A 64,958-nucleotide genomic window follows, 5' to 3' on the forward strand; every position below is an offset into this window, starting at 1 on the left:
GTGTAGGGGAATGCCAGGACCAGGAAGCTGGAGTGGGTAGGTTGGTTAGCAGGGGGAGGGGAAACCAGGAAAGGGGATAACATTTGAAATGTAAATAGAGAAAATATCTAATAAAAAATGTTGTGTTGTTGTTGTTGCCTAGGAAGACTTCATTTTACAAGTAGTTTTTGACTCTATATTGAAAATGGAGGATTAGTTTGGACTTAGGTGGACACATGAATAGCACCATCTGTCTGTCACTACCCAAATGTTTTATTTGTAGAAAGAATATTAACCTATGAATTTATTGAGATGAATTAGTACTGTGTGTGTGTAGGCATGGGAATATTAAAATAATATCAGGAAAATTAGGCCTAAGAGTATATTGGACAAATCAGACCAAGGAAAGAGTATAATTTCATCTCTGGACACCATATAGAGACAGACACCAGCAATGTGATGATGGTATTCACATGAACCTGTCATTTAACTTCTTAATATGTGCACTGTGAACAGAAACTCCTAAAAAGTGATGCTATATCTGCAAAGACTGATTGACCAATTAGAAGGTCAGTACTTTCCAGAGAGTTTGCAATGTAATAGATTCAAGACTAATTCCCTTTTCTTGGACCAGATTTAACCTCTAGATGCATCTAGTCATTTTTTCTTACTTCTTTGTGGAACTTAACATCCTGGGATGAATAGGTAAAAAGGTTTGGAATCTATACATTTACCAGACTCACTAGACTCACTGGCTTCCACTGCTGAGGTCCAGCCTCAGTGTGAGGTGAGTCCTGAAAAAGGGCACAGATGGGAGTGGTGCTAACTCAATAATGAGTCAGAGTCAGTAGTGGATGCATTTTTAGTTCAAGTGCTTTCTCTTTCCTGGAGGATTCTCATTATTCTTCCTTCTTCTCCTTTCTTCCTTCTTCTCAGTCTTTTTCCTTTCTTCTCATTCTTTTCCCTTCTTCTGATCAGAAAGTCTGAACTCAGACTTTCTTTAATTAGATATTTTCTTTATTTACATTTCAAGTGCTATCCCCTTTCCTAGTTTCCTCTCCAAAAATCCCCTCCCTCCCTCCCCTTGCTCCCCATTCCACCCACTCCTGCTTCCTGGCCCTGGCATTCCCCTATACTGGGGTATAGTATCTTTGCAAGACAAAGGGCCTCTCCTCCCATTTATGGCCAACTAGGTCATCCTCTGCTGTATATGCAGCTAGAGAGATGAGTCCCACCATGTGTTTTCTTTGATTAGTGATTTAGTCCCAGGGAGCTCTGGGGGTACTGGATAGTTCATATTGTTGTTCCTCCTATAGGGCTGCAGACCCCTTCAGCTCCATGGGTACTTTCTCTAGCTCCTTCATTGGGGACCCTGTATTCTGTCCAATGGATGACTGTGATCATCCACTTCTGTATTTGCCAGGTACTGGCAGAGCCTCACAGAAGACAGCTATATCAGGATCCTGTCAGCAAGCACTTGTTGGCATCTGCAATAGTGTCTGGGTTTGGTGGTTGTTTATGGGTTGGATCCCCAGGTGGGACAGTCTCTGCTCATGAATTTGTCTCTGTAACTCATTCCATGGGTATTTTGTTCTCCCTTCTAAGAAGGATCTAAGTATCTACACGTTGGTCTTCCTTCTTCTTGAGTTTCACGTGTTTTTCAAATTGTATCTTGGGTATTCTGGGTTTCTGGGCTAATATCCATTTATCAGTGAGTGCATATCATGTGTGTTCTTTTGTGATTGGGTTACCTCACTCAGGAAGATATCCTCCAGATCCACCCATTTGCCTAAGAATTTCATAAATTCATTGTTTTAAACAGCTGAGTAATACACCATGGTGTTGTACCACATTTTCTGTATCCATTCCTCTGTTGAGGGACCTCTGGGTTCTTTCCAGCTTCTGGCTATTATACATAAGGCTGCTATGAACATAGTGGAGCATGTGTACTTATTCCCAGTTGGAACTTCTTCTGGGTATATGCCCAGGAGAGGTATTGCTGGATCTTCCAGTAGTACTATTTCCAATTTTCTGAGGAACACAGAGGACTGAGGATTAGCTCCACCTCCTAGCTGAGGATGAAGGCCCAGTAGTGACTGCATCCAAGAAGCTCTGTTGCTTCTGTGGCCTGCACTCTCCTGTGGGGAGCAACCTCAGAGAGACACAGCACTCTCCTGTGCAAACCTGCCTCAGAAAGACACTGAAGGGAAAATGGAGATCTCACCTGAGTCCCAGGGTCAGAACACTCCCTGGAGGCAAACTCTGAACCCAGACTTTTATTTACTAAAGTTACATCATCCAGGATTTGAAATTGTTAATAACTTTTTTTTATAAATTCTTAAATTTATATAAATTCTGTGGGTCCGAGATCATTAGACCCAACCCCTACTTCCTTAAAACAGAAACTAAACTCAAAGAAAAATGGTCCATTTTCTTCTCAGTTTATACATCCTATTCCTCGTGGGTAATTGGGAACAGCTGTTGTGGTTTTCTAGCACAGCAGACTGCAGTCTTTGGTATCTATTTTCATGTAAGAACAGAAAGGTGACAGACTACTAAGGTTAAAATAATTTCTTACAAAGTTTTAAAATTTATGTAAGTCAAGGAGGCATTGTTATCTTCAATCCTCCAAGTAGCTAGGAGAATGATGTACTAACTTTATTTTTTTAATTTAATTTTATTTGTAATTCATTTTTTACACTCCATATTCCATTTCCTGCCCCTTCCCTTCTACAGTCCGATTGTTGTTCCACATCCCACACCTCCTCCCCACCCCATCCCGTCTCCATATGGATATCCTCACCCCCAACCCCACCTGACCTCTAAACTCCCTGGGACCTCCAGTCTCTTGAGGGTAAGGTGCATCATCTCCAAATGAACACAGACTTGAAAAATCTTCTACTGTATGTGTGTTGGGGGCCTCATATCAGCTGGTGTATGCTCTCTGTCTGGTGGTCCAGGGTTTGAAAGATTTCAGGGGTACAGATTAATTAAGACTGCTGGTCCTCCCACAGGATCTACCTTCTTCTCAGCTTCTTTCAGCCTTCCCTAATTCAACAACAGGGGTCAGCTGCTTCTGTCCATTGATTGAGTGCAAATATCTGCATCTGACTCTTTCAGCTGTTTGTTGGGTCTTTCAGAGGGCAGTCATGATAGATCCTTTTTTGTGAGCACTCCATAGCCTCAGTAATAGTGTCAGGCCTTGCCACCTCCCCATGAGCTGGATCCCACTTTGGGCCCATCATCCCACAGTCACACTTCTGACCCATAATTGTTTCTATCTGAAAGAATTACAGGGATGGAAATGGGGAGGAGCCTGGCGTACTAACTTTTTATATGCTTGTTCATTATCTTTTAATTCTCTATTCTTTGTTTCCTGTCTAGAAATTCCATGGCCTCATATACTCTTCTAATAATATTTGTTTCTAGGTCATATATATGCCTTCATCCTGTAAGATAAACCCATCTATCATTTGTTTGTTTTTTTTATATATAGATTCCTTCTTTTTCTATTTTTGCCTTTTATTCTTGAGATCATTTTAACTCTTTATGTCAAATTCATCTTGGGTAGTTAATGCAGCAGTCATTGGACTGGAGTGTACATGTATCTCCTCATAATTCTAAATTCAAGGCCAAGTCTCACAATGAACAATTTCTACAAATGACCTGTCATGTGGCCTCTGCGGTTATGTTGTCTAGCTCCTTTCCCGTGCCTTTAAATGCTAAAGGAAAGGTCTGCTCCACATCTTCCACAGCCTCATGACCATCTCTATTCTGTACTCCTGAGAACTACATCTGTTTCATTTATTATGGAACGATTAGTTCTGAATAGTGGGGGAAGTATGTTTCCCCAGAAAGAGAGATTAAAAGTAAAACTCATAGTTGGGACAGTGGATTAGTTCTAGGCCAACAGCAGTTATCAGCATATGTGGGGATCAATGGCCTGACAATACTCTAGGGACAGGAACTGTGTCACACCACCCCTTACACAGACAGCCATGCTGGACCCAGCATTCCACCAACCAAAAAGCTTAGAATGTGATCAGAGAGCATCTGAGGCCTCTAGGGAAGCCTTCTTTGTCTTGGTGTAAGGATTTTATGTTCTGTAAATATTCTCTAAATATATATATATATATATATAGTTTTGTAAAACTATAAAACTTCATGAAACTGCTTTCATTTTGGAACATGCAATTTGTGGTTCTCTGGCCATGATCATTCAAAGTAGATCCAGAATAAGCTGATTCTTATTCCCTTTAAGATGAGAGCCATGGCTTTTATAGCCAGATCAACAACATCAGGGATCAAAGGCAGAGAACTTCCAATAATCCCAAGGGCTTCAGATTGACTCATGTACCGGAATACAAAATATATTTACCATTTTCTCCCTAAACTTGCTACTAGTAATTACTTGCTTATCTGTAATTATACATTATCCAGCCCTAGATCAGAGATCAAGATCCAGCTGCAATATATAAATCACAGAAACTGCTTCAGTGAGCTTGATTTGTCTGCCTGAGACCAGTGAATCATCCCTTTCTACCTGTCTTCCAAGAGGAGAACTCAGATGCAGAGCAAGATGAGGTAGCTACATTCTGAATGGAAGAGTCTTCATGTCCTACTTCTGAGACTGCCCCCAAATGCCCAGTTCTAACTCTGATGCTCTCTTTGTACCATTACCAAATGAACCATTTCAACAGGCCAGAAGCAATTGTATGTCTACAGGAAGAAGATAGACAAAAGTTGAAGGCACACCTCTTTTAATGTGACTTATGAGTTAAATAGCTTTTTAAATACATCATATCCCTTTATATATACTTTAAAAATGAAAATAATAATTACTCTTTCAGCAATTTTATGAGCTCATAAATGATATACTCAGAACCAACTTGGGCGGCAGGGTGTATGTGTGTGTGTGGTCAGTCCAGGAATTTGATTCAACTTCCTTACTCCAGTTCCTCCCATCTTTTCTTCATCACCTTCATCCTATCTCCTCCTTTGTTGGTAGGCACAAGTGGTTTGAAAGTGCATGTCATTTCTTCCTTTCTTTCTTTTTCATTGCTTCTTCAGCATCAATGTCTAGGGACGGCACAGATGCAGTGGCTGACTGGAGAAAGTGTGAGGCCATTTCTGAACTTCAAGCTCAACTTCTCATTTATTGGAGGCTTGAAGGTAAATTTTTGCATAAGAGCAGTGAAGAAAATGAACAGCTCAGATCTGGCCAGTTGTTCTCCAGGGCAAGCTCTCTTTCCTGTTGAAAAAAACAAACAAACCAGAAGATGAGTTACTTTCTCAGCTGACTGTGGTGTGCTTTGGGGATGGAGTCCCCAACTTCCTACTGCAAATCCTGAACTGACTCTGAACTGGGAAGAAAAGGAGCTGCGCATCAAAGATAGGGTTGAAGTAGAAAATCCAGAATGCTGCTTTGTCAACCCAGAGGGTTATGGCCACTTTAACATGTATGTCATATTAAGATTAGCTAAGACACTGATTGACCTGAAAACCACTATAATGTTTTTTTTAAATATAAATAATGTAGTTTTGAATGCTTGCTATGCAGCCAAATTCTAACTAATGCATAGGACATGAACTCATAAAATTATAAGGTGGAGAGGTCTCTAACTTGGAAGATAATCTATCTTGTATATCTAATAGAGAAAGAATTAAAATAGGAGTGAAAACTCAATCCTGACCAGTTGTGGCACATGGTCTTGAGTTAAAAAAAAAACCAAACCAAACAAACAAAAAAACAAACAAACCTCTCCTGTAAAGTGGAGTTTGTTTATAAGATTAATTAGTTACTAATCCTCTTTTCCTACTAGATTACTAACAACTACATTATCTTGGTGATTGTTCAACATAATTTGTCTGCTAATGGACCCTCTAATTAAGAGGGAGCAATACAACTATCAGTGACAAAGCACCAGAGGTGTCTCTGTGTTGCTGTTTTTATTTTAGTGCTGGTGTAGATAGGAGAATATTATAGGATGAGATATGAATCCTCTACAGGAAAAAAAATTTTTGCAATATGAAGAGATTGCATGTATGCAGGCATGTATGCAGTGAACTTCCTGTGAAAGTTCACTGGGGATATACTAACTTTATTTTCACTGAAGTCCTAGGAAACAACATGTAGCTGATTTAGGTGGAATGTAAAATAGAGTCATATTCTACACTTTCAGGAATAAGAATAATTAGAATAAATAAAATATATAGCGGAGATTTTGAACTGTAATTCAAATCTTTTAACTGTTTTGTTAATGGGAAGACTGGACAGATATCCTATATTTTGCCAGTTTTCCTATTAATGTGAATTGTGAAAGATCAACAAAGGTGCATTAGAAGCACAGGGCATGGGAAAGAGAGCAGAAGCAGTACCAGGCAGGCACTCCCAGGGCAGCCCAGAGTTTGCCACTGTGGCTTCTGTGCAGTCACCTTCTCGAGGCAGTGTTAGGAAACACAAGCTTCAATGTGAGGAAGCCTTGTGGATATTGAGCTTCATAACCAGTACATTTGGCAAGGTCTTTGTCTTTATTTTGGGGCTGCTCACTGATTCCAGCCTGAAAGGCTGCAGTGAGACACATGATCCAAGAGGGAGCTCTATCTCATTGCCTATTCCACTCTGTCCTGCTCACTTGTGTGTGTTTTACACGCAATACATGCTCAGTACTTATTTATGGAACTAAGGAACTGTAAAACTATTTGAAAAAAAGACGTGCGATATATAGAGGGCAATAAATAGGGCATTTGATACAAGCTCAAAAACTGTAAGGCTACAAGTATTTGTTCATACCTGGCTGGAGAAAAAAACACAAGAAAGAGGGTCATCACTACATCCCTCATTATGAATATCAAGTTGCAGAAGACAAATACGTCTAATTAGATTTTTAAAGATTCGATTAAAATCATAAAAGACAAATGCCTTACTTGTTCAAGGAGTTATTGTATAGGACAGAACCCAATTCAGTTTTGCAAAGGACAGTAAACAACTATTGTTTGATATTCCCATCAGAGTGAGTCAGTAGCCACTTTCACATGCAGCATTCCCACTCCTCCCAATAAAATCTAAGATGTTGACCTTTCAGTACAAATCACATAAAATTAATTTGGGTGTTTAAAGGCTTTGAAAAGAAGGAATGTATTCAGATTTTATTATGGTAAAGAGGCAGAGAGTTTGGTCTCTCTGTCTAGTGATGTGGGGAAAACAAGGGAAGCCAAAATTTTCACCAGAGGCAAAGGAGATCACGAGAAAGATGAGGCATTAAGCAGTGCTAGGTCTAGAGAACACTGAGCTTCAAACAACACCTTGGAGCTGCACAAGATGGGGACATTAGGAGATGTTCAAATTAGAGCAGAGGTCTCTAGGCAGAAGAAAAGGGAAGTGATGAGGTGGGATTCTGACAAGTTTCCTTCTCATTACCACTCACCCAATGAGAATGGCAGAAAAGATTCTCTCTTCTTAAACTGCCCATTCTCCAAAAAGTGCTCCGGATTGAAGGTATTTGGAGTGGCCCACTCTTTGGGGTCCCTGTGAAGAGCTGTCAAATTGGTCAGAACCATGGTGCCCTAAAGGAGAAAGCAAAGAGACAAGGCTTGAATTGTGGAACACATGCTGTGAGGGCTGGTGGTTCCCACTATTCCATTCCTGTTCACACCCTAAGCTCTCCACTAAGCTGTTCTTAGTTCAGAACAATGATAGAATGTGTGTTCTTAGGATATTCCAGGGGCATTAGATTTTCTTTAATATAAGATGCTAGTCTGTGGTAATAGGTCAGCAAATACTTAGGGAAAAGACATATGACCATTCATGGGAAGATAATGGGAAACGTAGTAACTATCAACCAAGCCATTTCCTACATTGAGGACTATGAAAGGTCTACAAAAGAAAATAGTGTGTCTACTGTCTCTGCTTCTCTAGTCTTAGGCTTCAGTATGGAGCTTCTGAACCCTGCCCATCTGCAGGTTTAGGAAAACATCAAGCATGCAGAGTAAGCTAGCCTAGCCCACCAGGCTCCCTAGCATGGTGTATGGACTCCCCAGAGTGTGCCTTTACCTCACACTGATTCATCCACCCCATTCTATATCTGAACCATTCTCTCAGTTCTCTTGATTCTGTCATGTCAATTACCAGTTCTCACTTTCACTTTAGGGCAGGCCCCTGTGCTCTCTGACACACATCTGCAGCACAGCTGACAATGAATATGCCATGAACAGAACTTAACCATTCCACACTCCCACCTCCCATCATTTTCATGACCCATTTTGTAGAATGTTTCCATCAGTCTTAGTAGGAGGAGGCATTATTTGATTCTCCAAGGACAGTTTTCCCCACTGCCTAAGATGCCATAGGCTGATATTTAGTTTCATCAAATAACCCAGTTTTCTAATCCTTCTAATCCCTTTAAACATTTTTACCTTGTCATGAACACTTTCTCCCCTACACTGTCTGACTAAAGTCTAATACTCTTTTTATTCTCAGAACTTGTATCTTTTCCTTTAGTTCCCTCTCAGGCTCTGCTCCTCTCTCCAGCCTATCTACATCTAGGCAGAACCAGGGTGCTTTCCTCTGGACATTCTCATGATATATAAGCCTTCACTTACATGCTCACTCTGTTCAGGATGATTTAAAGACAGAAAAAAAATCTAAGGTGTGTGAACAATAAAAAGTATAACTGCTATATAGAGTGGAAAGTTCTATATTTATATCCCTCCTTCCTATGAAGGCTATACATTATTCTGTATCATGGGATGCACTGCATTGTAGAGATGTAGGTAGGAATCAATGCTTGAGAGAGTAACAATTTTCTCAGAGTCACACAGTGGGTAGTGATGCATATACTTCTGCAACTAGCTACAGGTAAATTAAAAAAAAACATGGTTCTTTGCTTCACTTGTATATTAACTAGTTAGGTTTTCTGTGTTTAGAGCTGATGTTAGAGTTGAAATTGACAGTCCATGGCAAAGGTTTATTTTAGATTGTCTCTTTCTCTGAGGATAAAGGCATGGTTGTATCTGTGTTTCCAGGGTAGACTCTTCTCATCCCAACTCTGAAGACTTTCCTGAGAACAGCACATTTGTAGTAATGGATAGTTGTCTAGAAGATTACAACAGAACACCAGTGAGAGTAGCTGATTTTGATCAGTATACGGTGTAGAGAAAGAATGGAAAGGATAATAATTGTGGCTTGAATGGAAAAAGTGTGATATTGTCAGGAGAGCACTTTGCTGAAATCCCGAGTAGATCCTAAGCTTGGGTCTGGGAACAAAGGGATGTAAGAGGGATCCATGAAGAAAAATATAAGGAAGAGCTTTCAATTTTAATGTAATAAATTCAGTGGAGTAAGAACAATCAGAACAGGTTTAGATGTGAATCCCAAATCCTATGACATTTTATATTAAAGTAGAGAGACCTTATGTAAACTTCTTTCATCTAGCCATAACATTTAAATGTATACTGGGGATTAATGCTTATAAAGAGTGGATTGAGACATTTTGAAATAAGAAGCATCCTCAGAACATGTTTGCTTGGCAACTATCTACTTTCTCTTCTCCCTTTCTTATAATTAATATTTCACTTTGGACTGGTTTTCTTTGTGAGATAGAAAGTTGTCAACTATGAGGTAGTAAGTAAAAGCTGGAAAACCACCTTTGAGCATTGTACTGGCTAGTTTTGTGTCAACTTGACACAGCTGGGGTTATCACAGAGAAAGGAGCTTCAGTTGAGGAAATGCCTCCATGAGATCCAACTCTAAGGCATTTTCTCAATTAGTGATCAAGGGGGAAAGACCCCTTGTGGGTGGGACCATCTCTGGGCTGGTAGTCTTGGGTTTTATAAGAGAGCAGGCTGAGCAAGCCGGGGGAGGCAAGCCAGTAAAGAACATCTCTCCATGGCCTCTGCATCGGCTCCTGCTTTCTGACCTGCTTGAGTTCCAGTCCTGACTTCCTTGGTGATGAACAGCAGTATGGAAGTGTAAGCCGAATAAACCCATTCCTCCCCAACTTGCTTCTTGGTCATGATGTTTGTGCAGGAATAGAAACCCTGACTAAGGCAAATTGGTACCAGGAGTGGGGGTATTCCTGTGACAACCTGACCATGTTTTGGGGAGGTCTGTGGAAGGACTTTGGAACTTTGGGCTTGAAGATCCATTCGTTGTTAAGAGCTCTGTCAGATGTTTTGTAGGAGCTTGGAAGATAATGTTGAGAACAGTGCAGAAGATGGAGGACTGGCTTGTGAAATTTCAGAGGGAAAATTAAAGACTCTTTTCAGGGCCATTGCTGTTTTGATTGTGAAGATTCTGTAGTTCTGGTTAGCTGCGGCTGAAGAATCAGCTGTGATTAACAAGATACCAGAACTACTAAAGCAAAAACTTTGCATTACTGGGACTATTGATGCTGGTTAGCTGGAGCTAAGAAATTAGCGGTGATTAAGAAGAGACCAGCATCATTGAGGTGACATCTTCTGGGAAGTGTTTTCTGAGAGCACAGTGGCTGCGTTCCAGATATAGCCAAAGTTGTACCTTGTGCTGTGGCTGGACTTGGTAATGTGTAAGGGTCACCCAGGTGGTACTGGTTTTGAAGGCATGAAGGAGTTGAGCAGAGCAGCTGAGGCTTGGCACTGTGAGAGGCCGTGGAAGGCCATTGGTGAAAGTGCAGCTCAGTTGCAATTGATGGCCCAGGACTGAAGGGGTCATGCAGTGTTTTGGAGATGCCAGTACCATGAGATGACCACCAAGAGCAGCAGCAGTGGAGTACAGGCATCTGGAGCCTAGAGGATGACACGTGTGCTACAAAGGGCATGGCTGGAGAAGTGACCCAAGCCCTTGGAGGAGACCAGAAGATCGTAAGTTGGATCCCAGACATTGGACGGTTGGAGATTGACTTTTGCTTTTGATTGTAACTGTGCCCTGATATTTTCCCTCTTGAAGGAAGAAACTGTTTTAGTGGAGCCCACAGTTAAGAGACTTTTAATTGTAAAAAGACTTTGGATTTTAAAAGAGATGGATATTTTAAAGAGATTGAAATTTTAAGAATATGTAAAGACTGTGGGACTTTTAAAGTTATTTAGATCTTGGGGATGAATAAGAATGTAAGGGTTGAGGCTTACTAGTGATGTGTTTGTGTGTCAAGTTGACAAGGGGTCAATTGTACTGGCTAGTTTTGTGTCAACTTGACACAGCTGGGGTTATCACAGAGAAAGGAGCTTCAGTTGAGGGAATGCCTCCATGAGATCCAACTCTAAGGCATTTTCTCAATTAGTGATCAAGGGGGAAAGGCCCCTTGTGGGTGGGACCATCTCTGGGCTGGTAGTCTTGGGTTCTATAAGAGAGCAGGCTGAGCAAGCCGGGGGAGGCAAGCCAGTAAAGAACATCCCTCCATGGCCTCTGCATTGGCTCCTGCTTTCTGACCTGCTTGAGTTCCAGTCCTGACTTCCTTGGTGATGAACAGCAGTATGGAAGTGTAAGCCGAATAAACCCTTTCCTCCCCAACTTGCTTCTTGGTCATGATGTTTGTGCAGGAATAGAAACCCCGACTAAGGCAAGCATGAATATGGCGAAGAAATGCTGGCTCCTGTGAGCCCACATTAGTACAAGAAGAGACTAGGATTTTCAACTTTATGCAAATTTAACCATGGAATGTTCCTTTCTGTACTCTCCAAGATACATATAATTATCACTTAGATACATTGGAAGAGTGCTCACATTCTGTTATGAATACCATCTCTCTTCCATTTCACATGATTTCTTGGGGGCAGAACTACATGTTTGTGTTCTTCACTTAATGCCAAGGATGGACTGGAGATAAGAAGCTAAGATTGCAGGGTTACCTTAGGCAGGTGGAATCCAGCCAGTGTGCTATCAGCTGTTACTTCCCTGGGAACATTCATGGGGAGGATGTTGCCCATCCTCAGCACCTCATGGATGACAGCATTGGTGTAGGGCATGGAGTCTCGGTCATCTGTGCTTGGCTGTCTTCCATGTCCAATTACCCTGTCAATCTCAGAGTGTACTTTCTCTGCAAGAAAATAGGGGATTTGTTAGCTTCAAGGTTTTGTGCTTTCTAATGAAGACAGAGAAGTTGTCTCCAAGGTGTTATTTTCTACTTTTTTTCAATTTTTTATTAGATATTTTCTTCATTTACATTTCAAATGCTATCCCGAAAGTCCCCTATACCCTCCCCCCATCCCTGCCCTGCTCCCCTACCCACCCACTCCTGCTTCTTGGCCCTGGAATTCCGCTGTACAGGGGCATATAAAGTTTGCAAGACCAAGGGGCCTCTCTTCCCAATGATGGCCGACTAGACCATCTTCTGCTACATATACTGCTAGAGACATGAGCTCTGGGGGTACTGGTTAGTTTATATTGTTGTTCCACCTATAGAGTTGCAGAGCCCTTTAGCTACTTGGGTACTTTCTCTAGCTCCTCCATTGGGGGCCCTGTGATCCATCCAATAGCTGACTGTGAGCATCCACTTCTGTATTTGCCAGGCACTGGCATAGCCTCACACGAGACAGCTATATCAGGGTCCTTTCAGCAAAATCTTGCTGGCATGTGCAATAGTGTCTGCGTTTGGTGGCTGATTATGGGATGGATCCCTGGGTGGGGTAGTCTCTGGGTGGTCCATCCTTTTGTGTTAGCTCCAAACTTTGTCTCTGCAACTCCTTCCATGGGCATTTTGTTCCCTATTCTAAGGAGGAATGAAGTATCCACACATTGGTCTTCCTTCTTTTTGCCCAGAAACTTAGAATACACAACATACAATTTGCAAAGCACAAGAAAATCAAGAAGAAGGAAGACCAACCTTTAGATACTTCATTCCTCCTTAGAATAGGGAACAAAATACCCATGGAAGGAGTTACAGAGACAAACTTTGGAGTTATTTTCTTACATTTCACCCAGTGTTCTGTTTACAAAGAAACACCATATTTCTTACCTTCTCAAAGGTTTTGAAAAACTGTCAATTCTAATTTTCCTTGTGCTTACAACATAGCCACAGCTTTAAACCTACACAGAACTGAATAGCTGTGATCAGCATGGGTAAGCTCATAGCAGTAGCCAATCAGGCTTCTGCAAATAAGTTCACTTCACCTACTTCTTTATATACAAAAAAAGGGGCAAGTTTTCAGAATTTGATAATCTCAGATATCTACAATCAAGATGTCAAGTGAGTTTTTTTTTTTTTTAGTGATATTGATTAATCTGTCTCTAGATGACAGTTTTGCTGTGTTCTACTCTCTAAGGGAGAAGGCAATAACTTTTGTTTCTGTTATCTTTTAAATATATTTTAAAATATTCTATTTTCTATTTGTGTGCACTTGTACATGTTCCAAAGGGAAAAGGTGAAGTTCAGAGGAAAACTTGAAGGATTCAGTTCCTTCTTGTACTATCTGGGTTCTGGGGATTGAATTGAGGATGGTGGGCCTGCAGCCCGGTACCTTCATGAAATCAACAATCTCATTGGCCTGTCTAATATCTCTTTAAAACTCACTAATGCAGTTCACAAGACAAATTACTTCCTAACACCACTCCATTGGTAATTGAACTTCACAGAATTATTTCAATTACTGAATAACTGCAGACTGTGATTTCCTAAGGAGATTTATCAGAGTAGCAGATACATTGCAAACTCTTAGTGAGCATTGTTGCAATTATTGTTGCTGAAACTACTTATATACTTTCTGACTCAGTTTCCTCCTCTGACTTCTAAGAGTAAATAGGATTTATTTTAATAATGTTTTGATAATTACATGAAGTAATATAAGCATAACAAGGAGTCAAAACTGCCAGACCTGTTCTTTATAGTTTCACCATTTTCTATCTTGACAGAGATTCTACTGTTGTCCATCTAAAAAATGTCATTTCTAAATTTTTTGGAGTCAATGTGAGCATGTGACTAAGTTCTTCCCTGTAATGTGGAAACAGACATTATGTTTTATTTTGTGTCAATTTCTGAAAAAGATGGCTCCCTGCTTCCTTCCTCTGTTCTTTGCCTGTGGATACAAAGGCAGTCCTTGTGGTATCCAGTTTAGAGAGTTTTGGAGTTCACTTCCTGTTTAGCTCAGTAACAAGTTGAAAGGAATTTGGAATAAGCCCTTTATTGGATATAGTTTATAGAGTTTCCTTCTTTGAGACAAATAAACATCCATCAGTACACTACCATCCATAAATACTTAATTAGGGATATGCATCTAACAAAATATTACCATAATAGCCATGGTTTGTTTTTGAGGTAGAGCCTTCCTTTGTAGACAAATAACCTCAAGCTTGTGCTACTTCTGCCTCAGACTCTCAAGTATTATAGATAAATGTGTCTTCCACCAAGCACAGATCATCATAACAATTTTAAGGCTACAAATCATAATTATTAAGTATGATCATATTGCTATATATGTAAATGCTAAGGAATTGTTTGGAACTGAAGTCTAATGTCCACTACATATGTTTAGTATTTCCCTACCCTCATTCCACATTTTGTCTTTAGGAAGTTAACTATTTTAGATAACTTTTTTGAGTGGTTTAGGACAGTTTGTACAGTCTTCCAGTTGGTTACTTAGCATTGTATCCTGAAAGCTCATCTATGCTAGAGTACTTATCAAAATTTCTTTTTCTCATGATTGATTTGTGTTTCTAGGTCATGAATGTCACTCTTTATCCATTCACAGTCCATCAAGGCTCTGGTTGGTCCTATCTCTTAATTACAGTGCATGTTGCAAAATAAACATGGGTACAATAAATGTCATGTAAATCTATTGACATTTTGGAGCCTTTGCTACAGAAGTCAAATCTGATCCAGGGTGGTTTGCATGATTTGTAAAGTTTAAATATTCAGGCAGACATGCATTTTAAATTGTAATGCATGATGCATATTGCAGACGTTTGAATAAAAATGTTTCCCATAGTTTCGGGTATTTGAACACTTCCTTCCAATTCTTATTTGTGGAGGTTATAGAACCTTTAGCAAGTGTAGTTTTGCTGGAAGAATTTCATCACTGGTGTCAGTTTTGAATAGCTTTCTGTTTCCTGTATGTAGTTGAGATGTTATTTTTAGTTTCTTGCTCTGGCTATTAGCTGCCAAGCCTTCCCCACCTTTATGGAATCTCTTCTTGGAACCATAAACCAAAAGTATCTTTTCCTTTTGTTAACTGCTTTTGGTCATGGAGTTTTATCCAGTCATATAAGAGTAACTAATACAGAAAATGATACAAAGAAACGGGGTTGCTGCTATGGGAAACCTGGGCATGCTAGGCTTTATTTTATTTATTTTTGAGAGATGTGAAGGACTTTGCAACATTAATTTAGAAATCAACCTTGTAAGCAGAGCTTAATGGGCCATTCTAGTAGGAGTATAAAATACAGTAATATAGTTCTAGATCATGATGCTTCAGAGGGTAGGGAGGGCTTGAGCAACAACTGAGCTGTAAATCCATTCAGCTTATGCTTTGACAAAGAATCCACTGGCCTTGTGCCATTGCCTTAAGAGCTTTCTGGAGGCTAATTTTAAAAGTAATGGCCTATTTTTTTTTTGTCAATGAAAATTTTAATAAAGTATAACATTGAGTCTCTGGCATGGCTACTAACTTTTAGCTCTACAATTTGAAAGAGCAAGGTAGGCAAAATGAAGTTAAAAACATACAGCTTTGAGGGAAAAAAAAGCACTAAAAAGCTTAATGTTGTCCCTGAAGCCTAGGCTGAATTGGAGGCTTATGTAATCTTTAAAGAGATCAATTAAAGAAACGCCTACTGTTCTTCACTGAACCATGAGAAGGGTTCATGGAGGGTAAGACAACACTCAGCTAAGCTTCCAATTTGTAAAAGGAGAAGATACAAGGAGGGAAACCTCCTTCATGAAAACAAAATCTACTTCAAATGTGATGCAGAGGGCAATAGGCTATCACAGTAGGGCAGCTGAACATGTCAGTGCTTTAGAGGTTTGGGAGATGCAAGAGTGCCGGGTGTGATGATTCTTCCTTGGATGTTCAGATAGCTACTGAGGAAAGATAACATCTAACAGTGGAGTCCCCATTTGAAGTCTATAAAAGGCCACTGCATAGGGTTCTGAAAGTGAAGCCCGAGTTCAGTAGCATCCCTAAGATATTGGAGATGTGCACCCCTAAGACCCTACAAAGGAGACTTCACATAGGGAGTGGAACTATCCCTAGAGAGAGTTTATGTTGCAGGCAGCAAAGGCACGTGGGTGGAGACATCTTAGTGCTATGAAACTAAATTCCATGTATTTGGCATTTGACCTCTTGAATTTCATTTCTCTTTGTTTAAGCGTTTCCTCACTAAACCTCCATTCTTTTGTTCAGGAATGAAAATGTATACTCCCTGCCAGTGAATGCTGGAAGTCTATAAATCTGCATTTGGTTTTTACATTGGGTCACAGTTAAGAGATTGCCTTCAGTGTCTGAAACAACTTTGGACTTTTGAACAGCTAAAGTCTACAGGGAATTTTAAGTTAGACTAAATACATTTTCTATCATAACATGCCACTAGTCTATAAAGAAAAATGGCCCAAATGAAGAAGATTAATTGAGAAATGTAAAGTATTGGCTCTAGTATTTAAACACTTAGTCCTAGGAGGTGGTTTAGGAATCCATGGATCCTTTAAGAAGTAGATCCTTGATGGATGAAGTATGCCACTGGGGATGGCTTTGAGGGTTCTATACTTGTCCTACTTCCAGTTTTCTCTTTGTTTTATGTTTGCAGTTGAAATGTGAGATCTCAGCTTCTTGGTCATGTTACTCACTGCCATACATCCTAAATAATTATAGACTCTGTCCTTTTAAAATAAACTCTCAAATATACAAACTGGTTTGGTTATACTATTATATCACAGCAACAGAATTCTAGGTAACAAACACATAAACATATATAGATGTAATAATATAAACATTTTGTATCAATAAAGAAAAAAAGGCTGGGCATGAAAGAAAGCTCAGTAACAAAGTGATAGCTATGCAAACATGAAGATCTGAGTTTGCTATCTAGAATCCATTTTTAAAAAATACAGGTATGGTGGCATCTACTTCTAATCCCAGTGTACTGAGGTAAAGCAGAGACAGGTAGATTTCCATGGCCAAGTGGCAAAAGAGTCTTGTCTACTTGGTGAGTTTGAGGCAGTGAAAGACCCTGTCTCAAAAAGTGGATGGAGTTGAAAAAATAACTATTTGATGTTTACTACATGGGAGACATTGTGATCACTACTCTTATTTTCATCTTAGGAAAAAATATTTGGCTTGAGTGTGACATAGTATCTTTATCCTTCTCTCATAAACTATTAACAAAATTAAAAAAATGTTTCATGCATGAAAATATTCTTATCTCCCATGTGAAAAACTATTCTTTTAATCTAAAAAGATAAAAATGACGGGATTGGCCATTTTCTGAAGGACTGAAGACTCCCATGGAGTCATAAACAATGTGCAAGGCCCATAATGGGGCACATTGTGCAATCTCTCAAGGGAGAACATGGAAGCAATTTACTAGGCAGTAAATTTTTAGCGAATTTTAAAACATGTTATGGGGTAGTATCTGAGAAAATTCTTCTGAAAGCTCAAGAATTTGGGATAGTACATTTTTGGTAGATAGAAAGCCCAATATTGTATGTAGAGGCAAGATTAGGGCAATGCCAATGGGAAAAATGTAATGTTCAGAGGCACCATGCAGAATGTGTGTGGTTGAGTCTGGATAGCAGAGGTAGCATTAATAGGACGACAGTTATCAGACTGAAGCATCTTGGTGATATGCATGACAAAATGAGAAGGCACTGCTGGAAAGAAAGGACTTAGTGGATTTTTCATTGCACACTGTCAGTCTTTGCTGGAAACTATAACGGCTGACTTCACTATGTGACCCTAAAACAGAAGATTCTTTAAAGCATAGACTATAAAGTCTGCACCCATGACTCATCACAATCTTGACAGGACATGTGAAGGCCATGCCCGTTTTCCAAAACAGCTCGTCTTACAGCACATGGCACAGAGTACTCAATTTACATTTCTCTGTTTTAGTTCTTTTAACATGAAAAGAACACTTGTTTTTGGGTACACCATGAAGGATTTTCTTATCATTGAAAGTAGGAAGATGTCCCCCTTCCCCCTTTAGCCAGATCTTTTGAGGGGCAAAGGTCTGTCTTAAATCTGGGCAACACCTTCTGATCACAGCTTATATGGATACATGAAAGAAGGAAGCTGTTCCATTTCTTTCCACTCCACTATTCTACCTTCTGGCCCATCTAAACAACAAATTTCAGAAACACTATTCTCCCTGGTCTAGGCACACCCAGCACATGCTCACCTTGCACTTCTGGGTTTGTAGTTATGTAGAGCAGAGCCCAGCGCAGTGTGTTAGTTGTTGTCTCTGATCCAGCAAAGAAGAGGTCCAGGGTGCTGTTGATGAGGTTTTCTTCATTGAAACTTGTAGTAGTCTTGTCTCCGTACTAGAGAAGACAGTTTCATCTTTTTTTTTTTTTTTTTTTTTTAAGTTAGAAGATTTGTGACTATCTCATTAACAGAATTTAAAAACTGGCAAACACATTTAGAAGGAATCTTTCTAAACAATACTCCCTTTCCTCTCATTGGACAGTGATGTTCTCATCCAAGTGAGAGCTTTATTAAAAGCAGCACTTGATGGTTAAAAATCAAAACAATTGTTTTCTTATGACTATAGTTTTAGAAAAGCTTTTAGTAAAAATGGGGATTATTGGATACAAAAGAGGATTTTTCTTGCATGTATCAGTTACATCACTCAGTCACAGCACATGGCCCAGACTACTCAATTTACATTTCTCTGTTTTAGTTCTTTTAACAGGAAAAGTTTAGTTTTTCATAGTATTTTTTGTGATAGTTTTTGGGTACACCATGAAGGATTTTCTTAATTAAATCATTGAAAGTAGGAAGATGTCTCCCTTGCCCCTTTAGCCAGGTCTTTTGAGGGGCAAATGTCCATCTTAAATCTGGGCAACACCTTCTGATCACAGCTTATATGGATACATGAAAGAAGGAAGTTTTCACTTATCACCTGCTAGCCCTATTCTCTCTCATTGGCAAGCCAATTCCTTAAAGTCTGCTTCTTCAGGATTCTGGCCCACATTGAAGATCAGTTGAGATATCCAGCCTCATGGACTGAACAACTACTAGATTATTGGATTTTCTGTTGGTAGATAGCCATTGTTGGACAAGCTAGAACACAGATTGTAATCCATATATATGTGGGATTTATTACAATGACTTTCACTTCTGTTCCTCTAGAAATCTCTGAATAATACAACACACATTTTAATCATGATAAATTATGTGAAATAGAAATGTCCAACAAATATAGCAAATACTCAACAAATGTTTTGTTCACTACAGAAATTCTGTAAAATCTCCATGTTCAGTGACTGTCCTACTCCCCCATTAATCTTTCATTGTCAAAAGCTCTTGGGACCTATCAGTACTTCTTTAGAGTATAATATTGTACTTCACAACTTTCTCTGAGGCATCAATTTGTTAATATTGCTCTTGATGTTGATGGTCTTACACTTGAACTCCATATAGTAAACAACTTGACTCCCACTCTAGGGATAAAATGTTTCTTCTATTGAATTATTTCAGGAAGGTGAAATAGAAGAGAGGTTTGTTAGACATTTCCCACTGTACACTTGGTCAAACAGTGAACCTGGAATCCACTGAGTTTAAGATTCTGTGACAGATATAGTGATGTGTTCTAGCCAGAAGCCTACTTAAATAATAGCAGCACAATTAATGTTGTGATCTGAACCTGAAGCATCCCCCAAAGACTCATGATTTTAATATCTGGTCCTAGTTTGGTGGAACTAATTTGGAGGATCGGAGGAAGTAGGAAGTATGGTTCATTAGATGGCTCCTCACCAGAGGAGGTAATCAAAATTATAAAAAGGCCCTGGATTCTGCTTTCTGCTTCCTGGTACATATTAGTGTGTAAACTTCACCACAACCTTTGTTACCATTAGCTCAGATGCTCTGCGATTAATTTTCTATAAAAATGTATCAAAACACCTGGAAATTGTGACCCAAAATAAATCTTCAATCTTAAATTGTTTCTGTTGAGTATTGTCACAATGCCACTGAGGTAACACATACGTGCAGCTAACTGCTTTCTGGTATTTATGTTATTAGAGGGTTTTGATTCACAGGCAGAGGAAGGCAGATTCCACACCCAGGCTTTTAAACTCCAGCATTCAGTTAAACTTTGCTTGTGCCCTCCATGAGGGACTGAGATGGGGTGAATGACTGGTCTTAAACTAAGTCCTTGGAAACACAAGCTTTGAAGTTTTATGGCTACTTTACCTTGTGTATCATTTTTGTCACTGAAAGGTGAGGGACAAGGAGGAACATAAAATGTCAGTATCTGTCATTTTCCAGGACTTTATGCCAAAATGCAGTGAATAATTTATTTCTAATAATATTTCTGGCATAATGCTATTTTGCATTTCTAAAATACTATTCCTAACTTATATTCTTAAAACACACTAGTCAGTGATCTTCAAAGTTACCCAGATTTTCATTTTATAACCCATGCATTTTAATTGATAAACTAAAATTGACTTTGCCAATGTGATTAATTTCAGAGGGGAATATTAGCCTGGATTATTGTTATTAGAGGAGGGTTTGAACATAAGAACCAGGGAGAGGAGATGTAAAGCTGGAAGCAGATGATGGGAGAAGAAAGATGCTCCAAGCTTGGTACTGAAGATGAAGGAAGGAGCTAATAACAAAGAATATCACGGCCCTCTGAGAGCTTGGAGCATCTTGGTGATGGAATTTCCATAATCCTCAGAAGAGGCTCACCTGGCTAACAGGCACAGAGCTTCATCTTGTAGTGAATCAGTGCTTAAATATATGCCATCATGATGCAAGATCAGTTGGAAGCTTCTCAACCATATTTTTATTCCCAGGAAGACCCAGACCACTTGTCCTCCTCACCTTTGACATTTCTGTAAGGAAAGCATCAATGAAGTCTCTCGGTTCATCAGGATTCCAATCTTTCCGGTGACTCTCCATCATTTGGTAAATAAACAATTTCAGTTTTTCCCAGTTTCTCAAAACTGTTTGATGTGATCCAGGAACATATTGAATTATGGATGGAAAGACATTGTAGAGCTTATAAAGAAAATAAGAAAATATTGATGGCACTATGACGTAACTTTTCCATATTAAATAATCTTGTTTTTTCACCTGTTTTCTTTGGGGTAACTTTGGTGCCAACTTGGTTTCTGGTTTCCCTCTTACCTCTGCATATACAAGTGTTTCAACAGTGCCATGCAAAATATATGAAGGAACAGGGCAGGTTTTATGATCCCAGCTCCTTGATCCCTGGTATATACCATCATCTCTATTATCTGAATGCTGGCATACTATTCAATACTTTTTTTGAGTTCAATATTAGTGCAAAATGATTCTCAAATCATTTTGTAAATATTTTTCAGTAAGAACATTACCAATGTCATTACATAGCTTCACTTCTTGACTTACATTTCTCAAACGGCATTCACCACACTCAAGGTCAAATGTAGTGCTTTCTACTGAAATCCCTACGGACATGGAACCGTCCAAATATTTGTCATTATCCACGTTCCTCTACACAATCCAACCATCATGGCTTCTATGACAACACTGAAGACATCTCTGTTTCAGGTCAAAGCAGGTGGTATTCATTGCAAATATATAGTATCTCTGGAACTAGCAGGGGTCTATTCTCCATGAAAGTATTGCTCAAAAGTCAAGAATTTAGAGCTTTGCTAATTGATTATGATAGAAAACATAAGCATCTTTTTCCCCATTTTTAATTCTTTGGAAAGATTTTTTCCACAGAAAAATTACCACTTATATGAATTGTGTAGGTAGTTGTGTGTGCTCATGTCTCCAATATGATTTAATTTCTATGTGGTGAGATGTCAATCTTTACTGAAATCAAGTAGATGACTAATAAATTTCAATTATATTTTGGGGTAAAAAATAATATAGCACATTGTAACATCAACAATACTTAAAGTAAGGTATACATGTATTGTTGTTACTTCTCTATTCAGATTTGATAACAGTTAAAACAATATTAATAATTTTAGTATTATTAATAATATTAAAGTATATCAGTATTTAAAGAAATGTTAATATTTGACTTTTTACTAATGGAGTCTCATTCTCTCTGCTCACAGAATGCTATTCCATGTACGAAGAACTCTTAGGGGTCTACTGAACTACTGCTTATAAATATTGCTTGCATACTCTTCTACCAGCTTGCAGACATCATGTTGCATTTTTATATGTGGAGGGTGATAGAGAAAATAGTGAACATATGCTTTTGCATAGTCTGACAGAATGCCTGATGTAATTGGTCATGCCAAGAATGTTTATTATCAGCTTTTGCAACCTCATTGTTTCCTTCTAAAAATTTTCTCCATGATACACACACCTAGAAGTTGGCTGGGCTCTCACTTATCTCTATGGACTTCCTAGGCTTTGCTTACTGGAAAGAAAGTAGTTTCACTGCTGGACTTGGAAATACCATGACTGAGAATTAAAACAAGACACACAAGATAGTGAAGACAATAAGTGTAAGTGATCCCATTCTTTTTTTTTAAATTTAAGTTAATTAAATATTTTTTAATTCACTTTACAGCTTGCTCACTGCCCCCATCCTGATCACCTCTCCCACATTTTTCTCCCTTCCCCCTCCTTCAATATCTCCCCTACTCTGGCACTTTAAATCTCTGCTAGGCTAGGTGCCTCCTTTCCCACTGAGGCCAGAGAAAGCACCCCAGATAGTAGAACATATCCAATGTACAGGCAACAGATTTTGGGATACCCCCTGATCTAGTTGTTTGGGATCCACATGAGGGGAGTTCTAGGTCCAGCCTGTGTATGTTCTTTGGTTGGTGGTTTAGACTCTAAGAGCCCCAAATGTCCAGGTTAGTTGACTCTGTTGGTCTTCCTGTGGAGTTCCTATCCCCTTAGGGACATACAATCCTTCGTCATTCTTTATCCCCCTTTTCATACCTATAAGTCATGCTATCCAGTTCCTTAGTTTTCAGTGAGGACATCCCTGAACATGAGGAAAAAGTGCTTGTGGGGATAGCACAAGTGAGTATAAATCTACTTTTGGGTGCATCACAAAGAAGTTAATAACACATAGAAACAGAAAGTCTTAACAAGAAAATGAACTTTTCAAGGGCTAGTAACTGTTTCAGATTCATTCTATCTGGAACCATGTGTACCCAAGGTATGGTAAAGCTAAAACAACCTGCAACTGTTATCTTCACATGCTCCTCAAAAGATGTCTAAGAGAGCATACATTTTAATACAGAAACACAAGAAATATGAGAATCATCTTTAGCTGATCGGTACACACTGTTAATTCCACAAATGTGTTAATGCACAGATGTATATTAACTTTAGAAGCTTTTGTGTTTTCAGAACAAAGGACCATACATCAACAAAGACAAGTAGCCCAGGTAATCCAGTCTCAAAGACAACTTTAGTTGCTCTCTCCTTAAAAGTTTGCATTCAGTACTACTTCAAGGTGGCTAGCTCAGGTGGGTCAACCTCACTGACTGCTTCAGTCAGGACTTCAGTTAAGCCCTGCACTTTTCCATCTCACAGACACAAGACAGCAAAAAATACAACTAGCTCTTGCAGGACTTGGCCAACATTTCAATTTTCTTAGGGCTCCCAAAAGTGGCTGTTGACACCAGACAGCAGGAAGCAATTTGAAGAACATGATATTTCCATCTCCAAGGGGTGGGTGGTTTGTGGTTGTTCAGTGGGTGATGGATGCTTCTCTTCATTTGGGGGATTGGTTGTAAGTAGTGAATGATCTTGGTCAGGGAGAAAACAAAGTGAGTGAGGTTAGTTTAAGGGATCACACTCTCTCTTTCTCTTTCTTTCCTCTGTTTCTTTCTCTATCTAATGTGAGGGGGGGAAAAGTGGTAATAAGGGATGGAATGAAAAAAGGGAGGATATAAGAATGATAGGATAAGAGAGTAGATTATTGAATATGCTTTTAAACTAAACCAGTCTCAAATATTTTACATAGGTATGAATTTTTGTATACTGATATAAATTTATGGTTGTTTTTGTTACAACATACTGTACAAATGTTTCTTCTCTTGCTTAAGGTACCTATATGCAACACATTTAAAAATTAGGTGCATATAGGTAAGAATTACGGTTTAAAAATTGTAACTATATGCAACTCATTTAAAAATGTAATGTAAAGTTGTAATCCTTAAAAACTACTATTACAAACTGTTTAGGATAATTAAGAAATGCAGGTTAAAAAAAAGAATTGCAGGTTAGTAGCTAGACACCTACAAAAATCAAACATGTAGTCTTGTTAAGGAACTAGTTTACTAATTTAAAAAGTAAGCTTTATTTAGCCCCTATAGATATTCTCAAAGTTAAGCAGATAGTATCTAGCTGGAGATGAGTAATGCTTTCCTAATGTGACAGACTTTAGATATGTCATCTTCAAACACTTCAAAGACCCACCAAATATGACATTTAAGACAATTTAATAATAATAGACTTTTTATGACAGTGAGATATGTCAGTTCTTGGCAGCACCCCCATGCTACTTCAAAGAAGATAGTAGGCATTGAAGAATTTCCATATGAAGTTTGCTTCAAATGTGGCACGGCTAGTCACTGGACAAAAAACTGCCCTTGCTTCAACTTCTGGCAGAATGCTGTCCAAACTGTGGATAAGGAGGACACTGGGAAATCAAGTGACAAATTTTGCCAAGACAAAGTAGGTCAGTCCTTAAAATTTCCTGCTTCACCAATAAGTCTGTCAGATATTCTGAGTCTGTAGGCTGAAGATGGATGCAGAGGAAAGTTGGGTGGCTGTCCAGGCAGCCATCAGTCTCTGTGCTTTCTGCAGTTTTGAAAGCTGCTTGCTCAATACTTCCTGTTTACTCAGGTAATATTTATTCTTCTCAGATCTTGGATGGAGTTGAAGACTAGATAGTTATAGTCTCACATATAAGCTTAAGATGTTCAGATTTTGAGAAAATGATTCAATGTCTAAGAAGATATTTTTAGGTTGATAATGCAAGTTATGATGGAAAGTGATTTAGGTGCAGAACTTTGGACTCACCAAGATAAGATAGTGGACTATGTTCTCCGTAATTCTTACCCGATAGTTCTCATAATTGTTTTTATTGTATATCATTTATTGCTATTAAAGACAGAGCCTTTTACTGGACTAAAAGGAGAAGATATTTGGGTAATCTTTTTGTGCACTGCATAATGCTTGTCTTTGTATCATTCCAATGTTGATTTCTGTACCAGCAGAGAGCTGAGTACTGTCTAGACTTTGGTATTGTTATTTTTATGGATCATTGCCTGTCTTAGTATTTTGTAAGCATGCACCTCCATCACCTTATGATTGGTTTAATAAAGATCTGATGGCTAATAGCTGAGGCAGGAGAGGAAAAGTGGGACTTCCAGGCAGGATAGGAAAAGTGAGACATATTGAGAGGTGCAAGATTTGCCAGTCAAACTTAGAGAAGTTGGACATACCAGGATGAGTGAAGGGTAACAGGTCATGTGGAAAACATGGACTAGAATAAGTGAGTTAATTAGGGTATACCAGCTAGTTAGGGGTCAGCCCACTAAGGCCTAAGCTTTAACAAATAATAGTAAGTCTCTATGTCATTATTTGGGAGCTGGAGGCTCAAGACAGTCTGATGATAGATGAGTACTAGAGAAACAGTCTTGCCCAGGGAAGAGCTCAGAAATTGGTTATCCAACATCAAATGATCATCCTTAAAAACACACCTGAAAGTAACATTATATACACTGAGAATGTTTTATTATATACGTAGAAACATAACTTTATACATATACATAAGAAATAGTAATTAACTACAAATTGAGGATGTGAATTTGAACGAGACCAAGGAACGGTACTTAAAATGTTTAAAGGAAGAAAAGTGAAAGGAGTAAATCATGGAATTATAAAATAAATTATATTAAATAATTTATTTTAAATTACACCAAACCCCAAGGAGTCGATGTGTTCAATGAACACTGCCACAAGAATATTCATGGATATATTATACTAAATACCCAAACCTAGGACAACTCAAATACATAACTACAGAGAAAATGACATCCCATTCTGCCATTGCACTGTGTAGAAGGAGGAATATTGAGATAAATTCATGAGCTAGAACATACACTCAGCAGGTATCACTGAGGGAGAAAGAGAGAAGCATAGAAGGAGACAAGCCTAGTAAATGAAAACATTGTTATTTGTTTTTAAACAGGGAAATTCCCACATACATGTATATATACCCATGTAAATAGTAACATAGATCATTAAACATTAGAAATGTTTTGTATGTAGTAAGTTCATTTATTTATTATATGTAAGTACACTGTAGCTGTCTTCAGACGCACCAGAAGAGGGCATCAGATCTCATTATGGGTGGTTGTGAGCCACCATGTGGTTGCTGGGATTTGAACTTCAGACCTTCGGAAAAGCAGTCGGGTGCTCTTACCCACGTATTAAAAGGAGATTTATATCAAGTTCAACTTTTTAAAAGGAATTACTTATTTATTTTATGCATAAGTACACTGTCACTGTCTTCAGACACACCATAAGAAGACATCAGACCCCATTACAGATGGTTGTGAGCCACCATGTAGTTGCTGGGCATTGAACTTAGGACCTCTGAAGAATAGTCAATACTCTTAACTCCTGAGGCATCTTAGCCCTCAAATTCATCTTTTAAAGATATTGTATGTTGTTTGAAAGAATCCCCCATCAAAGAGAAAAACCTGTTTTTGTATCAGACCCAATCCTATAGTCTTTCCAAAATATGCAAAAAGAGAGAACATACTTGGCACATCATTGATGCCTCCAAACACGTGGCTTCATCTAATAACCTCAGCAACTCATGAAAGTGACTGTCCTCATACTCAAAGCGCTCCCCAAAGGCAAAGGTGCAAATGATGTTGGAAACTGCACTGTTGATCTTGAAGTGAGGGTCAAAAGGCTGTCCTGGAGGTAGGGAGAGGGTGAAGCATAAGTCTTTCAAAGATAGTTTTTCTTTTCTCTTTCTCTCTTTCCTTCCTTCCTTCCTTCCTTCCTTCCTTCCTTCCTTCCTTCCTTCCTTCCTCCCTCCCTCCCTCCCTCCCTCCCTCCCTCCCTCCCTCCCTCCCTCCCTCCCTTCTTTCTTTCTTTCTTTCTTTCTTTCTTTCTTTTTCTTCCTTCCTTCCTTCCTTCCTTTCTCTCTCTCTCTTTCTTTCTTTTTCCCTCTTTCTTCCTTTCTCTCTTCTCCCTCCCTCCCTTCTTCCTTCCTTCCTTCCTTTCTCTCTTTCTCTTTCTTTCTTTCTTTCTTTCTTTCTTTCTTTCTTTCTTTCTTTTTTTCTTTCTTTCTCCCTCTTTCTTTCTTCCTTTCTCTCTTCTTCTCCCTCCCTCCTTCCTTTCTTTCTCTCTCTCTCTCTTTCTTTCTTTCTTTCTTTCTTTCTTTCTTTCTTTCTTTCTTTCTTTCTTTTTTCTTTCTTTCTTTTTCTCCCCCCTCTTTCTTTTCTTTCTTTTTCTTTCCTTCTTTCTTTCCCTATCTCTCTTTTCTTTCTTTCTTTTTATTTTATGATGTCTCTATTTAGTGTGACATAAAATATTCACAACAGAAGATAATATAAAAAGCTCTTGCCACAGCCCACTACTGGTGGCTGGCATTATTCAAAAACACTGTCAATATGTGGGAAGTCACATAGATAAACAGGGTTTAACTTAAGCAATTTGTTTAATGATCTATTTTGCCATTAAACAGTGGACCTCCTGGGATAGGATCCCAGTTATATGTTCACTATTCAATCCTCAGTGCCCACTGCAGAAAAGCTTTAGACAATTAAAAACTTATTCAGTGAATAGAATGGCAAGAGCCTCCTGCATCACCCTGCGAAATGCCTACCTTTCTCCTCTCCTATGGCCTCCACAAGACAGTCAGCCTCCTTCTGTATGCGCTGCTCCAAGCTCTTTTTCCCTAATCCAAAGTTCTTGAGTGTCATCAGTGCGAACCTTCTTTGCTCCTTCCATGTCTGGCCATTGGAAATGATCAATCCTGGAAAATGGAGATTCAGCATTATGGCACTGGCTTACTAGTATAACATTATAACTATATATATAAAACTATATAACATTCTGGCTTACTAGTATCTGAAAACTGTATTAGATGTGTGTATAGATTTTAAAAAGGCCAAAATGGGAATTGATAGCTTTCTAGATACAATCCTAATGTAAATGGCTAACATGTATTGATCATAAGTACTTCTTATGCATTATATGATTTTATAATGACAGAAACTCTATGTGTTTATTACCAACTAAGAAAATGTCCATTTCAATTAGTAAAATACTGAGTCATGATAATAAATTGAAAAATAAATACCAAACAGGTAAATAGGCATCCAGGTATTCAAATTCAACTTTTTCTGGTTCTAAAGGCCACAATTTAATTAACAGACATATAAGTCTATTTATGTCTCAATGAATACTAAAATGGCACTCAAGAATAAGAAAAAGTGGCACCCAGTCTCACAACACCCAGAGGAAGGTTAACTCCCAGGTACTTCAACACACACAGGATCACAGTTAAGGAGGCCACAACATCTGCCCCAACCCCTAGAGTAACTGGGACTCCCTGGGATCCAGGGACACAGGAACCCCCACCCAGCCAATGGCATAGGTTCCTTGCAGTTTGAACCTGCACCCAGAGCAGATCTGGCATGCTGCCTCTGCACTCCCTCTTACAAAACTCAGAGGGAACAAGAATCCCAAGTGTTCTGAAATGCCCAGGATCACTGGATCACAGGATCATAGGATCACAGAGAAATCTCAACTCCCAGGAGATCAGACACACCCAAGAGCACTGGAGCTCTGATGTACTCAAGATCACAGTTGAGGCCACAGTATCGTTCACAACACCCAGCGTAAATGGGACCCCCCCCCACCCCCCAGGAACCAGGAAAACACAAAATCCTGCTCAGACAGAGGCATTGGTTCCTTCTATCTTGCACCTGAGCCCAGAGTAACCCAGGGGGCTCTGGATCCCTACTTACCTCTGTAACACCCAGAGAAAGCTTGGCTACCAGGAGCTCTGACACAACAGGATCTCAGGATCCCAGAATCACAGGATCACAGAGAAAGCTGGACTCTGAGGAGTTCTGACACAACCAGGATCACAGGAGGGATAGGATTCAGTCAGGGACAGTGAGGGCAGGTAGCATTGGAAATAACCATGTGGCCAGAGACAAGTGCAAGAACTTAAGGAACAGAAACCAAGACCACTTGGCATCATCAGAACCCAGTTGTCTCACTACAGCAAGTCCTGGATACCCCATCACACCAGAAGAGCAAGACTTAGATTTAAAATCACTTTTCATAATAATGATGATAGAGAACTTTAAGAAGGACATAAATAACTCCCTTAAAAATATACAGGAGAACACAGGTAAACATGTAGAAGCCCTTAAAGAGTAAATACAAAGATCCCTTAAAGAATTACAGGAAAACAATCAAACAGGTGAAGGAATTGAACAAAACCATCCAGGACCTAGAAATGGAAATACAAACAGTAAAGAAATAACATAGGGAAACAACTTGGAGACAGAAGGCTTAGGAAAGTGATCAGGAGTCATAATGTAAGCATTACCAAGAAAATACAAGATATAGGAGAGAGATTCTCAGGTGCAGAAGATACCATAGAAAACATTGACACAACAGTCAAAGAAAATGCAAAATGCAAAATGCAAAAGGATACTAACCCAAAATATCCAGGAAATCCAGGATACAATGAGAAGACCAAACCTAAGGATAATAGGTATAGAAGAGAGTGAAGATTCCCAATGTAAAGGACTAGTAAATATCTTCAACAAAATTATAGAAGAAAACTTCCCTAACCTAAAGAAATAGATGCCCATAAACATACAAGAGGCCTACAGAACTCTAAATAGACTGGACCAGAAAAGAAATTCCTCCTGTTACACAATAATCAAAGCACCAAATGCACAAAACTAAGAAAATATTAAAAGCAGGAAGGGAAAAAGGACAAGGAACATATAAAGGCAGACCTACCAAAATTACACCAGACTTCTTGCCAGAGACAATAAAAGCCAGAAGATCCTGGGCATATGCCATATAGTATTGTGGGAAATATTAACGATGGAACTGGCATATTTTTTTGCGATTGTGTCAGCAACTCTCTGTCTCAGCAGCCTGGTCAGCCATGTACTGGTCGGCAAATGGCCAGCCTATTATCTTTTGGAAACTCTTTGGCCCAGAGCTCCTGAAACATCTCCACCCAGCTAGATGTGTGAATCAATTGTTCTGAAGATGTTATAAAGATGCTCTAATATGCCTTACAGGATACTCAAATTCTGTCTAACGTGGGTTCCATGAGACTTCTGGGTTATTACACTACATGACAAAATAGAAAAGCCCTAAGAATAGGCACATATAGGGCTTTAGTTTACTTATTTGTTTTGGATTGTTTTAATTTTCAAAATGGGTGTGATGTTGAGCTTTGTGATTATATTATTCCACTGGGAGAGAGGTCAAAATAAAGGTGTTTCTGGTTACTGGCTCAAGGATATGCTGAATTGAGAGAAAGGTTTTGTCTTTGCGTTTTTAGAACTGGTGATTTGTGTCTATACACCTTTCAGAGTAATATGAATCAAATTTGTTAGAAGAAGACCCCCTAAAGAACTAGATTCCAGAGAATCAAACAAAAAGGTTATCTTGATGGTAGTAACATTTTGTTTTGAGATTTGTATATTACAGAATATACAGCCTTGGTGAGTCTCCTCATCAGACATGCTGATCTGACCTGCTTGAACTCCTGATGTCTTGGATTTCAGCAGAATCCAGTTAAGACACAGACATCAGAGACTAATACAATTGTTGGTGTGGCCTTCTTAAGGCCAATTATCTCTCCTATTTTCCCTACCCTTCCCCCAATCCATTTAAAATATCTGAAAGTCCATATTCAGCTTGAAGAAGTTATGAAGAGTTGTCAACCCAATTCCCTGGGCTTTGGGGCTGGAGGTGGTTATTATAGGTTGTCTTTCTAGGGACTGTTGAAATGGTCATAATTAAAACAGGGAGGAATAGCTAAGATTGATTACATAATCATAATCTCATTTTGGAGAAATCTTTTTAATTGTTGCTAAGTTGAAGTCATAATTTCTTATTTTGGTACAGAATTGATTTTGATTCAAAATCAAGGTATTGGTATAAACTTCTTCTATTGATTCAGAAAGTTTAAAATTACAGGGCTTAGACTCAGTCTTTCTGTAACTGTTTTTATAAACTGATCTGAGATGATTAAGCCTGTGAATTAAGGGACAAATAACAAATTCATGGCTCTGAGTTTATTATTAGTGTGTTTTCAGATATTTTAATTAGGAATAGCTGAGAGTAGCTAACAGAGAACAGTCCAGGTTATTTTACACAGATAGTTGGTTTTCAAAAATGTCAGAAATCTACAGAATGTGACATTTAATGTTATTTATTCCCTGTTGAGTCAAGACTGCTCCTGACAGCATTCCCTTTCTTGGATTCAAAGAAGAAACTGAGCATCAATGGAGTTGCCCCAGTTGTGGTGAGAGAGCCACTAGACAAGAATTGCCTCATTTCATATACAGACAAAATATTGTCCAGAAAAATGACACACTATGTGAAATAGTCGACTGATAATCTCTGCCAAGTCAGGGTAATCATCCCTTCAAAATTCTACATTAAAAAGGTTTGTCAGATGATTCTGGCCAGAAGGCTGAAGACCAATGCTCCAATGTTTTGAAGTACAGGGACTGTCCAGGTGATCAGTGCTCTCTATTAATTGGCTAAGTTTTGGAAGCTATATTTTGTGCTTCTCATATTTTCAGGTAATATTAGTTGTTCTTGGATTTCTGACAGGGTTGAAGACTGGTAGTATCATCGCCAACCTAAGCTGTTTAACATTGAGAAAGATGATATAGCTTTGAGAGGATGATTATCAGATGGCTTACAATCTAAAACCAGTGTAAAGTGATAAGTCTTTTAATATAGAATAGATGACAGTGTTCTATCTTAATGACAATATTGATGGACTGGGTGTTAGATCTATCTTATACTTTATAATTTACAAAAGTGGTAATAGTTGTGCTCTATTTATATTTAAGAGAAAGGTTTTGCGTTTTACTAGAACAGGAAGGGGGAAGTGTTGTGGATAGACCTGGTACTGTTTGTATATTAATTTCACTCTCCTGGGAGGGGTTGTGGACAAGGAGTGAGTCATACTCAGGTGAATTCTTGTGAATCAATCCCTTAATGAATAAAGGAGGTACTCACTGGGTGAGTAAGTAGGACTTCTGGGTTGGATTGAGGAAGAAATGAAGCAGGAGAGAGTTAGGTCTTTTAAAATGGGGACAGCATAAAGGTAAGATAAAGCTGCTAGTGTTTCCTGGTATCATGGCAGATACACAAGGATTCACCATGGGAGGAATCAGATTTTAATAAGGCTTACAAGATTAGGTTTTAGTTGTTGCACCCAGAGATTGAGTTACCATTGTTTCTCAACTAAGTTTGTGTTACATTTTCCTTCATGAGGTGGCTCGTCTGGGTTCAAGAGAGAAAGTTATGGGAACAAAGCTTGAGTTTGTCTGATGGACACCTCAAAGGCCATGGGGTTTTTAAACATAGGGCTGGCATGGTAGCGACTCCCCAGTAGGAACCTAGAGAGCTGAGTGGAGAGATTGTAGAGTTCTCAGTCAGAGTCTCTACAAAATAAAAACAGTTTGGCAATTGCCCACCAATACATAGCTGGTCAGGCCAGGCTGCCAGGACAAAGAGTTACTGACATAAGCATGGGAACAAGCCAGTTCTTTTAAAATATTTCCTACAACAATACAGACCCATAGAGACAAATGCCAGCCCAGGTGACTATACCCAGCAAAACTCTCAATTAACATAGATGGAGAAACCAACATATTCCATGACAAAAACACATTTACACAATATCTTTCCATAAATTCAGCTCTACAAAGGATAATAGATGGAAAACTCCAAAACAAGGAGGGAAACTAAACCCTAGAAAAAAGCAAGAAAGTAATCGTCTTTCAACAATGCCAAAAGAAGATAGCCACACAAACATAATTCTACCTCTAGCAACAAAAATAACAGGAACCAAAAATCATGTTTCCTTAATATCTCTTAACATCAATGGACTCAATTCCCCAATAAAATCACATAGACTAACAGACTGGATACATAAGCAAGACCAAGTATTTTGCTGCATACAGGAAACACACCTCAATGACAAAGACAGACACTACCTCAGAGTAAAAGGGTGGAAAACATTTTTTTTTCAAGAAAATGGTCCCAAGAAACAAGCTAGAGAAGTCATTCTAAGATTGAAGCCCATCAACTTTCAACCAAAAGTTATCAAAACAGGTAAGGAAGGACACTTCATGCTCGTTAACAAAAATAATATACCAAAATGATCTCTCAATTCTGAACATCTATGCTCCAAATGTAAGGACACCCACAGTCATAAAAGAAACTTTACTAAAGCTCAAAGCACACATGCTCCTCACAAAAAATAGTGGGTGACTTCAACACCCAACTCCCATTAATGGACAGTTCATAGAAGTAGAAACTAAACAGAGATCTATTGAAACTAACAAGAGTTATAAACCAAATGAATGTATCAGATATCTATAGAACATTTCATGCTAAAACAAAATATTATACCTTCTTCTCAGCACCTAATGGTATCTTCTCCAAAATTGACCACATAATTTATCACAAAACAGGCCTCAACACATACAAGAAGACTGAAATAATCCCGTGCATCCTATCAGATCACCATGGACTAAGGCTGGTTTTCAATAGCAACAAAAACAACAGAAAGCCTACATAAACATGGAAACTGAACAATGCTCTACTCAATGATAATTTGGCTAGTGAAGAAATGAAGAAAGAAATTAAAGACTTTTTATAATTTAATGAAAATGAAGGCACAACATACCAAAACTTAGGGGACCCAATGAAAGCAGTGCTAAGAGGAAAACTCATAGCTCTGAGTATCTCCAAAAAGCATACACTAGTAGCTTGAAAGAACACCTTAAAATTCTAGAAAATAAGAAGCAAATATACCCAAGAGAAGTAGATGGCAGGAAATAGTCAAAATCAGGTCTGAAATCAGCTAAGTGGAAACAAAAAGAGCTATACAAAGAATCAACAAAACTAGGAGCTAGTTTTTTGGGAAAATCAACAAGATAGGTAAAACCTTAGCCAGACTAACCTTAGGGCACAGTGATGGTATCTAAACTAACAATATCAGAAATGAAAAGGGAGACATAACAACAGAAACTGAGCAAATTCAAAAAATCGTCAGATCCTACTACAAAAGCTTATGTTTAACAAAACTGGAAAATCTGGATGAAGTGAACAATTCTCTAGACACATACCAGGTACCAAAGTTAAATCAGGATCAGATAAACCATCTAAACAGTCTTATAACCCCTAAAAATAGAGTCAGTCATTAAAAGTCTCCCAACCAAAAAGTCCCAAGACCAGATGGGTTTAGTGAAGAATGCTATCAGACCTTCAAAGATGACCTAATACCAATATTCTTTAAACTATTTCACAAAATAAAAACAGAAATAGAACACTACATAATTCTTTCTCTGAAACTACACTTACACTTATACCTAAAGCACACAAAGACTCAACAAAGAAAGAGAACTTCAGACCAATTTCCATTATGAATATCAGTGCAAAAATACTCAATAAAATACTTGAAAACCAAATCGAAGAACACATCAAAATGATCATCCATCATAATCAAGAAATCTTTATTCCAGGAATGCAGGGATAGTTCAATATATGGAAATTCATCAATAGAATCCACTATATAAACAAACTGAAAAAATAAAACCCCACATGATCATCTCATTAGATGCTGGGAAGGCATTTGACAATGTTTCAACACCCCTTCATTGAGTCTCAGAAAGATCAGGAATTCAAGGCCCGTACCTCAACATAGCAAAAGCAATATACAGCAGACCAGTACCCAACATCAAACTAAATGGAGAAAAAAATTAATGCAATCTATTAAAATCATGGACTAGACAAGGCTTTTTACTCTCTCCCTAACTATTCAGTATAGTACTCAAAGCCCTAGCCAGAACTATGGAATGGTTGAGAAACACCTAAAGAAATGTTCAACACTCTTATTCATCAAGGAAATGCAAATCAAAACAACACTGAGATTCTATCTCATAGCAATCAGAATGGCTAAGATCCAAAACTCAGGTGACAGCAGATGCTGGCAAGGATGTGTAGAAAGAGGAATGCTCCTCCATTGCTGGTTGGGATTGCAAACTGTTACAACCACTCTGGAAATCAGTCTGTCAGTTCCTCAGAAAATCAGGCATAGTACTACCTGAGGACCCAGCTATAGTACTCCTGGGATTATACCCAAAAGATGCTCCAACATACAACAAGGACACATGGTCCACTATATTCATAGAAGCCTTATTTATAATAGTCAGAAGCTGGAAAGAACTCAGATGTCCTTCAACACAGGAATGAATACAAAAATGTGGTACATTTACATAATGGAGTACTACTCAGCTATTAAAAACAATGAATTCATGAAATTCTTAGACAAATGGATGGAATTAGAAAATATAATCCTGAGTGAGGTAACCCAATCACAAAAGAACACACATGTTATGCACTCATATATAAGTGGATATCAACCCAAAAGCTTGGAATGCCCAAAATACAATTCACAGACTACATGAAGCTCAAGAAGAAGGAACGCCAAAGTGTGGATGCATAAAAACAGGTGGATGGGGGATAGAATAGGGAGTTTTCAGAGAGGAAATGGGAAAAGAGGATAACATTTTAAATGTAAAGAATATATTCAATAAAATAAATAAATAAAAGAATAAGAAAAAGCACACATTTTTAAAGAAGCAAAGAAAGAAATTATAGATTTTGTATTAGATACTTTCTTCATTTACGTTTCAAATGCCATCCCCAAAGCCATCTATACCCTCCCCCCACCCTGCTCCCCAACCCACCCACTCCTGCTTCCTGACTCTGGCATTCCCCTGTACTGTGGTGTATGATCTTCACAAGACCAAGGGCCTCTCCTCCCATTGATGGCTGACTAGGTCATCCTCTGCTACATATGCAACTAGAGACACAGCTCTGGGGGGTACTGGTTAGTTCATATTGTTGTTCCTCTTATAGGGTTGAAGATCTCTTTAGCTCCTTGGGTACTTTCTCTAGCTCCTTCATTAGGGGCCCTGTGTTCCATCCAATAGATGACTGTAAGCATCCACTTCTGTATTTGCCAGGCACTGGCATAGCCTCACAAGAGAGAGCTTTGTCAGGGTCCTGTCAGCAAAATCTTTCTGGCATATGCCGTAGTGTCTGGGTTTTGTGGTTGTATATGGGATGGATTCGTGGGTGGGGCAGTCTCTGGATGGTCCTTCCTTCCATATCAGCTCCGAACTTTGTCTCTGTAACTCCTTCTATGGGTACTTGGGTATATACCCAGATGTTCCAACTTGTAATAAGGACACATGCTCCTTATTTATAATAGCCAGAAGCTGGAAAAAACCCAGATGTCTCTCAACAGAGGAATGGATACAGAAAATATGGTACATTTACACAATGGAGTACTACTCAGCAATTAGAAACAATGAATTCATAAGATTCTTAGGCAAATGGATGCATCCGCAGGATATCATACTGAGTGAAGTAACCCCATCACAAAAGAACACACATGACATGCACTCACTGATAAGCAGATATTAGCCCAGAAACTTAGAATACCCAAGGTACAATTTGCAAAACACATGAAACTCAAGAAGTAGGAAGACCAAAGTGCAGAATTATAGGTTTTAGTAAAGATGACAAAATAACTTAAGAAATTAAGAAGGATGAGTATTCATCACAGACATACAAATACACACACACACACACACACACACACACACACCTTTTGCAGTTACATGAATTTAGTGGCATTAAATCTATCACCATCAGTCTAACCTACTATCATTTTTGTTCCTAGAGTGTTCAAATCTCTTAAAATGATAATATCTTGGCTATCATTCCTCTGTTCTCTACCTGCCTTCATAAATGAGCCTCAAAACGTGTCATGTTTGGTCTTCTTCTCTATTTTGCACCACTCAAGAGCTTCTTTCGCTGTTATGGTGAGAAATGAAGAACTGGGCTCCTTAGTGCCAATCTCAGCAGTGTTATGTCCACTTTAAGGTTTTCTTCAGGTAACATACTTTATATATTGGATACTTTGCAGTTTAAGACTCTTGATTTCTTATTCATCACATCATGGATATTCTCTTCCTATTGAATATTTTTCAAACTATTAAATGCATACCATTAGTTCAAAAGCTTTTCTTTAAATGTAAGCCAACCTGTATGTCTTTAATAAAACTTTGTACCAGTAGCATGATGGTATTTTATTCAGGATAGCTAATTGATTCAGATGTCCTTGTTCAATGAATTGCCACAAAATGACACTGACTTTTATCTATTTTGTGCACTATTAATCATTTAAGACCATGGCTGTGCTTCTCATAGCAGATCATATACAGCAGCCAATGATGTACAATTAATGGTCAACTGTTTCAAGGAGTATTTAGGAAATTGCTAAATGTGAAGCCTTTTTAGGTTAAAAGAGTTGAAATCTGTATTCAATTTTCAAGCACATAACCAGATTTAATGATTGTTTTATGCACTCTTGCCAGTCTAACAATATTTGGTAGTCTAGTGAGCCCTCTGTGGTATAGTCTTAATGATGCATTTTAAGAAGCCATAAGCAAGAGCAGCAGCAAGGAAGAGGGTGCCTCACATCCGTTTTTATAAGGTAGGTTTGGAGTGGGAAAGGGAAAGTGAGAGCACATGTGTCTGGCTGAGGAAGCTGTTACTGTTACTTCCTATCCATAATTCTGAGATAGTCTGCAGGACATGTGACTTCCCCATGACTCTCTTAGAGGGAGATGCTCTCAGTCCCCTGATGGTCGATTTCATCTAGGAAATGTAAACAGCTGACTTTAAAGATAACATATCATGAAGGGTTTTGTTACAGGAATATTTAAAATTACAGTCATAGAGGTATCTTTGACATACCATGCACATGCTTTATATTCTACTAGAAACTTACTATTTATTATATGCACCAATTTCTTTTCTTGGATATTTCATAGGTATGTAATATATCTTGGTTATATCCTTTTTCCTACTCTCTCCCTTCAGCTCTTCATGAAACTTTTCCAGACCTGTGTTCCATTTTCCATCCAAATTCATGCAGAGTTTTTGTTTGTTTGTTTTAAATAACCCACTGAAGTCAATAGTGCTGCCAATTAAACTTACCATTGTTATTAAAGACACGTTTTCTGATAGGTGTAATAGGACGATTCAAAAAGTTTTGTTCCATGTTAGTGAAGACTTCTTTGATCAAGGGCAGTCCAGTTATTATTACTGAAGGAATATTACCAAAGTCCAGGCTAGTTAGGTTTCCATACTTCTTCACAAACTGAAAAAACATTTCAATAGTTAGAGTATGACTGTGTTAATGTGTCAGTGGATGGCAGATGTGTGTGTGTATTTAGACAGACTAGTGTTTAGAGGTGTATCTGTTAATATGAATGAACGGATGTACTTCAGTATGTGGAAGTGTTTCTGAAGATTTTTCTTTCCTCCTCTGAACTAAATTGAAATTCAATTAAAATGAATCTATGAAACATTGATATAAGTGAGTATGAATTAAGTGAGTCTCTAAAAGAATGTACAAGGACATAAGGGTCAACAAATAAGCAAGATCTTCTTCTTCTTCTTCTTTTTTTTCTTTTTTGGTTTTTTCGAGACAGGGTTTCTCTGTATTGTCCTGGCTGTCCTGGCCTGGAATTCACTCTGTAGAGCAGGCTGGACTCGAACTCAGAAATCCGCCTGCCTCTGCCTCCCAAGTGCTGGGATTAAAGGCGTACACCACCACACCTGGCATAAGCAAGGTCTTTAGTGAAGCATTCTAAAGTCCAGTGAAGGGGGAGTATAAGACACATGTGACCTGCCAAGGGAAAAGAAGGTCTGTGCATGTTTTGTACAGTACAATTTTCATGTACATCTTACAAAACCAAATGTCAGTTTATCTTGAGAATAATACCATCTACTTAGTGTCTTCCAGACATGAGAAGTACATGGGGGAAATAATGAGACTAACACTGTGGGGTTCCCATGTATCAGTGTGATAAAGTGTAATAGGAATGTTTTAGTATATCTCTAATCTAACCTCCACCAAAGTCTGATTCACTTTAGTATTTGAAATTTCTTCTTAAACTTTCATTTATATTTTCAACAATAATATTAGAGGAAACATCAATGCTTCCCTAGAAGTGTTTTAAACAAAGGCAGTTCTTTAACTTAGTGAAGGCAGAGAAATAAGGGCATCAGTCCCCAGAGAGATCAAGCAGTCTAGTAAAAGTCTGTTGTAGCAATCATGGACGCCTTAGTAAAAATTACAATATTGGTGTAGGAAAGAGAATGTTTTCTATTTAACCATGCCTAGGTATGGAAAATACAATAAAGTGTGGAAGATCTGCGTAGAGACATCTCTGAAGATCCAGGTGATATACGCATGTAGGCTTTATGGTTCACTAAGAGTGGGTTCTTGGGGGTAGATGCTATCTTCTAAGACTCAGATCCACAGTTATTAAAGAGTAAAATCACCCTACCCCCCCCCCCGGAGAGTTTTGTGGGGAAGAATGAGATTTCCAGGCACCCAGCCACCCACTGCATCTCTCAGAATTGAATGAGCTCTGTGTTCATAGGCTCAGGGATACAAATGCATTGTGAAAGGCAGGACAAAAACCTACTGATCACAGACAGCCACACCCTCAAAGTGAACGCTCAGTAAGCTTTGTGGTTTACTTTATTGTTTATATTTCTTCTACAGTATTTAAAGTTTTCTTCACCATTCTGAAAAGGCAAATAAGTTGTAGGGAAGCAATTTAGAAAAAACCCAACTTTTGCCTGGAGGAGAGAAGTTTCCAGGTATTTTGTTAGATTTGAAGGCAAATGCATAAATGTTGAGTTGCCAATAGGACCTTAGAGTTTAGTGGAAGATAGAGTATGAGGAGCAGTATTTGGGAGGGAACAAGAGTGTCCATGAAGTGCACACTGCATAAAACATGGATTGGTTTGAATGGCAGTGTTAGGAATATCAAAGGTTCTCTTGCCTATGTTTTTAAGAGTCAGAACTATTTAGACCTCACCTCTGCCTTTTGTCTACCTGCAACAGTGGTGTCTTGCTTAACTGTGACAGTGGTATCAAACAGAAGAGTTCAACTCCTTCAGGTGTCTTTGGGACTCTACTCCATCTCCATCTTCATGCATTGTTACCCTACCACTTTGAGATCTGTACCTATGGGACAGTGTCAAAACATATGGAATGGTGTGGTCTCATCTTAGAATCTTGCAGTCACATTAAAGACAGAGCCTAGACTCAGTCTTACATTTGTTCCTTATCCATGATCCTTAATAATTTCATTTAACTCTAGCTAGTCTGTTGTGTTTTGGTCATAAGTACAGAGACATTGAGTGAATGCATTTTGTCTTAAGAGACATCAGCAAATGCTGCTGAATTCATCCTATACACAGTCATCAAACACAGACACTATTGTGGATGTCAAGAAGTGCATGGTGACAGGAGCCTGATGTAGCTGCCTCTCAAGAGGCTCTGCCAGAACCTGACAAATACAGAGGCTGATGCTCATAGACAACCACTGGACTGAGCATGGGGTCCCCAATGGAGGAGTTAGATAAAGGACTGAAGGAGATGAAGGGGTTTGCAACCCCATAGGAAGAACAACAATATCAACCAAACAGATGCCTCTAGAGCTCCTAGGGAGTAAACCACAAACCAAACAGTACACATGTAGGGAACCCATGGCTCTGGCTGGCAGAGGATGGCCTTGTCGGGCATCAATGGGAGAAGGGGCCCTTTGTCTTGTGAAGGCTTGATGCCCCAGAGCAGGGGAATGTGAGGGTGCAGAGGAGAGAGTGGGGGGGGGGAGAGCACCCTTATAGAAGCAAGGGGATGGGTGATGGGATAGGGAATTTCTGGGGGTGGGGAGGCAGGAACTGGGAAAGGGGATAACATTTGAAATGTGAATAAAGAAAATATCCAATAAAAAAAGAGATATCAGCAATGCAGTCATAAAAATCAAGTGAATGACCAACTAAGAAGTTCTAGAAACAACAAAAACCTTGGTTTAAGCTAACTGACTCCTCACTATCAGTGTGTAGTACAAGAATTTGCTGCTTGAACTTGAGAAGGATCTAGAAGCTAGGTACAGAGATGAAGGACTTTTCCCAGTTTTATACGTCCTTTGTGCAGATTTCTACTTTAGCAGAATGTTATCACTAAACTTTTTATATACTGTTACCAACCAAGTAGAGATTCCCCAGTGAGTAAGTTCTCCCTGCATTTGTTTTATGTGGATTAAGATTCAGATGATGTCTCAGAGTATGCCATAAGTCAGGGTCTGTTTTTCACTCTGCAGCATTAAGTCAAGAAAACATAATTTAAAAAGATGATAAAAGTAACATAGGCCAGGGTTGGAGAGATAGCTCCATGGTAAGACTACTCTTCCAGATGATTTGGCTTCTATTTCCTGTACCCACATAGCTGCTCACTATTGTCTGTAACTCCTGTTCCAACAGATGGAATGCTCTTTTCTGGTCTCTGTGGACACAAGGCATACATATAATGCACAGCATACATGCAGGCACAGTATTCATATACATAATATAATAAAGTTATTTTTGTATATATAACATAATCCAGAATGGTTAAAATGGAATACTGAATAAGAAAAATGAACAACAATTGATTAAAACAAGACATACAATATTGAAGAAAAGCAATAGAGACATGGCATTAAATAGAAATGAAATCTCCAAATGTAGTATAAGGAAATAAGGTTCAGTAGAGGCAATGTTTAGAAGAAAGAGAAATATTTCTTTCCCCAGCTGTTCTAGGTATGGCCAGTGGAAGAATATGGTGGGTATATGTGTGCATTCTGGGTCACAGGTCATCAAAGTTTCTTACTTTACAACCCCCCTTCCCCACTACCCAGAGCACAAACAAATGAAACTAGTTGAGATCAAAAGTAGCAATACAAAGACACTGGACTTCTCAAGGGAGCTCGTGGTACAAAGCAGCCTTTGCATCTTGGGAATTCAGCCTCAAGATCTTAATCCCATTGTGAGAGGAAAAATGTGTTCATGTTGTTTACACCATTTTATTTGGCATGTTACATAACAGCAAAGTAGTAATGCTTGGGAACACATAATTTATGTACTGCTCCATGCTCCTTAGAGTTTGTTCCCACTTAAAGCATGTTCCAGGGCTGTAGAGATGGCACAGTGATTAATATAGCTTCCTGATCTTGCAGAGGACAACAGTTTGGTTCCTAGCACCCATGTTGGTGGCTTACAACTGCTTATAAATTCATTTCCAAGGACCTAACAGTGCTCACTTCTGGCCTTTGCAGGTATGTGGCACACACACACACACACATACACACACATACACACACATGCTCAGACACACAAACATATATGCATAAATAAAAATAAAATAAATATATAATAAAAATATTCGTATAATAATTCAGTAATCTACAGTTGAGGAACATGAGAAGCTGTGATGTAGAGGGGAGGTACGGTTCCCACACACTGAACAAGATGCCAGCTTCTTTATTGTCACTGTGTTTTATCTCTTGCCAGCTCCTCCATTTAGAATGACTTATACTTTTATGCCACTAGATAGTTGTTAAACACTCCTTGTAAGGGCAGGCCAATTTAGGCCATCAGTCTCCCAGAGGCTATCTACAGAGCCTCCCACACAGTGAGATCTGATGTGATGGCACAATTATTGAACAGATTCTCCATATGGTCACCTTCCATTGTGACAGTCTTGGTAGGTACTTAAGAAGTGTTTATTCACTAAATAAGTACATAAATAAACAGTCTCTAATTGTGCCATGAAGTGGTAAGCAGGAAGATTCAGAGAGTATCTGCAGAGTCAAATCACATTATTTGCCATTTCCCTGGTAAACAACATTGGAAAGCCAGATCCTTATTTTCCTCAGCAGGTTTGCTCAGTGTCAAGTGGAACTGCTAGTCGACGGTAGCTCAGTGTGCCTGAAGCGAAAAGAGCATGGAAACCGGGGTGAAGTACAACAGACACGAGGACTGTTTATTAATGGAAAGAATCCAAACAATCATAAGAGAACTGTACTATTTTACTTCACTTGTTTATAGCCATAGATCACTAAATCTATAAATATAAAATAAATGGGTAAAATATAACTCAACTGGGAAGAAAAGCCCAGTCTAAGCTTCATCATGAACCATGGTTGTGACATTAGGAATTTCACCTAAGCCCTGTAGTCAGACCTAACCTAGCAGCAAATGAATGATATAGATCAATACTTTTAAATAACCCAGAGTCAAGTAAAATAATTTTTTAATCATGTTTAAATACAGCAGCAGTGGACAGAGGGTAAACTCCAATCAGTTTGTAATCTTTAGCTCAAAGCCATTAAAAAGTGCTGACCATCAGGACAACATCTCTTCTTTCTTGCCTGATGCCTTTGTTGAACACCATAAAATAGCTAAGACTTCTCCAAACTTTCAATAGGTTGCAGTAGTGGGGTTCATAAGTGAAGCCTTGTCACTTCCTCTGCCTTGGTGTCACATCTGCGCTGAGTTTCTGAGTGAAACAAGGAGCTCCGCAGCTGTATTGTAACAAAGAGAGTCTGTAAAGAAGCCCAGTGTGGGATTCTGATCTCTATTCTTCTCCTATGGTAATAAGGGTGTCTCTTTTTCATAGTAAAGATGAAGGAAGACATCCTTTACTTTTATGGCTTTACAGTAAAGTATAACATTTATCCTGATGGTCTACAGCTATCCTCATTTTCACCACAGTGTGGGAATGAGATTTTCAGGGGAAATTTCAGTGAGACCCACACACTGAGGTTCCCCAACATGTATACTATCAACTCTTTGTGATCAAAATTTACTTTCGAATTATTACTCAAAAAGATGAATATTAAGATCCCCAACAGACTACCTCTGCAAGTAAAATTACTCATCTTAAAATGGAAACATCTCAAGCCTTTTGAGGGTTTAGTATATTGAAAGATTTTAAACAAGTGACACATTTTTGAAAATATTGTCATGTCTCAGAAAAGAAATGAAAAGTACGGAGAGGAACCAAAGGGAAATGTGAGCACAGAAAGCTCCCGGGTTCTAAGTGCAGATCTGTGCAGGAGAGATCAGCAGCGGAGTGATGTGAGAACAAACATTGGCAGAGCAGGGGTGAGAAGCAGGTGAACCCTGCGTAGCACAGAAAACATAGCATAGAAACGTAGCATAGAAAACAGCAAGAGCCAGGAGCAGAGATATTACAGCTGTGCCTGGGTCCAGCTGTCTGCCAAAGACAGGAAAGAGAAAGGGTAGATGAGAACATTATTGAACAATTATAGAAACTTCCTAGTATAACAAACCACAAATGTTCCATGAGGAACCCAACAGCTCAAAGCCGCAATTGGAGCAAAACCACCAATATCAGCAGGAAAGCTACAATCCCAGAGAAATCTATCAAAAGCAGAGAGAAATTAGCTTAGCACTTCTGGGGAAACCAGAAAGGCCAGAATGAAATGGGGGTGAGAGGGCATTAAAAACATTAAGTGCAACAGAGAGCCAACCTAGTGTTGTACAATCAGGGGAAAGACAGTGTGGGAATGGATGTGGACATTCACCTGGGGCAAAGCCAAGAAGTTTCCCTGCTGCTACTGCCTCCTCTGAAAGGATGGAGGAAATAAGTGCTTGAGGTCAGAAAGGAAATTGTGAACAAGAAAGGCAGAGCTACAGGAGGATGGGCAAGGGCCAGAGACAGCAGGCTCTTCTGCCTTTGAGTTCCATCTTCACAGGACACTGAAGAGCAGGTTAGTGTCTGATGTGGTCCTCAGTGTGTGAAGATGATACATGACACAGCTGTACCATAGAGGGAAGATAGAGGTCTTCTATGTTTGTAGTCACTTTGTTTCTTGTGGAAATTGGTAATAATAAACTCTCATCAGCTGCATGGGCCTATTCCATAGCAAAGAGCAGCTGGAAGAAGGACAATGAAAGAAGATGCAATGAAAGAATGAAGAGAAATTTTTAAAAAAGCAACTACTAGGAGAGTGTCCAAGAAACACACTGGGAAGAGACAATAGAGGAGTAAATGAACAGAAACACAAAGAGAAAGCAATACAGTTAAGAAGAACAAAACCCTCCTATAACAGTAAGTCTACTGAGTGGTCTACTTTCTTCAGCTAATGGTGAGACTAGGAAGTAGGACCAATAATTAAAAAAAAATAATGGAGCCCAAGTATACTCTATGTAGGCATAGGAAATTATTAAAGGTAAGTAGGGACATTACAAAGGAATATGGTCACTGCACAAAAAACATGTGCTTATTTTACATGTGAACACACACACACACACACACACACTCACACACACACATGGAAGGATGGAGGGAGGAAGGGAGGGAGGGAGAGAGGGAGGAAGGAGGAAAGAGGGGAGGGAGAGCTGAGGACAAACAAACAAACTCCCAGTGGAGCTAGAGACTTCAGCACACTTTTCCTTGTAGTTGATAAAGTCAATAGGCAAGCAGTCAACCAGGGTGTGGAATAAACAAGTATCAATATGTGAGGACTGATATTATACAAAACTCCAATCAAGAGAACAGTATATAGTTTTTTTTTCCCCCTGGATGAATGTTTACCATAGTAAGCTCAGGAACACTTGGCTTACACATTTCTTATAGAAGCAGAATTTCTATATCAAGATGAACTATTCTGTAATCCATCAACTTGACATACTTAAAACTATCGAAATCATATATAGTGTGCTGTCAGACCATAATGGAATAACAAAAGAATTCTTTCATACAAAGATAATAAAAATGACTTTTTGACATCAAAACAAAGTGTCTTTTAAATGGGGCTCCGATTACAAATGAGATCTCCTGGCTGGGTTAACTGGCAGCTAGCATCAGCCTCCAGTCATATCCTGCTGTTCCCAGTGCCAGGATTCCTGTTTCTATAGCTCAGGATTTGGTCACATCACAGCCAGACACCCTCCCCCTATCTTACCTGCTGAATCACTACATGTGGCTGCTCTAAATCCAACTGGAATAAGTTGCCCACAAAAGGCAGGCGCCAGGGTCCTGGTGGGTAGTTCTTGGGTCGCTGGGTTTTGAGATAGTGAGCCAAGAGCATGAAGGTGACAGCAGCAAGCACCAGAGTCTTGAAATGAAGCAGTGCCCAGATGGCTGTCTCAAAGGTGTCCTCAGTAGCAAGCATGATGAGAGTCCAAGCTGGGGCTGGTTTCCTGGGTAACCACCTGGTGCTGATAATACGGACAGCCCCTCTGCTAAGTTCAACCCTCTTCCTTGAGGACTGTGCCTCTCTCTGTCCTACCAGAACTCCTTGTCCACTGTTTTGTTCACTGTTTTGGCCACGCCCCGTCTCTGTGCTCTCTGTAAGTCAATACCCAGTTCATCAGCACCCATATCCCTGGAGGCTTCCACAGAGCTCTCTGCTCCTCTTTGCACTTAATCCAATCTTCTCCAAGCCCCGCCCTCATAAGCTTTTCCTTGGTGTGCTCCACCTGCGGATATTTTGCTTCCAATGCTCTATGTCAGGCAAGGTATTCTCAGAACTCACCAAAAGTGGTTAAAAGGCTTGGTTAAGTGTGATTGTTGTCTCAATTTTTTTTTTCTCCTAAGCCCTTGTATGTTTCTGGGAATCATGATTTACAGGCCAGAAGGCTTCTGACTTGTAAATTTTTCCCCAGTGCTGGCAACCTTCCTGAGAAGTAAGACTACCATGGAAAGTGACACCTAGCACTTTTTGGTTCTGATAGCATAGCAGATGCCTCTAACACCAAGCTCCCTCCCTCCCTCCCTCCCCCCATTTTTTATTTCCTTTTTATAAAACATTTCAAACATTTAAAATGTTCTGCTTGTTTTTGAGAATTGTAAACAAAATATTTTGATCAATGTTTTCCCCTAATCCAACTCCTCCCAAAATCCTACCCATCTCCTTACCACCTATCTGACTTCATGTGCTTTCTCGTTTAAACAACAAAAGAACAAAAATTAAAACAAAAGTAAGTGTGTGTGTGTGTGTGTGTGTGTGTGTGTGTGTGTGTGTGTGTTAGTTTGTTAGGTTTTAGGCACTGAGAGTAAAGGGTATAGTCCTGAGACTGTTCTTCCGACTAGAGTTTCTCCAGGAAAATTATCAGTAGCACCGATAGCATGGCAAGGTTCTGAAGAGAGAGAGAGAGAGAGCTGTAGGCACCATCTAACAAAGAGTGAAGTCTATTCTTAAAGGTTTCTGAGGGAGTTGGAGTTCTCACATGAGGAGGCCAATTAAAAAGTGGATTATGGTACATGTTTGTGGTCACTAGCAGCAGAGGAGGAGGGACAATTAGACCTTTTGTGAGAGCTGTGAGAAGAGAAAGACAGCAGGGCTCAGCAAGTGGTCTCCCTGGTTGGTTGATTGATTAATTGATTGATTGAATTGTTTCTTTCTAAGTAGCTGTGGTTGCCCCTGAACTACTATGTTGAAAAGGCAGACCTTAACTCACAGAGATCCACCTGCCTTTACCTCCCCGCTGCTGGGATCGAAGGTGCTCAGCACACACCAGGCTGCTGGTCTCAAATGTTTAAAGCAGCAGCCTCTCAGAAGAGATTATTTGGGGAGGATGGGGCAGGGTGCTGGTGGTCAGATTTTCAGTCTGTAGCACCTCCAGCATGACAGAAAGCAGGCACCACTGGGAAACTGTTGGTATGAATTCCTCCTCATTTTTTTGTTCTGCAGTTATCAAGCTGAGAAAAGGCATTTAGAGCTGTATATGTTTTAAAACTATTTTTTCTTTTTAGTATCCATTCTCAAGTTGGGAACACTAGTGCCAATTTATTTGTGAGGTTATAGTCTACTTTCCCCAAATCCATCAAGGTTAGAATACATACTCTGAAATGAGAATGCCCTGCGAATTTTCATGCTCTTAATTATAATATAGTAATATGACATAATGTATTACTATAATATAATATTAAGATATATAGTATTGACACATAATAAAATTAATAGATTATTATGAAGCTTGATTTCAAAGTCCAGATTTATCTATGCTTAACAAGTAGTAAAAGTTATTCTTATCATTGGGTTTCTCATTCAAAGAGATCACATAAGTATATGTGGGTATTAATAAAGCAATACAAATTTACCAAATAAGAGACCATCAGCTGCAGCCTACATAATGGGAAAAGATTTTTATCCATTCCAAATATATTACTAATACCCACATACACTCATGGCATCTCTTTAAATGAGAAACCTACTCCCTATTATACCACCTAGCAATTTTTTTAGCACCTATGTAACCTCAGTGAAGAGACTCTCCAAACTCACATACTTTTCCTATCTCTTCATGAGCCACTGTACACAGGTTCCATGCATCAAAGATATCAAACAGGTGATCAAAGCTTCTCTGTTGGTCACAGCAATGGTCGTGTGATCCTGGAGGAAACTGCTACACAGTTTTCTTGTGGTGTCCTCAACCATTGCTGTTCCCTCAGCCCTCCCCTACATTTTCCACAGACACTCCAACAAATGTTTGGCTGAAAGAAATGCAGGCACAGAGGATAGAGCAGAGACTGAGGGAATGGCCAACCAATAACTGGCCATCTTCAGACCCATCCCATGGGCAAGCACTAATTTCTAACACTATTAATGATACTCTGTTATGCTTGAAGGAAGGAGCATATTTCTTCTGAGAGGCTCCACCCAGGAGCAGACTCAGATACAGATATGAACAGCCAAACAGTGTGTGGAGGTTGGAGACTCTTAAGGAAGGATTTCAGGTCTCAAAACAGATATGAACTCCACAGCAAGACCAAAAATTAACCTGGACCTTTGGGGATCTCAGAGTCTGAACCACCAACCAAAGAACATAGACATGCTGACCCTAAGCCTCCCTGTTGTAGCAGATGTGCAGCTTGTTCTTCATATGGGTCTCAAACAACTGGAATGGGGCTATGCAAAAACACTGTTGCCTGTCTGAAGAATGTTCTTTTAGCTGGGCTGCCTTGTCCTGCCTAGTGGCAAACAAATCACCTAGCCTCAGAAAGACTTGAAAGCCAGGGTAGGGTGATACCCAGGGGCTTCCAACCACTCAGAGGAGAAGGGAAGCGGGGCTATGGGGGGAAGGATTATGTGTGGGGAACAACCAGGAGGGGTTCAGCGAGTGGGATGTAAAGTGAATAAGAAAAGAAAAAGTGTTACAGGTTGACACTCTTCATTGAGATGGGCCTCAAATTGGGCTAGTCATTGGCTGGCCTTCTCCTCAATATCTGCTGCATTTTCATTCCTGTATATCTTGTAGGCAGGACAAATTTTGGGTTGAACGTTTTGTGGATGGGTTGATGACCTCATTCCTCCACTGGAAATCCTTCCATGTTATGAGAGGTGCCTACTTTAGGCTTGGTATCACTCACTGCTAGGTATCTCATCTAGAGTCATTCCCATAGACTTCCAGGATCCACCCCCTTCTCAGGTCTCTAGCTCATCCCAGAGATTTCCCAGCACTGATTTCCGTGCTCTCTCCCAGCACTTTCTCTCCCAATCCTGTTTCCTCCTCAACTGATCCTCAGCCCTATTCCCTCACCACCTATTCTCCCACCAAGTTCCCTCCCTCTGTCCACCTCCAATGTCTGTTTTATTTCCCTTTATGAGTCAAACTCAAGCATCCTCTCTTGGGTCTTCCTTGTTACTTAGCATCTTTGCGTCTGTGGATTGTATCACAGTTATTCTGAACTTTATGGCTAATATTTACTTATAAGGGAATACATACCATGTTTGTCTTTCTGGGTCTGTGTTACCTCACTCAGGATGATATTTCCTAGTTCCATCAATTTGCCTATAAACTGCAAGATGTCTTTGTTTTTAATAGCTCAGTAGTATTTCATCATGTAAATGAACCACATGTTCTTTATCCATTCTTCAGTTGGGGGCCATCTAATCTAGGTCGTTCTTAGTGTCTGGTTATTACAAATAAAGCTACTATGAACATAGTTGTCAAGTGTCCATGTGCTGTGGTCTAGCTTCTTCTGAATATATGCCCAGGAGTGTGACATCTGTGTCTTGAGGTATAATTATTACTAGTTTTATGAGAAACTTCCAATTTGATTTTCAAATTGCTGTACAAGTTTGCACTCCTACCAGCAATTTAGGAGTGTTCCTTATGCTTCACATCCTATTCATTGTGTGCTGTCACTTGAGTTTTTGATCTTAGCCGTTCTGATGTGTGTAAGATGGGATCTCAGAGTCATTTTGACTTGCATTTCTGTGATGACTAAGAATATTGAATATTTCTTTAAGCACTTCTAGGTCATTAGATATTTCTGTGTTGAAAATTCTCTGTTTAGCTCTGCACCCCATTTTAAATTGGGTTATTAGGTTTGTTGATGTCTAATTTCTTGAGTTCTTTATATATTTCAAAATTAGCCATGTGTCAAATGTAGGCTTGGTAAAGATCTTTTCTTAGTCCATATGCTGCTGTTTTGTACTATTGATGTTGTACTATTGCTGTTTTGTACTATTCTGCTGCCTTACAGAAGCTTTTCAGTTTCATGAGGTTCCATTTATTGATTGTTGATCTTAGTGCTTGACCTGGTGGTGTTCTGTTCAGGAAGATGTTTCCTGTACCAACGAGTTCAAGACTATTGTCTATTTTCTCTTCTCTTCTATTTAGAGTTTCCAATTTTATATAGAAGTCTTTGGTCTACTTGGGCTTGAGTTTTGTGCAGAGTGATAAATATGGATCTATTTGCATTTCCCTATACACAGGCATCCAGTTAGACCAACACCATTTATTGAAGATGTTCTCCATTTCCCATTGTATAGTTTTGACTTCTTTGTCAAAACCCAAGTGACTGTAGGTGAGTTTATTTCTGGGTCTTTGATTTGATTTCATTGATCCTCCCATATGTTTTTATGGCAATGTCATTCAATTTTTATTATTAGTCCTCTTTAGTACAGCTTGAAATTAGGGATGATACTTTCAGAAGTTCTTTTGTTATACAGGATTGGTTTAGCTCTCATGGGTTTTTAATTTTTCCATATGAAGTGGAGAATTGATCTTTCAAGCCTGTAAAAAATTGTGTTGGAATTTTGATGGGAATCTTTAAATCTGATATTCTCTCAATTTCTTTCTTTAGTGATGTGAACTTCTTTTCATATAGGTCTGTAACTTGCTTGAGAGAGTTGTACCAAGATATTTTATATTATGTGTTGTTATTGTAAAATAAGTTGTTTCCATAATTTTATTTTCAACCAATTTATTATTTTTATGAAGAAGGGCTACTGATTTTTTTTGAGTTAATTTTGTATCCATCCACTTTGCTGAAGGAGATTGTTAGCTATAGAAATTCTCTTGTAGAATTTTTGGGGATCACTTGTGCATATCATCATATCATCTGTGAATAGCTATAACTTGACTTCTTCTTTTCCAATTTGTATCCCCTTAATTTATTTAGTTGTCTTATTGCTCTAACTAGAACTTCAAGTACTATATCAAAGAGAAGCAGAGAGAGTGAGCATCCTTGTCTTGTCCTGCATTTTTATGGAATTACCCTAAATTCCTCACCATTTAATTTAATGTTGGCTATTAACTTGTATCTTGACTTTATTGTGCTTAGGTATGCATTGTTTATCTCTGATCTCTCTAAGTCTTTTATCATGAAGGAGTGTTGAATTTTTCAAAGGCTTTTTTATCATCTAATGAGATAATTATTTATTATTATTATTATTATTATTATTTTGGTTTTTTTCGAGACAGGGTTTCTCTGTATAGCCCTGGCTGTCCTGGAACTCACTTTGTAGACCAGGCTGGCCTTGAACTCAGAAATCCGCCTGCCTCTGCCTCCCAAGTGCTGGGATTAAAGGCGGAGATAATTATTTTTAAAAAGTATTTTAATATGGCTGATTATTTTTGATGGGTTTTCGTATAATTAACCACCCCTTCATGCCTGGGATGAAACTCACTTGGTCTTGGTGGATGATGTCTTTGATGTGTTCTTGTATTTGGTTTGCAAGGTTTTTATTGAGTAGTTTTGCATCAATAATCATTAGGGAAATTGGCCTGAAATTCTCTCTCTTTTTTGAGTCTTTGTGTGGTTTAGGTATCACGGTGACTATGACCTCCTAGAATGAGTTTGGAAATGTTTGTTCTGTTTCTATTTTGTGGAGTAGTTTGAGGTGTATTGGCATTAGCTCTTCATTGAAAGTCTGGTAGAATTCTGTGATAAAACCACCTGTCCCAGAGCATTTTCTGTTTGGGGTCTTTTAATAATTACTTCTAATTCTTTATGGGTTATAGGACTATTCAGATACTTTACCTCACTTGATTTAGCTTTGGTAATTGATATAGGTTTAGAAAGTCATCCATTTAGATTTTCTAATTTTGTGGAGTACAGGCTTTTGAAGTAATCTAATGACTTCTTGAATTTGCTGAGTGTCTGTTGTTATGTCTCCATTTTCACTTCTGATTAATTTCACTTCTGATTTTATTTATCTCAGCACCATCTCTTTGTCTTTTAGTTAATTTGACTAAGCATTTGTCTATCTTCTTGATTCTCTAAAAGAACCAGCTCTTGGTTTCATTGATCCTTTTTGTATTGTTCTCTAGTTGTTCCTAATTGAATGATTTCAGCTTTGAGTTTGATTATTTCTTGCTGTCTACTCCTCCTGGATGTGTTTGCTTCTCCCCCTTTTCTAGAGCCTTCATATATACTTTTAATTTATTAGTATAAGAACTTTCCAATTTCTTTATGAAGGCACTTAGTGCTATGAACTTTCTTCTTAGCACTGCTTTCATTGTGTCTTACAAATTTGTCCCCTCATTGTTATTGAATTCTAGATAGTGTTTATTCTTTCCTTTATTTCTTCCCTGACCAAATGATCACCAAGTAGTGAGTTCTTTAGTTTCCTTGCATATGTAGGCATTCTGTTTTTTCTGTTATTGTTGAAGTCCAACTTGAATCCATGGTGGTCTGATGAGATGCATGAGAAGAGTACTCCAATCTTCTTTTATCTATTGAGGATTGCTTTATAAATGATTATAGGGTCAATTTTGGAAAAAATTTCTTGTGGTTCGGAGAAGAATTTGTATCCTTTTGTGTTTGGGTGAAATGTTCTATGATATCTGTTAGGTCCATTTGAATCACAACCTCTGATAGGTTTATTATTGCTCTGTTTTGTTTCTTGATGACATGCCCATTGGTGAGAGTGCTGTGTTGATATCTCCAATTATTAATAAGTGGAGTTTGAAGTGTGATTTAAACTTTAGTAATATTTCTTTTACAACTGTGGGTGCCTTTGCATTTGGGGCACAGAAGTTCAGAATTGAGAAGTCCTCTTGGTGGATTTTTCCTTTGATGAGTATGAAGTATGCTTCCCTGTCTCTTGATGACTTTCAGTTGGAAATCTATTTAATTAGGTATTAGAATGTCTAATCTAGCTTGATTTTCATGTCCTTTTGTTTTTAAAAAAAAAACTCCCCTCCCCCGCCACCTTTATTCTGAGATAACATCTGTCTTTGTTGGTGAGATGTTCCTCTTGTATACAGCAGAATAACAGATTCTGTTTATGTATCTATTCTGTTAGCCTGTGTGTTTTTATTAGGGAATTGATTCCATTGATGATGATCAAGGATCATTAATGACCAAGGTTTGTTACTTCTTGTTATTTTGATGTTGATGGTGGTTGTATGTGTGAGTGTGTGTGTGTGTGTGTGTGTGTGTGTGTGTGTGTGTATTCAATTGGTTTAAAAGGTGTGAAATTGTTTATGCCTTGAGTTTTCTTTAGTGTAGATAGACTTTGGAGTTGTCCCTCTATTATCATCTGTAGGTGTGGGTTAGTAGAAAGGTATTATTTAAATTTGTTTTCTTTTCATGGAATATTTTGGTTTCTCCATCTATGGTGATTCAAAGTTTTGCTCAGTATAGAAGTCTTGGCTGGTGTCTGTGGCCTCTTAGGATCTTTAAGACATCTGCCGGGTCTTTCTAGCTTTTAGAGTCTCAGATGAGAAATCAGGAATAACTCTGATAATCCTGCCTTTTTATGTTTCTTGGACTTTTTTCTTTGTAGCTTTTAATTTTCTTTGTTCTGTATATTTAATTTTTTGATCATTATGTGGTGGGAAGATTTTTCTTTTCTTGTTCAATCTGTTTGGTGTTCTCAATGTTTCTTGTGCATTTATAGGTATCTCTTTATGTTACAGACATTTTCTTCTATGATTTTTTGTTTGTTTGTTTGTTTTGTTTTTCAAGACAGGGTTTCTCTGTTCAGTCCTGGCTGTCCTGGAACTAACTCTGTAGACCAGGCTTGCTTCGAACTCAGAAATCCACCTGCCCCTGCCTCCCAAGTACTGGAATTAAAGCTGTGCGCCACCACTGCCCAGCTTCTTCTATGATTTTGTTGAAGATGTTTTCTGGGCCTTTGAGTTGGTAATCTTCTCTTTCTTCTATTCCTATGACTCTTAGGTTTGGTCTTTTCATAGTGTCCCAAGTTTCTTGTTTGTTTTGTGTCATGAAATTTTTAGATCTTACATTTTTTAACAATAAATTTGTTTCTTCTAATGTATTATCTATGCCTGTGATTCTCTCTTCCATCTCCTGTATTCTGCTGATGATGCTTATATTTGTAGTTCCTGTTCTCTTTCCTAGGTTTTTCATCTCCAGAATTGCCTTAGTTTGTGTTTTCTTATTTGCTTCTATTTCACTTGTAAAGTTTTAGACAGTTTCATCCATACCCTTTACCTGTTAATTTATATTTTACTTATTTTGTTATATTTATTTTCTTTCTCTTTTAATGCCTCTACCTATTTGAATGTATTTTCCTGCATTTCTTTAAGGAATAAGATTGGATTTAAGGCCATCTTCTTGTGTCTCAGTTTCATTAGATTATCCAGGTTTGCTGTAAAAGGATAACTGGGCTCTGGTGGTGCCATACTGCCCTATGATATTGTTGATTGTGTTATTATGCTGTATTTTAGGCATCTGGTTTTCCCTGGTGTTTTCTGGATGATCCTGATGACATCAGGACTTCCTGGGAAGGTGGGTGGTGTTTGTTGTGGGCCAGACAATGGAGGACAGAGTACACACTTTGCTTATTGTGAGCACATACGACCTAATCTTAGGTTCAATGTCAAACCACAACAGGTAAAGGAAACTGATTTTGCCATCTAAGACAGGAGGGAGAGTGTCATGAGAACAGGAGAGCTGTCCCTTTTCATCATCTGCAACAGTAGAGAAAGCTGGTCCTACATCTTGCCTGACCAGCAAAATAGAACTGGCCCTGGACTTGGGGATTTGAGGTGAGGAGGATTTGAGCACTGGAGAGCTCAAACCTGCATTGATTCAGCTGTGTGGTGAAGGGATGAAGGCATGTGTCTTCACACCTATTGCTTATCTCTTGATACCTATTGCAAGTAGGAGAGCTGACACTGGGTTCATGGGAGTGGGAGAACCTGCTCTGTCTCTCACCTCTTGCAAAACTTGGGAGAGCAGGCAATGTACCTAGCCTATGAAATGGGGTAGAGCTGACCAGATGGCATGTGAGCAGGAGAGCCAGCTCAGCGTTTTTTCTGCTGCAGCACTTTGGTGCATAGCATTGTACCTCTACTGGGAAGCACAGTAAAGCTGACCTTGATGGTGTGGGCAAGGATGAGCAAGCCCAGAGGCCATGCAATTCTATGCCCCTTACTGGCTGGAGCATTAGATGGGCCAGCCTACACAGAGGAGGAGATCACAACTTAATGTTGTGGGGACAGGGTTGCTGGTGGGCTGACCATTTCAGATACTTCTCACTCTCATATCCAGTGCTTTGAGTTGGTCCTCTCCAACATCTCTATTCCATCAATGCACTGCTGTAGTGCATAAGGATGTAGGTCCTACAAATCCCAATCAACAGAATCCTCATGACATAGAGCAACAACAGGATATCTGAGAGCAGACCTATTGAGGTTCTAGTATTGGTAGTATAGCAGAAGACAGAGGTCTCCTACTATTCCATTGACACATTGCAAGGAACATTTACAAGCAAAGATATGTGGATAAGAGTGTACACTGTGATACACACCATGATACACAATAGCTTTCACAATGAGAATATTTTTTGTTGTGTGTTCATGGATAGGTTGCAAAGGTGGAAGGGAGGTACAATGTGAGGGGGAGATGAGTGGAATTGGGGTCCATGATGTGAAATTCACAAAGAACCAATTAAAAATTAAAATGAATAGGCAACTGATTTTATATCACTTGCTTTGCCTGACTGTAAGGAGGAAAACATCCAAGACTACTTGGATCAGAACTATGTAAGTTAATGAATGATCTATCATATGGGAGAGGTTTCATGGCTGTTTCTGTGGTTGCAATCAGAAACTCAGTTCTGAATTTTATTCTCTCTTTGCACCACTACAGGCTAACATCATTGGGTCAGAAATAAAAACACATGCATGTAAAGAGGAAGGAGGCAAACTAACTACATACCACTTGAGATGTGACTCATGATGGGCTTAACATGTTTAAATTTAATTAATAATTAAAATTCAGTTTTTAATTAAATTTTAATTCAGTTTAATGGATTTTCTTCATAGGAGAAATTACCATTATCCTTGAAACTTTTAGATGAAATGATATGCCATTGAGCTCATAAATGATTTGCCCACTGACAAATTAAGGGGCCAGGAATCCAGAAATTTGATTCAGTTTCTTAGCCCAATTTCTCAATATTTCTTGTATCACCTTCATTCTGTGATGTCTTTCTCCTTTCATGTGAGCAAGGCCCAGAATCTTCAGGGTATACACCATATTTCCCTGTTATCTTTTCTCTTTTCTTCTCCAGCATTTCTGTGTAGGGACAACACAAATTCAGTGGCTGACTGGGGAAAAGGCGAGGCCCATTGAGAACTTCAGGCTCAGCTTCTTACTGATTGGAGGATTTAAGGTAAATATGTGCATAAGAGCAGTGAAGAAAATGAACAGTTCAGATCTGGCCAGTTGTTTTCCATGGCAAGTTCTCTTTCCTGAGGGACAAAAACAAGTCACTTTCTCAGAAGACTTTGGTGTATCATGAAACTGATTTGGCAATTTTCTTTTTCTAATCCTGAGTTGATCCTGGACATTATGTCCAGTTGATCATATCTAGCATTTTGATTTAGTCATTTGAGCCAGATTCAAACTGGTATTTCCTGACCTTTTGAAAAACAGTATGTCCCAGACATGTGTTTTTTGTTCGCCACCACAGAAAATAGATATTTTCTTAGGTATCCTGGTTTTTTGAATTGAATGAGAATATGTAGAATGTCAAACATGAGCGTGAAACATTTTCATAAGTCTGGGAGCCATTGCCCTAGGACAACTCACATCATACACATATACACACTGAGTAGTCATGAATGTATTTGTATAAACACATGTATTTGTCTGTATATCCATTTCTGTACCTGTCTTTTCATGAGACTCTCTATTGAATGTATGTGTTCATGTGGATAATCTGTGATAATCAAGGAAAACTCTAGCACTCCACTGTTTTTTTCCTCAGTGGATATCCTCATCAAGTGTCCCAACAGCACTGAAGCACTCCATTCATTCTGTAACCCATCTCTAATCCCCTTTTTATATGGATGTGTTTGTGCATATATGTGCTCATCATATGTACTCTTGTCTGCACATGAATGTGGATTCCAGAGGACAGACAAGGGTGTTGATCCTCAAGTGTCATACCTCTCACCTTTTTCATAGGCTGTTACATCTTTGGAACATGCCAAGTTAGCATGGCCACTGAGCCCCAAGGAACTCTCCTTTCAAGTGCAGATATTATCAGCACTTGACATCATTCTCCAAGTTTTTTATATGAGTTCTGGAGATCAAATTATTCTCAATGCTTGAAAGGAAACACTTTATTTTTGTCTACTTTGCCATGAAGTGCTTTCTTTCTTCCAAAATAATACATTCTTTGTTATTAGACGCGTTCTCACGACCGGCCAGGAAAGACGCAACAAACCAGAATCTTCTGCGGCAAAACTTTATTGCTTACATCTTCAGGAGCAAGAGTGTAAGAAGCAAGAGAGAGAGAAAACGAAACCCCGTCCCTATTAAGGAGAATTTTCCTTCGCCTAGGACGTGTCACTCCCTGATTGGCTGCAGCCCATCGGCCGAGTTGACGTCACGGGGAAGGCAGAGCACATGGAGTGAAGAACCACCCTCGGCACATGCGCAGATTATTTGTTTACCACTTAGAACACAGCTGTCAGCGCCATCTTGTAACGGCGAATGTGGGCGCGGCTCCCAACATCTCCCCCTTTCCTTTTAATAAGAGCAAATAGGCCACCCATATTAATGAGAGTGGAGATAGAGGTCAAATCCCCAGTGTGTAGGTAAAGGAGCCATGTACAGGATTAGCTCTTAGGCTCACAGGCTTTTACCCAGAGCAACCCTGACCTGCTCCCGTGTCGTTTTGCCTGGGGGAAGGGAACTAGGACACTGAACCTTCATGAAAGATGACATGTCTCCCTAGAATAGGCTCATATATGCCGCAGAGCCTTTCCATTGCAGTGCTTAGCCGTGCAACTCTCTCGGGCTGCTGAAGCACACTCACTCTATCCCGTGCAATGAGACTAGCCTCATGGGATATAAGAGCTGAGTGGCCAGCGACCTATTGCCTAAGCATAGATATATCAGGGGAAGCTCCATGTTCTAGTCCTGCAAGCGCCTGGGCAATAACCACCTTGTCTCTCCTAGTTTGGGCCTTAAGCTTACAGACCAATCAAAGAAGCAACACTAATCCACAGCAAAGTGTATCTCCAAATAATATTAATCCCACCCATTTTTTAAAGAAAGAAAATGCTGAGGAGATCCAATTGGGTAATCCTTTGGTCAGGGACAGGTCCAAGCGCGTGGAGTTGACCTGAAGTCTCAATTCCCGAAGGATCTGTTCAAATTCAGCCGTCCAATTCTGTAACATATACTGAAAAAGACTTTTTGACAAATTAGCTGCCCTAGTAAATTTAACATACTGAATGGAAATAACACACAATCCCGGAAACTTTTGTTCACATCCCAGCTGAGTTATTTGTCATAATACATCTAGTTGTTTCTGGACAAGATCTATGCGTTGATTAACCAGCATGAGACCTCCCTGTATCTTGATGTCCTAACCCTTTTCCTTCTTTATAACCCATCTTTGCCATGATATTTTTTGCTTTAGTTGAATACCCTCCCGATGGGGCGTTTTCATTGGACAAAATAAGGCCCAAATGCTGCATAATATCCCTTCCCCAGAGGTTAACCGGGAGTGGGAGCACATAAGGTATGAATTTCCCTTGCTGCCCTTCAGAGGATTCCCACGTCAAGGCAATGGAGCTTATAGTGGGACATGATTGATAACCTAGGCCCTGTAATGAATGAGATGACTCTGTGGTGGGCCATGCTTTGGGCCACCAATGTGTAGAAATTATACTTTTATCTGCTCCGGTATCAAGGATGCCTTCAAACTCTTTTCCATTAATCTTAAGGCGGAGCTTAGGTCTATCATTTAAAGATACAACCAAATAGGCAGAATCATTTCCTGAGGAGCCCATTTTCTTTATCTCAGGTCCTGCAGATTTCTCCCTGGTATTATCAGGGAGGAGCAGCAGCTGAGCTATCCTATCTCCTTTACTAATAGAAAAAACGCCTTTAGGGCTTGAGCACAGGACCTGTATTTCAGGGGAATGTTGACAATCCATAACTCCAGGGTGGACTACTAAGCCCTGCAAGGTGAGTGAACCCCGGCCGAGAATAAGGCCCATGGTTCCCGGGGGCAAGGATGGTATAGGCTCCACTGGCACCGGCTGAATACTCATTTGAGGCATTAATAGGAAGTCGGAGGCGGCACGCAGGTCCACCCTTGTGGGTCTTCCTGGGTCGCCTCTCTGACTGCTTCCTGGGTCCTGACAAACCGGTTCCCATATCTTTGAGGGCCCTGGGACCGAGGGCCCGATGACCCGTTTTTTGGCACATAAGCTGATTGACTATCAGGTGGGGGAAGGACTCTGCCCTTTATATCCCTCACAGAGCGACACTGGTCAGCTCTATGATAACCCTTGCCACACTTAGAGCAAAGAGTGAGAGTCCCTCCCTGTTTATCTGGAGCTCTGCAATCTTTCTTAAAATGCCCAGGCTTTCCGCAATTAAAACATGTCCTCTGATCATTTCTGCTCATGGAGCGGTTCTGAGATTGGAGGATGGCGGCCGCTAAGCCTGCATTGGTGAGAGGTCCCCCAAGCTCTCGACAGACCCTGAGCCAGTCTTGTAAGCCTTTGTTCTTTCTTGGGGCTATGGCCGCTCGGCACTCCTTTGTGGCTTGCTCATAGATTAGCTGTTCTATCAGAGGCGCAGCTTGCTCTGACTCTCCAAAAATACGCTCTGCTGCCTCTGTCATTCTGGCCACAAAATCTGAGAAGGATTCCTGAGGTCCCTGGATTATCTTTGTTAACTGCCCAGTGGTTTCACCTGCTCGAGAGAGCGCCTTCCAGGCCCTAATAGCCGTGGAAGAAATCTGGGCATAAGCTCCCCAATGGTAGTTTGTCTGATCAGCAGAATAAGCTCCCTGACCCGTTAACAAGTCAAAAGTCCAATCTCTCTGCTCTGGAGTCAAAGCAGCTGCGTTTGCTCGGGCCTGCGCTTGTGCAGTTTCATGCCAAAGAGCTCTCCATTCCATATATTTGCCCATACTAGGGAGAGCGGCTTTTACAACCGTTTGCCAGTCAGCAGGAGTTAGTGCCATGCCGGCGAGCCTGTCTAACTGCACCAAGGTAAAATTAGCATTGGTTCCGTATTTACGGACCGACTCGGCAAGTTCTTTAATTTGTAAGTATTCTACCGGAGCGTGGACACGCCCACCCTCGGCTCCTTCAAAGACCGGAAATGCCTGTTGTATTTTCCTTTGTTCCTCTCTGGGAATGAATGAGTCTGCGCACTGCCTCTCTGCGCAGGGCTGACGCACTACGCAGGGCGGGGACTCCGCATAGGGCGGACCTTGAAGCCGACTGCCCTGAGGCCAATCAGCAAACTGGCCTTCGCCAGCCGCTTTTGGCTTCCTTAACGGATTAGCTAGCACTTTACCTGGCTGGTACCCTTTTTTCTCATAATGAGCTGCTTCTTCCTCCCAGTCTGTTTCTTCAGAGGAGAATTCTTCATCTGATTCAGAGCTACCAAGAGCTGGCTCCCCGAGCCCATCCAGCGATGAGCACAGGCTCCTTTTCCTAGAGACCTCCGCTAATTGATCTTTCTTCTTTTCCCTTTTTCCTCTTTTTCTTCTAATCTCTCTCCAGGTATTCCTACCTAACCTTAACTTTTCCTCGGGTTCAAGACCCTTGGAAAGGCCTGTACGCTTATTTTGTGTACCATATTTTCTCTTTGCTCCTACTCTCTCTCCCCGCTTTACTTCTGATAGATTGCCCTGAATTTCATCTAGAATCCGCCCTGCCTTAACCACTTGATAACATGTGAAAAGGAACAAAAGGGCTTCTAACACTAGAGAAAATTCAAGGCCAAACATAACTTGTAAAGCCATTTTCCACTTTACTTCTGATAGACTGTCTTGAATTTCCTTAGAAAGTTCAAGGCCAGGCTTACCTCGTAAAGCTGTACTCACTGGTACTCTCGTTCCCCAGCTGAAAAGTTCTGAATTCATACAGTTGAATCCTTCTTAACAGTCTGCTTTACGGGAACCTTTATTACCGCGACCCGCAGTTCTGGTTCTGGAATGAGGGATCTTCCTTGCGCCAGTCCCGAGTTTTTTCTCGTCCCGGAATTCGGCACCAATTGTTATTAGACGCGTTCTCACGACCGGCCAGGAAAGACGCAACAAACCAGAATCTTCTGCGGCAAAACTTTATTGCTTACATCTTCAGGAGCAAGAGTGTAAGAAGCAAGAGAGAGAGAAAACGAAACCCCGTCCCTATTAAGGAGAATTTTCCTTCGCCTAGGACGTGTCACTCCCTGATTGGCTGCAGCCCATCGGCCGAGTTGACGTCACGGGGAAGGCAGAGCACATGGAGTGAAGAACCACCCTCGGCACATGCGCAGATTATTTGTTTACCACTTAGAACACAGCTGTCAGCGCCATCTTGTAACGGCGAATGTGGGCGCGGCTCCCAACAATTCTTGACTGAAAAAAATTCAAAATAGTAATTTATAAAGGTCATAACAAAGATGCCTAGACCAGCATTAATATAAAATTATTGGACTGCTGAGATGGCTTTGCAGGTAAAGGCACCTACCACCAAACCTGACAACCTAAGATTGATGCCAAGTATTTACATGGTAGAGGAAGAAACCAATCCATGCAAATTATCCTCTCGTCCATCCAAACACACATCCACACATATGGAGAGGCACCCTTGAAAACAAAATTAATAAGCAAAAATTATTTAAAATAGATAAAACTACTGTTAACATTTGAACATCTTCCATTGGGAATTTCAACAAGGACATGGTAGCAGAAATGATAGCATGTGTCTATCTCTGCAAGCTAATATGTAAGAAGCTTCATTGGTTTTGCAAGGACATTAAACATTCTTGAATTTTATGATAGATGCGTGTTTCTACTTTATTGTCTGCCTAATACAGTTTGTTGAGAAAAATAACATGAAAGTCCTGAGGATGTGAGTTGTAAATATATTACTATGATGCCAGTATCTTATGTTAACATCTGTAATTTTGTTATTATGTTTTGTTTATCCCCATTCTGTTCATGCTACTGCTACCTATCATGAAAACATGACTAGCAACTTAGTATATTCTGAAGATTATCCTGAGTGAATCTACATACCATGATATGCAAAGTTAAGACCCAGTGTTAGGAACATGAACTGTCCCCAACCCCTCTGTGACTGTGATGGCACCTTTCCTTGTCATAAAGCTAAGTCTTTCTCACTTGGCAACATTGTAAAACAGTCTTTTTCTTCTGGAGCATGGTTTGGCAGGTGTAAACTCATGTTTCAATATGGAGGGAAAGGCAAAGAGAACAGACGATGTTCCAGCCAGGAAGCCCAGAACAGCAGAGAGTTTACCTGTGTGACTTCTGTGCAGTTTTACTCACCTTCTGGAGGCTGTGTTAGGAAGCCCAAACTTCTGTGTGAGAACATCTGGTAGATATTGAGCTGCAGCTGCAGCACATTTAGAAAGGTACTTGTCTTCATCTCTTGGTGCTCACTGTTTCCAGGTTGACTGGATGCAGTGGGACACATGCTCCAAGGGGAAGTTCTCCTTCATCTTTAACCTACCACTTTCATGTGTGTGTGTTTATCATGTAATAGATGTTCAGTACATATTTATGGGACTAAGGAACTGCAAAAATTATTTGTAGATATATGTGTAAAGCACAGAAGCAAATGACTGTAATACACAGAAACATTTTGTTACTGGTTCAACAATTGTAAGCCCACAAGTATTTATTCATAATTGGCTAGAAAACACAAGAAAGTGGGTCACCACTATATCACCTATCAACTTGGAGAGCACAAATTTTCTAACTAGGTTTTTAAGACCATGCTGAAATATTAAAAGACAAATGAATTACTTGTTCCTAGAGTTATTCATTTCTTTTCTTTCTTTTTTTTTAAGTTTTTTTTTTTTTTTTTTTTTTTTTTTTGAGACAGGGTTTCACTGTGTAGCCCTGGCTGTCCTGGAACTCACATTGTAGACCAGGCTGGCCTCGAACTAAAAAATCCTCCTGTCTCTGCCTCCCAAGTGCTGGGCTTAAAGGCGTGTGCCACCACCACCCGGCCACTCCACTCTTCTATTTTTTGTTACTGTCTAAACAACAACTTTCAGAAGCACCATTCTGCCTTGTTTAGCATGTGCTCACTTTCCTCTCCTGGGTTTACACTCAGGTAAGGCAGAGCTCAGGGCATATATATTGAGAGCATTTCTGATGATCTCAAGAGCACAAATAATACCTGGTATGCTAAAATCTAATTAGCAGGGCTGGGAAGGAATACAGCAGTTAAGTGTCCTGAGTGCTCTGCTCTTCTAGATGTTATCCAGTTCAATTCCCAACAAGCACATGGTAGCTCCTAGCCATATATATAGCAAAATCTGATGTCTTCTGATTGCAAACACACACAAAGCATTCATACGTGAGCTGTGAAACAAATAAAACATTTGGCCAAAACAGAAAACAAAAGAAATGTAGCTGTCTCCAGTCTAGTTTGCTGCTAACATTTACTAAGCAATATTGCTTATAAGAAAAGAAAAATGAATGAGTATGATATATGTGCTAAGCTTCTTGGTATTGCCTTGGAATGTATAGACTAATTTTATACTATAAAATCTTTTTTTTTGAATAGCATATGTAGAGATTTAGTGCAGATTTAGGGTTCAGTAGTGATATGGCAGTCTTTGGGGTAACCAAGTGCTTTATAATTGGAACTGAGGCATACCTCACAGGAGAGAGTTCATGTCTGGGACTGTTAACATGGTCACAAACACATAACTAGGAGATTATAGGCCCTAGAAGTGAAGCTACCTTTTTTTTGCCATGCTGTCAAACTGAGTGCCAAACATTTATGTTTATTACCCATAAGTTTATCCCCATAAATTTATATTGTTCTCAACTTTGGTCAGATAAGCTACTTTTTGCATTGTATAATGTTTAATACAGAAATTCATAAACAGCCAAAATGCTACATATAAGTAATTGTAAGTTTTCTGTCTTGGATAAACCATTTATATTAATATTCCCCCATTTAAGACT

General features: G+C 39.4%; 1 protein-coding gene across 2 annotated transcripts; it reads right to left on the reverse strand.

The window, feature by feature from the left end:
- Positions 1–4,724: 4,724 nt before the first annotated feature.
- On the reverse strand, positions 4,725–46,561 carry Cyp2j12 (cytochrome P450, family 2, subfamily j, polypeptide 12). 2 transcript variants are annotated; one of them, NM_001100182.2, is made up of 9 exons: positions 46,242–46,561; positions 38,404–38,566; positions 27,923–28,072; positions 26,846–27,006; positions 20,926–21,102; positions 18,275–18,416; positions 11,803–11,990; positions 7,407–7,545; positions 4,727–5,230 (listed from the first exon to the last, which is right to left on the reverse strand). In NM_001100182.2, the coding sequence occupies exons 1-9, from the start codon at positions 46,449–46,451 to the stop codon at positions 5,052–5,054; spliced, it is 1,509 nt and encodes a 502-aa protein (NP_001093652.1). In that variant the 5' UTR covers positions 46,452–46,561; the 3' UTR covers positions 4,727–5,051. The 2 variants fall into 2 exon arrangements, with proteins under 2 accessions (NP_001342650.1, NP_001093652.1); NM_001355721.1 differs by lacking the exon at positions 38,404–38,566 and having other exon boundaries at positions 4,725–5,230.
- Between the last annotated feature and the right edge of the window lie 18,397 nt (positions 46,562–64,958).

The sequence above is a fragment of the Mus musculus genome, chromosome 4 (assembly GCF_000001635.26).
Source record: "Mus musculus strain C57BL/6J chromosome 4, GRCm38.p6 C57BL/6J".
NCBI lineage: Eukaryota > Metazoa > Chordata > Mammalia > Rodentia > Muridae > Mus > Mus musculus.

Coding starts and splice junctions, on each gene's coding strand:
- Cyp2j12 (NM_001100182.2), bottom strand. CDS start 46,451: ATGCTTGCTACTGAGGACACCTTTGAGACAGCCATCTGGGCACTGCTT. Junction 21,103..26,845: donor AGGCATCAATGATGTGCCAA/GTATGTTCTCTC, acceptor TTTCTTTATAAG/CTCTACAATGTCTTTCCATC. Junction 11,991..18,274: donor TACAAACCCAGAAGTGCAAG/GTGAGCATGTGC, acceptor ATTTTCTTGCAG/AGAAAGTACACTCTGAGATT.